Genomic DNA, 60,948 nt, shown 5'->3' with positions numbered 1-60,948 from the left:
CTATAATGAAACAAAACATTTGGTTACGCTGAGCTATAAAACGCTATTCCAAAAGTAAAACTAGACATATTGATACATAGTTAGAAAGCTTATTCTGTCACCTATTTGATTGATTAAATACAATTGATCAAGCCAGATTGTACTGCGGATGACAACACCGTAAACAACGTGTGGTATTACGCACAGCTATTTTGGAAGGTACCCAGGCGTCACAAATGACCGTATATTTCACAAACGGATTTTACAAGACAATATGTGGCCTCTCCATATCGAAAGGGACATCCCTACGCATAAAACCAATGAATAAATAAATAAATAAATAAATAAATAAATAAATAAATAAATAAATAAATAAACTCAATTAAAAGCCAGACTAAAAAGGTAGGTCTTGAGTTTACTTTTAAAAATATCAACATTCTCTGCTACCCTCAGGTCTGGATGCCTCACCTTGGGTTTTTGTTCTGACTTTAGAAATGATTAAAAGGCCACTACCAGGAGACCTGAGGGTTCTAGAGTGTTTGTAAGCTAAAAGCGAATCTGATAAATAGACAGGACCAAGACCATTAAGAGCTTTATAAACCAATAAAAGGACTTTAAAATCAATTCTGAAGCAAACTGGTAGCCAGTGCAGAGACTTTAAAATTGGTGCAATGTGTGCTCTCTTTCTGGTCCTAGTCAACACATGTGCAGCTGAGTTTTGCAGTACTTGTAATTGAGCTGTATTCTTTTTAGGGAGACCAGAAAGTAGAGCATTACAGTAGTCAATTCTGCAGGTAATAAAGGCGTGCATTAATGTCTCTGTATTGGCTCGAGAGAGAAATGGTCGCACTCTGGCAATGTTCTTAAGATAGTAGAATGCATTCTTAGTTATGTTTCTAATGTGAGGTACAAAACTAAGATTTGAATCAAAGATAACTCCTAGGTTTTTTACTTGTTGACTGGGGTTTAATGCCAGTGCTTGCAGTTTCACATTGAGTTTGTCTCTCTGAGCTTCAGTACAAATAACCAAGACTTCAGTTTTGTCCTGGTTGAGCTGTAGAAAATGATCTGCCATCCATAACCTGACATCTAAAATGCAGTTAAAAAGGGCATCTATTGGCCCTGAGTCATCGGGAGACATGGCAATGTAAAGCTGTGTGTCATCATCATCGCTATGGAAATTTATGCTGTGCCTCCTGATGACGTTTCCAAGTGGAAGCATGTAAAGTAAAAAAGTTTAGGACCTAAAATTGAACCTTGGGGAACACCACAATTCATTTTACAGCTTTTAAATGAACATTCATCCATGCTCACAAAACATTCTCTGTCAGTAAGATAAGATTTGAACCAGTTAAAAACAATACCAGAGAGGCCAATCAGACTGTGAAGTCTACCTAGAAGAACTGAGTGATCTATCGTATCAAAGGCAGCGCTTAAGTCAAGTAGTACTAATATAGAACGTTTTTTCATATCCATATTGGACCTGAGGTCGTTTACAACCTTGACTAGTGCTGTCTCAGTGCTATGATTGGCCCGAAAACATTACATTACATTACATTACATTACATTCATTTGGCAGACGCTTTTATCCAAAGCGACGTACAAAAAAGTGCATTTTTCAACTGCTGAACACGGGCTCAGTAAGGTACAATTACTTATTTTGTACAGCTATTTCTAGCCGAGAACAATGAACACTATTCTGGTCTAACATCTGCAAAGCCAACTAGGCAGAAGAATAAGCTAAAGTATTAGGACAAATACAAATTACCAAGAAGTGCAGGGATGGGGCAACATGTAACAAGTGACAGGAAAAAGGGTTTTTTTTTTTTTTTTTTTTTAAATACAGCGTGGTGGTGGTTAGTCTAGGTAACCACCAGATTGGTATTTTTCTAAAATATTGTAGGAGTTCATAAAATCATTTAGCTGATTAAAAACAAGCTTCTCTAAAATTTTACTTAAAAATGAAAGATTTGATACTGGTCTGTAGTTATTAAAGATTGAGGCATCTAAATTGTTTCGCTTCAGGAGAGGTTTAACAATGGCGGTCTTTAGAGTAGTAGGGAAGACATCCATCTGAAGAGAATAGTTTACAATGTTAAGTAAATCTTCATCAAAAAAGCTATAAACTGTTTTAAAAAATGATGTGAGAATGGGGTCTAAAAAGCAGGTTGCAGGTTTTAATTGGGAAATAACTTTACCAAGCATCTCAGCATCAACCAGGACAAATCTCTCCAGCGTTTCCTCAGGTAAAAACAAGGGTTCTGGGGTATTAAGATTCATAGGCTGAGATTGACATAGGTTTGATCTAATAGTGTCTATTTTATCTCTGAAGTGGACTGCAAATTCTTCATATTTGGAGTTAGTAAACATACTGCTAGACTTCCTGAAAACAGGGTTAATTAAATGGTCAGTGGTTGAGAAGAGGATTTGGGGGTTATTCCGGTTATCGGTTATAAATTTTGAGGTGTGCTTGTCTTGCATGTTTAATTGCCTTACTATAAATAGTCAGGTGCATCGACCAGGATGGTAATACACGCCGGGGAAATTGGTATAACGAGAAAATACATACAGGGAATTGGTATAACGAGAAAATGGGAGGAAAATGGCAAAAAAAAGTTTTTTAAATTTTCAACCTTGTAGAGAGGTCCTGTGGATGTCAACATTGAACGTTCAGAAGACGTCATAAAAAGACATCATAAAAACTTTCATTCCAGCTCTTCAACATGCGACAAAGATGTTGAAAAGCCGTCTTTTGGACGTATCTTTGCTCAGTGGGTTTACCGGAATTTAAACCGGTGAACTTTAGTTGGCGACCTTGTTTGAAGCTGACAGTATTAAATATAATAATTAATAATTAAGTAACTAGCTAGCTAAAACAATGTTAAAATTTATATCTTTTTTACATTTGGTAACGTTACCGTACTTATCCGTAACTAGCCAGCAAGTACTTATCCGTAGCCAAATCCGCTTGTTGTAACTTTTTCCCTGTTATCATTGTTATATTTGCAGTTATCTTTCCCTACCGAAGCAGGAAAATAAAAGTGATTTACCTCATTTAAGATTTGCGCGTCTCTCAGCCCAAGACAGTTGAGCAAGTGATTGGTTAATTCTTGATAAATTCTTGGTAGACATACGCGCCCTGATTGGCCATGATTGTTTCCAATTGTCTAATCTTTGTTTTCTGGCTGTCTCGTTTTCCCTTCCCCTTCCGTGGCCTGATTGTTCATGGTGCCCTCCTGTGTCTCGTCAGTGTGTTCTATTTAAGTTGCCCTCTTCCTTGACTCAGGTGCTGGATTCTTGCGGTATGTCTGGTTGTTCTGTGCTCCCCTCCCTAAGTACCTGCTCCTTGTGTTCTAGCCCATGTTCTGGTTCCCTTGTGTTTTTCGGATTTCTGCATTTTCTTTGTTCCTGTCGTTTTTAATTTTCCTTCGTTTGTTGAGGGTCACCCTGCGAGGTTTTTGTTCCCTTTTGTTCCCGTGTGCAGTAAAGTCTTTTGTTCCCTTCATTTTGAGTTTTTGCATTTTTGCCTCTGTATTTGGGTCCAAACCCCCCCACGCAGCCTGACAGAAGAATCCAGCCAGTGCTGGACCCAGCGGAGTTTTTTTCTTCCCCCCTCTTCCCTTTTGAAGTGTTTTTTTTCATGCCACCAGTCTGGAGCAAGCCAGTGGTCGCTGGGGGGGCCTCTGAGGTCAGCCCTGCCGTCGGACAGGCCCTCTTGTCCAGTGGACATGAGGCGGACCAGCTGACGAGCATACGCCAGGGGTTGCGGTCGTTCATGGAATACGCGACCGAGTTTTGCTCGTTGGTGGCGCAGAGCATTTTGGCCCAGGCTGATCTGTGCCAGTTGTTTCTGGATGGGGTGAAGGACTCCCTCCATGGTGGCCTGGCCTACTCCGGGCTTATCGGGTCATCTGACCTAGGAGCCCTGATGACCACGGCCCTCCAGTGGGAGGCTTACCTCCAGGGGCGCACAGGGATGCCCCCACTGGCCCAGAAGTACGCCCAGCCCTGTCTCCCGCAGGGGTCTCCGCTGCCTGCTCGGCCCGCCGCTCCGCAGGAGCTGCCTGCTCGGCCCGCCGCTCCGCAGGAGCTGCCTGCTCTGCCCCGCGCCCCAGAGAATCCGTCTGTTCTGCAGGGGCCACGGCCGCCTGCTCCGTCTGTTCCGCAGGGGCCACGGCCGCCTGCTCCGTCTGTTCCGCAGGGGCCACGGCCGCCTGCTCCGCCTGTTCCGCAGGGTCCACGGCCGCCTGCTCCGTCGGTTCCGCAGGGGCCACGGCCGCCTGCTCCGCCCCAAGTCCCAGAGGGGCCTGCTCGGCCTGCTCGGCCTGCTTCGCCCCAAGTCCCGGAGGGGCCTTCCCGGTCTAGTCCGCCCCAAGTCCCGGAGGGGCCTTCGTCGCCTGCTTTGCCCCGCGCCCAGGAGCTGCCTCCTGCTTTGCCCCGCGCCCAGGAGCTGCCTCCTGCTTTGCCCCATGCCCAGGAGCTGCCTCCTGCTTTGCCCCGCGTCCAGGAGCAGCCTCTTCGCCCCATGCCCTGGAGAAGCCTCCTGCTTCGCCCCACGCCCTGGAGAAGCCTCCTGCTTCGCCCCGCGCCCTGGAGAAGCCTCCTGCTTCGCCCCGCGCCCTGGAGAAGCCTCCTGCTTCGCCCCGCGCCCTGGAGAAACCTCCTGCTTCGCCCCGCGCCCTGGAGAAGCCTCCGAAGCTGCCCAGTGCTCCTGCGCTGCCCAGTGCTCCTGCCCTGTGTTCCTGCCCTGCACAGTGCTCCTGCGTCCCTTGGTGTTCCCTCGTCCCTTGGTGTTCTCGCTCCCCCTAATGTCCGTCCTTTCCCCGGTGTTGTCGCTCCCCCCAGTGGCCGTCCTTCCCCCGGTGTTGTCGCTCCCCCCAGTGGTCGTCCCTTCCCGGGTGTCGTCGCTCCCCCCAGTGGTCGTCCTTCCCCCGGTCTCGTCGCTCCCCCCAGTGGTCGTCCCTTCCCGGGTGTCATCGCTCCCCCCAGTGGTCGTCCCTTCCCGGGTGTCATCGCTCCCCCCAGTGGTCGTCCCTTCCCGGGTGTCGTCGCTCCCCCCAGTGGTCGTCCCTTCCCTGGTGTCGTCGCTCCCCCCAGTGGTCGTCCCTCCCCTGGTGTTGTCGCTCCCCCCAGTGGTCGTCCCTTCCCGGGTGTCGTCGCTCCCCCCAGTGGTCGTCCCTTCCCGGGTGTCGTCGCTCCCCCCAGTGGTCGTCCCTTCCCGGGTGTCGTCGCTCCCCCCAGTGGTCGTCCCTTCCCGGGTGTCGTCGCTCCCCCCAGTGGTCGTCCCTCCCCTGGTGTCGTCGCTCCCTCCAGTGTCCAGTCTCCCTTTAGTGTTTTCGCTCCCCCCGGTGTCCGTCCTTCCCCCAGTGTAGTCGCGCCCCCTAGTGTCCGTGCTCCACCCAATGTTCTCGCACCCCCCAGTGTTCCCAACCGTGCGTCCGTGTGTTCTCCGGCCCCCCTGTCTAGTTGTCTGCCCGCTTGTTTGTCTGCCAGTTTACCCGTATGTGTGTCAGCCAGTTTGTTAGCCTGTTTGTCTGCCCCCCAGGCCGTCGGCCCATCGGCTAATGTGTTCTCCCGCCTGTCTGCCTGTCTGTCTGTGTGTCAATCTACATGTCTCTTGTCTTGTCTGCCTATTTGTCAGTCCATGTGCCAGTTGTTGGGTTCCCCCCTCTCCTTCCATGTCTGTCTGTCCCTTTGTGTGTCGGTTAGTCTAGCAGTGTGCCTCCCCGCCTGCTTGTCCCTTTGTCTGTCCGTGTAGATCTCCTGGTGTTGTTCCTGTGTCTGTCAGTCCGTTTTGTCAATCCTGGTCCATCCCTGTGTGGTGTCCTTGCCCGTCTAGTTCCTTGTTTTTTGTTCCGCTCCGTGTTTGTCTTGTACCCAGTCCTGTGTTGTGTGGGTATCTGTTATGTAGGGTCTTGGTGTTGTCTGTTCTTGTCTTGAGTCTTGTCCCTTCCTGTCATAGGTCCAGTCCGGTGTTCAGTCTTGAGTCTTTACCCAGTCCAGTGTTCTGTCTCGTCTCGTCATGTACTAGTTCGGTGTTTGTCGCGTTGTTCCTGTCCAGTGTTTCTGTCTAGTCACGCCCCAGTCCAGTCCTGTGCGTCTGCCTCGCCCCAGTCTGAGTCCCTGTCCAGCCCTAAGTCCCCTGTCCAGCCCAGTCCAGCCCTGAGTCCCCTGTCCTGTCTAGTCCAGCCCTGAGTCCTTGTCCTGTCTAGTCCAGCCCTGAGTCCCCTGTCCTGTCTAGTCCAGCCCTGAGTCCCTGTTCTGTGTCCAGTCCCTGTTCCTGTCTGAGTCCTGTTCCCCCGTCAGAGTCCGGTCCAGAGTCATTTTCTTGTGTTCTGTCCCTGTTCTTGTCAAGTCCAGTCCTGAGTCCTGTCTCCAGCCCCCACCCTCTGTTCACTCCCTCCCCGGGTCGGCCTCCTGGGACGTCAGGAGCCGTCCCTTGGGGGGGGGGGGGGGGGTACTGTCATGGTCCTGTGTTCCTGTCTGTGTTTTCCCTGTTGGGCCGCCAGATGGCGGCACTTCTGTTTTGTGTCCTGCTCCCCCTGTGTTAATTGTATGATTGTTTCCAATTGTCTAATCATTGTTTTCTGGCTGTCTCATTTTCCCTTCCCCTTACGTGGCCTGATTGTTCATGGTGCCCTCCTGTGTCTCGTCAGTGTGTTCTATTTAAGTTGCCCTCTTCCTTGACTCAGGTGCTGGATTCTTGCGGTATGTCTGGTTGTTCTGTGCTCCCTTCCCTAAGTACCTGCTCCTTGTATTCTAGCCCATGTTCTGGTTCCCTTGTGTTTTTCGGATTTCTGCATTTTCTTTGTTCCTGTTTTGTTTTTAATTTTCCTTCGTTTGTTGAAGGTCACCCTGCAAGGTTTTTGTTCTCTTTTGTTCCTGTGTGCAGTAAAGTCTTTTGTTCCCTTCATTTTGAGTTTTTGCATTTTTGCCTCTGCATTTGGGTCCAAACCCCCCCCCACGCAGCCTGACAATAAAGGCCCTTATATACAGCTACAGCTGCCAATTAATGCCCAATTACCTCGTAATTATGACAATTGGCGAATCAGAAGCTTCTAAAAAGTCATTACATGATTACATCAATTTATGGAATCTTCCAGACTTTAAAGAGACAGTCAACTTGCGTATGTAAACTTTTGACCCACTGGAATTCTGAATTAAAGCTGAAATAAATCTGTCTAATCGATTGTGTTAAAAATGACCTCTGAACAAAGTAGATGCCCTAATTGCCAAATGAAATGTATCTTAACAGGAAATCTGATATAGTACATAAAAGCTGAAATAAATCTGTCTCTGAGCTAGTATTTTTAAATGACCTCTTATGGAAATAAAAGATATACCCTAATTGACTTAACACAGGAAATGTATGGTGACATGAAATCTGCAGAGTTGTGAAAAACTGAGTTTGAATATCTTTAGCCTAGGTGTATGTAAACTTTTGGCCCCAACTGTAGCTGAGCCCGCTACCTCACCTCCTAACAGTTAATAAGTGACCTATACTACCAACCAAGGTTTAAAAGAGGACAAAGACAAAACTGGGCTGTTTGGTCAGCTGATGGCACTGCCTTCTAGTACGTGCTGTTGCAAAATAGAACTTGCAGGACTAGAAATGACCACCGTTTGATTATCATTCTAGAGCTCAGTTGAAAGTCCTTTTCCAGACTGTGTAGGAAACACTTTAGCTAAAAAAGGGGGAGAAATAGTTTGAGATAAGGAAAGACATATTTCTTTATCCCAAAAAAAAGATGTAAAAAAAAAAAGATACAGAGATTTTTTTTTCCTTCAGGTAGCCACAATTTCAGATTCGTAAGGAAACAATTCGCACAAGGGTAAAGTGCAGATTCACGGTTTTTATTAAAAGGTATTTATTATACATCAGGAAATTCTCAACATAATTTAAAAAAAAACCCCAAACACCTGTCCAGCAGGTCAGAAACACTCTTCAGGAGGCAGACGTGGATGTGTGACTACTGCCTGCCGAAGACTTGATCGGAACAGAATAACAGGAACATCCTGTTTTTGCAGCTAACAAGTGGTTTGCATCTTAGTGTAGATGTAGCAGTGTAGCCTCTGATTGCCAAGACATACGAAAAAGAAAAGGAGTTAGAGAAAAAGGTCTTGTGGACAGATGAGGCCAAGATTCATTTGTCAGAGCGATGGTAAGAGCAAAGCATGGAGGCCAAAAGGAACTGTCTAAGATCTAAAGCACCCCCTCATCTGAAACATAGTGGTGAGAGTGTTATTGTTTGGGCATGTTTGGGCACAGCACCTTTGTATCCAAGCAGTCATTGGATACAAAGTACATGCAACAAAGTAATAAAAATGACTACTTTCACAAAACCCTATATGTCCCAAACATTATGTTGCCCTGAAATGGGGGCTATGCATAAAAAAGTGCTATAATGTCTACATGATGAAACCAAAGTGCATAAAAACACCCTTGAATAGTTAGTTTATTTTAAAATAAATTTAATAAAACTATAAGTGCTTCTACACTGAACAAAAATATGCATGCAACACTTATCAATTTCGAAGACTTTATTAAGTTCAAAGGTAATAAACGTAAATCAGCCAACTGAAATAGATTCATTTATCACTTTCTATTGATTTCATGTAATTGGGGATACAGATATGCAATTGTTAGACACAGGTTCCCAAAAAGAAGATACCATGAAATTAACAGAATACCAATCAGTATCTTGTGTGACCACCATTTGCCTCATGCAACGCAACACATCTCCTTCGCATTGAATTGATCAAATTGTTGATTGTAGCCTGTGGAATACTGTCCCACTCCTCTTCAATAGCTGTACGAAGTTGTTGGATATTGGTGGGAACTAGAACATGCTGTTGTTTGCACCGGTCAAGTGCATCCCAAACATGCTCAATGGGTGACATGTCTGGTGAGTATGCAGGCCATGGAAGAACTGGGACATTTTCAGCTTGGAGGGCTTTTCAGCATTTTCAGAGGAATTGTGTACAGATCCTGCAACATGGGGCTGTGCATTTTCATGCTGAAACATGAGGTGATGGTGGTGGATGAAAGGCACAGCAATGGGCCTCAGGATCTCATCACAATATCTCTTGTGCATTCAAATTACCATGGATAAAATGCACTTGAGTTCTCTGCCCATAGGATATGCCTGCCCATACCAACACCCCACCACCACCACCATGGGCCACTCTGTTCACAATATTGACATCAGCAAACCGCTCACCCACCCAGCGCCATACACGCTGCCTGCCATCTGTCCTGTACAGTTGAAATCGTGATTCATCAGTGAAGAGGACCGTTCTCCAGCGTGCCAGGGGCCATAGTGATTGTGGCGCCAAGCTGCAAACAAATCAAGACCCTGGTGAGGATGTTGAACACCTCATTGGTGAATTTAGACTCTTTTTACGGGTGTTCAAGCACACCCTAAATTAAATGCTTAAAATTAAAGGCTTAAATGCTTGTAAATAGAAAATCAGCACCATTCTACACTTCCTACCCACCCCACCCCTAGTTTCAAACTGAGCTCGCGAGATGTTGCTAGGTAGTGAATTCAGGATTTCATGGCGCAGAAAAACAGAAATTGAAACATTAGCAAATAAAATTGCAGAATGTTCTGACAGAGAACGTTGGGTGAAATCAATATTACTGTGCAGTTGATTCAATGTGTTTGGATATATCAATGTAATTTTAGCGAATTCACAAGCTAGCTAGCTAGCTAGCTAACAGCTAATGTTAGATCATCTCTGAGCTTGTAAATTTGCTAATTTCAGATTTTAAACATGGCAGTGTGTGAATGTCATTTGTGTGGGAACTGTTAAAATTAGTTAACGTTGTTTGTGTGGGTCATAGAGTCATAGTAAAGTCGATTTAAGACTTAGAAAGTCTCTGGTTATAGTTCCATGGTGAGCTGACATTGTTCGCTAGCTAGATTAGCTCTCTGAGCGAGTCTGCTTGCATTGCACACTTGCCAGCTAACAAGCTAACTGATGCACTTTATTATTTTAAAGTAGTCTTTTATTTACTTTGGAAAGTTATGGTCATTATGATTGAGTCTTGGCCTCAGGTTTCATTAACTGACTGTGGGTCCTCTCTAAAACATGTATATTATATTGAAACCTGTGATTGTTCATTCTGGACCATTATTATTATACACTACAATAGACCACCCAACTAATTAGGTTGCTTCTAAAGGAAACACTGTGTACCCTAATTGAATTGAGGTTTGCCAAAGTGAAAGGGGTTGAATATTTTTGCTAACAGCATATTCAATTTTTCATTTTCTTAAAAAATATTTTGTGGTGTAAAACTCATGTTACTTACTAGTAATTAATTAAAAGTGTTGTAAATTAAATATCATATATAGAAAAATATTAATGTATTAATTGTTATCCAATGAAATGAGTGTTTTAGCAGGGGGTTAAACACTTTTGCAAGGCACTGTATGCATGTCACATTCTCATTAGGGGCTGAGCCCCCCTAAAGGTCTGATCCTAGAATTGCTCCTGGAGCATGCAGATGAGCTTCCCTGAGGCGATTTCTAACAGTTTGTGCAGAAATTCTATGGTTATGTAAACCGTTTCATCAGACGGATCGCAGGTGAAGAAGTCGGATGTGGCGGTCCTGGGTTGGTGTGGTTACACATGGTCTGCAGTTGTGAGGCCTGCTGGACGAACTTCCAAAATCTCTGAAACGCTTATGGTGGAGAAATGACTCCCATTACTCTGGCAACAGCTCTACAGGACATTCCTGCAGTCAGTATGCCAACTGCATGATCTCTTAACTCATGAGGCATCTGTGACATGGTGTTGAGCAACAAAAAAACTCAACATTTTAGGGTGGCCTTTTATTGACCCCATCATAAGGAACACCTGTGTAGTATGGGGCGACATAGCTCAGGAGGTAAGAGCGGTTGTCTGGCAGTTGGAGGGTTGCCGGTTTGATCCCCGGCCTGGGCGTGTCGAAGTGTCCCTGAGCAAGACACCTAACCCCTAACTGCTCTGGTGAATGCGAGGCATCAATTGCAAAACGCTTTGGATAAAAGCGCTATATAAATGCAGTCCATTTACCACAGTGATCATGGCTTTTAATCAGCATCTTGATATGCCACACCTGTGTAGGAAATAGATTATCTTGACAAAGGAGAAATTCTAACTAACAGTGATATAAACACATTTGTGGGCAACATTTTAGAGAAATAAGATCTTGTGCATATAGAACAAATCTTTGAGGTATTATTTAAACGCATTAAGAATAGCTGCAAAAATGAAAGTGTTGCGTTTATATTTTTGTTCAGTATATAAATAGTGGCAAGACGCCTGGGCCCAATAAAAGTCTCAAATAGACTTCCTCTGACAGATCAGCTTCAGTTTGTTCTTGGTTTCTTTATTAAATTCTTCATGTAAGAGGTAAATTCTTTGTGTAAAGGCTTGTGTTCATGTTATCTGTTTCTGTATTTAAAGTTAATTATTGACATATAAAAAAACCAAGCTCAGGCACCTTAGATTGCTGTGCTCCTGCAACCAAACTAGGAAAGGAAACAACAAGCTGTGTTCTAACTTTATTAGTAGATAATACACTACAACTATGTAGTCTCATCTGAAAGTACACCCCCCATGCATGACACACTGAACAATAACATCTCTGGCATCTATATAGCATAAAAATATTCTTTCATCACCAAAAATATGGGCTCTGTCATAGCAGCAAGATAAAGCCAACAATAGCCCTAAGGTATGCCAATATAGTGAATGTTGAATAACGCTGGTCACTGAATATCAAAATAAACAAGAATGTTGTGTGCTTACATCATCATCATCAGTGAGATTCTACCATGACTTTAGCACAAACACCAGTGAGATTCTACCATGACTTCAGCACAAACACCAGAGTGAGATTCTACCATGACTTCAGCACAAACACCAGTGAGATTCTACCATGACTTCAGCACAAACACCAGAGTGAGATTCTACCATGACTTCAGCACAAACACCAGTGAGATTCTACCATGACTTCAGCACAAACACCAGTGAGATTCTACCATGACTTTAGCACAAACACCAGTGAGATTCTACCATGACTTCAGCACAAACACCAGAGAGATTCTACCATGACTTCAGCACAAACACCAGTGAGATTCTACCATGACTTTAGCGCAAACACCAGTGAGATTCTACCATGACTTCAGCACAAACACCAGTGAGATTCTACCATGACTTCAGCACAAACACCAGAGTGAGATTCTACCATGACTTTAGCGCAAACACCAGTGAGAACATCAATTTCACTAAATGCATACGGGGCTTATAGTTCAAAGATCAAATGAATTGCTATATATAAATTCAAACTCAAATCTCAATCCGGTTGCATCTCGCAACAAAGGCTTCTTCATTTATAACTATAGGTCCTGCTTTCCCACCAATTTTTAATCGGCAAGAAAGGCTTTACGATGTTTGCGAGAATTCAGGCCATTCGTTTAATTGTTCTAAATTCTAAAAAGATGACCAAAAGTGAAAGATTCTCTCTGGCACAGGAGACCTGACCTCTAGATCAAGCACTTACAACATCCACATATCTGGTTATTTACTGAATCCTTCCACAATCTAAAGACATGTAGGTAAGCTGATTGGAGGCTATAAATAAGTATGAGTGTGTGAGTGAATGGTGTGTGTGCCCTGCAATGGATTGGCGACCTGTCCATAGCGTATTCCTGCCTCTCACCCAATGCATGCTGGGATAGGCTCCAGCACCCTCCGCAACCCTAACCAGGAATAAGCGGGTATAGACAATGGATGGATCCTGACCAGGAATAAGCCTGGTATAGATAATGGATGAATCCTGACCAGGAAGAAGCCCAGTATAGATAATGGATGGATCCTGACCAGGAAGAAGCCCAGTATAGATAATGGATGGATCCTGACCAGGAAGAAGCTCAGTACAGATAATGGATGGATGGAAAAAGGAAACAAGCAAGGTAATTATGCAGGCTGATACAAAGGCAATGTTTCTGAAAAGGTCACTTTATTATAAAACCCAAACCCCAATCAGTTATTTAAACACTCAAAGTTCTCTACCGAGAAATCAATACAACTAGCCTGTGAGGAACAACATAGGTGAGATTTTACAGATCGTCTTCATCCAAAACCTCTTAAAATAATCAATTTAATATTAATTATCTCAGTCAGTGCTTTAAATGTCGTCTTATTTACTTTTTGATAAACTGTATTGATGGTAAGTTACATGGCCCCAATTTAGCACATCATTTAACACAGAAGATAAAACAGAATCAGCATGGCATGCCCATAAACATATATACACACTCCATCTTAATTGCTTTTGTTATTCTTCTTATTATACATTTTCAAACACCCAATCATAAAAATGTGTAATATTTCATTTACATAACCAAACACTCTGATGACATTCACTTAACCAGTGTTGTAAGGGGTCAAGTCAAGCTACCACAAACTGTTCAGCTACCAAAAATTTGCTTTTATTTGTAATGTACACTGAATTTGTAACCTAATCTTATAAATTTTTCAAAATGTTAATGTTGCAGTAAAGTGCCCTTAATTTGACGCTAGATTGTACTGTTTTTGCTTAACACTGTGTGATAGATTACAAAGACCCCTAACCTACATTTAATTCCTCTAAAGTATGTTTGACAGGTCTGTAACACAATACATGATGTAATGCCTCATCTTAACTGCAAGTCGATTTTCTCTTTTGACTTTTCTGTCATCAAACAACAATCAGCGATTTGCATTCCAGTGTGTGAGGATAGAACAGGAGTGAATGCGAGCTGCAATTGTAAATTATATCCCATGATGCTGTGTGGTGTCATGACACAAGCGAGAAAGCAAGCAGCAGTCTGCTCCGAGCAGCACAACAGTTCTAAAGCCTAGTGTGATGCATTCTTCCACACTACAAAAGCCTGGGCTCCTAGTACCCATACCAAAACAAACAGACTGCACTCATCTTTGGTCCTAAACTCAGAACTAGCAACAAGGTTTTAATGCCTGATCAATACATTGGGGTGGGAAAAGTTATTTTCAGGTATATGCATATACAAAAAAAAAAAAAATTTAAGGGAAATACATAGGTGATCTGTTGCCCATAATGAAACTTCCTGTCTATGTTTCTCAAAGAGGAGGCAAATCAAGACTGCAAGTGTTCTGATTAGTCTCACTCTAAATGAAGCAGAGTTGGAGGACAGGAACGGATTCATTCCAACCCTAACGTACCAAATTAGGACTGAAATGAAAACCTACAGAATGGTAGATCTCGAACAAAGTGTGTGTGTGTGTGTGTGTGTGAGAGAGAGAGTGAGACAGAGAGAGAGAAAGAGTGCGACAGAGAGAGAGAGCAAAAGTAGAGAGAGAGGTAGAGTGAGCGTGAAAATACGAGAATGGGGTATAAGGTAGGGATTTTCAACCCTGGTCCTGGAGAGCTGTAGGTGTGCAAGTTTTGGTTGTTACTCAGGATTTATTTGATCAATAAAAGTGTGTGCGTGTGTATGTGTGTGTGCAGTGTGTGCGTGTGTATGTGTGTGTGCAGTGTGTGCATGTGTGTGTATGTATTTGTACGCGTATGCATGTGTAGGTGTGTGTGTGCGTGTTTGTGTGTGTTTGTATGTAACTGTGCATGTGTGTACGTGTGCATGTGTGTGTGCACATGTGTGTGCATGTGTGTGTGTGTGGGTGGGTGTGTATGTGTGCGGGTGTGTGTGTGTATGCGGGTGTGTTTGTGTGTATGTGTGTGTATGTGTGTGTGTGTGTGTGTGTGTGTGTGTGCGGGTGGGTGGGTGTGTATGTGGGTGTGTATGTGTGTGTTTGTATGTATGTGTATGTGTGTGTTTGTGTGTGGTTGGGTGTGTATGTGTGCGGGTGTGTGTGTGGGTGAATGGGTGTGTGTGTGTGTGGGTGGGTGTGTATGTGTGTGTGTGAGCAAGGCAGGGTGGCAGGTTCGAGGGCAGAACAGCTCACTGCCGGACCTCTACATAGTTTGCGGGGAAGAGCCCATAGGCCCCTTTGCACACGCCCCTCCACCAACCCTCGTCAATCATCTCGATGTTGGTAATGATGTCGTCGGGGTCGAAGGAGATCTCGTCATCGCCAGCTGGAACACATGAGCCAACTTAATAAATCAGCATTTTACAGCACATCTGGATTACATCTAACCCATACATGCACAACTGTTTTATTTTTATTTTTTTATACAAACAATCCATTTGAAGAGCTGGATATTACATAACAGGCTGTGTGCCAGCTGGTAACTGAACCTGCAACCTCATCCTGCACACCTGACCCTACCAACTAGCAGCTCAACAAGATCTTTAGCTGTTTAATGAGGTGTGCTTTGTTAGGTCTGGAATAAAAAGTGACAGGGTGGTCCAAGAATAGGGTTGGTTACCACTGCTCAAAGCCTAACCCCACAAAGAATCTCACAATGCAATGTTTTCTTGTTAATACCCATGCTATATATTCAACAGCATTGATGCACATTCACCAAGTATCTACTGTTACTGGTAAATGGACTGCATTTATATAGCGCTTTTATCCAAAGCGCTTTACAATTGATGCCTCTCATTCGCCAGAGCAGTTAGGGGTTAGGTGTCTTGCTCAAGGACACTTCGACATGCCCAGGGCGGGGTTTGAACCGGCAACCCTCCGACTGCCAGACAATCGGTCTTACCTCCTGAGCTATGTTGCCCCACGATTGTAGAACTAAATTGTAGAACCTCTGACAAAATGTAATCTTTTAAGTTAGTCGTGTAATAAGCGGGATAATCCCCAACGAGGTGGTCCGGTATCGGGAAATAATGTCCGCCGCGCGGGTGAAGAACCCCCACGCAAAACGTGACAGCTGACTACCTCTTGTCCCGGATTATCCCGCTTATTACACAGCTAATCAATCAATAATTTGTCAATTAATTATTTCTCATTGATAGGTTAATGAAGGCCTATTGGCTAACAGTAGTACTGGAGTAAGACGAGGCAACCAACAGTAGAAATAATATTTTAGTTGTGTTGGCCCAGTTCTAAGATATGAAAACTTATCCATGACCATGATATGAAAACAGTTGTAAGTTAAAGCGGTCTGTTACCCACAGCTGCAGTCATTATACCAAAATATTTGACAATTAGGATGTTATCAGTGTGGGTGAATATGCTAAGTTAATCTAAGAACTGGGTGTACAGGAGGCCGGTGAAGTATTTCTAAATACCAATTCATTAATATCTGCACATCAGCCGTGGTTTATTTTACAGCAGTTTGAGGTTACAGACCTCAAACGAGTCCTTTTCTTCACATAAAATGGCTGTCATTCCCTCATTTTTTCCCTTCTTGTGTGCAGAAGTTCTATTTTAATATATCTTTATTTGAAATACAGATGTAGGATCAAAAAGCATAGACTTTATTTACCTAATTTAATCTAATTAAGTGTAAAACCTTTTTTTATATCAGAAAGCACTTAAGAGAGTAATTGCAGTGTTTTGGGGATGATTATAAGTGAAATTTTCATACTGCAGAATCTGTAGCTTCAGCGGGGGCAGGGGGTGGGAAATCACACAGAGGTAGGCGTACAGGCCAGAACTCACCTGCTTGGTAATCATAGAGAGCCACAGCCGTCACCCCCAAATCTTCCCCATACTCTGCATAGGCCTGGCCCTCTGGACACAAAAACATTAATAACATTCTTTTTAAAAGTTTAAATAGTTTCAAGGCACAAACTAACTCTGGAGATTAATACATCCATAAAGGGCACTAACATCAAAAGGTACCATATCTAATGCAGTTTATAGCTAGCTAAAGGAAAAAAAAGATCTGGCAAAATATTTTTATTAATTTAATTTAAATTATGTGATGTATCTTTGCACACGAAGACAGGGGCGTACGCATTAAAAATAATTTTTAAATTAAATTGTACGAGTCAAATTATAGCTGGATGTACTCCCATGCACAAGCCAATCTGAAAATAGTTTATCTATCTATAGTTAACCTAATCATGAAAACAGCTTATCGGCCCACAAATAACAGATAACTTCAAATAATGTAGGGGGGTTGACCAATAGCACGTGGTAAATCTAGCTAAAAACAGAATTAAACAAATTTTAAAAAATGAATACAGAAAAACGGAAAAAAGGCTGCAGAGCCTGCAGGACCAAAGCCGAGACAAGTCAGCAACAGCCACGTGCAACATGATGCCGGGTGAGGTGACCGCGTTGCCTTGGGAACAGTGCACCCACAGCCCCACCTGCACGGTCGGGGGCCTCCTCATCAGGGTCCTGGTAGAGCGGCTCCTCCTGCGGCTCCTCCCGCGGCTCCTCAGGGCCGCTGGGCTCCGGCTGGTGCGCATGGGACCCGTTCTCAACCGTGGTCTCGTAGGCGCCAGCGTCCTGTGGAAAAAAGCATGCACCGCTCAGTATCAACCCTCTGCCCCGTTTAGAATCAACCCGCTGCACCGCTCAGAATCACCCCTCTGCCCCGTCAGAATCACCCCTCTGCCCCGTCAGAATCACCCCTCTGCCCCGTCAGAATCACCCCTCTGCCCCGTCAGAATCACCCCTCTGCCCCGTTCAGAATCACCCCTCTGCCCCGTTCAGAATCACCCCTCTGCCCCGTTCAGAATCACCCCGCTGCACCGTTCAGAATCACCCCGCTGCACCGCTCAGAATCACCCCTCTGCCCCACTCAGAATCACCCCTCTGCACCGTTCAGAATCACCCCTCTGCACCGCTCAGAATCACCCCTCTTCCCCATTCAGAATCATCCCACTGCACCGCTCAGAATCACCCCTCTTCCCCACTCAGAATCACCCCTCTTCCCCACTCAGAATCACCCCTCTGCCCCACTCAGAATCACCCCTCTGCACCGTTCAGAATCACCCCTCTGCACCGCTCAGAATCACCCCTCTTCCCCATTCAGAATCATCCCTCTGCCCCTCTCAGAATCATCCCACTGCACCGTTCAGAATCAACCCGCTGCACCGCTCAGAATCAACCCGCCAAGCAGTTCTGCATGAACCCGCTACGGTTGGGTGCATGTTTTTGATTTATCCCAGCACAAACACCTGATTCAACTTTTAACTGATTAATCACTGTCTTTCATCAAAATCGCACTAAGATCAGTGATCTTGCTGCTGGACTAGAACAAAAACCTGCACCCAAACCAGCCCTTTGGAAAAGACTGGACGGACGGAGCCTGTTTACGGTGGAGCCTGATCGAAACCCTGAATGTTGGGAGACACAGCTTGGAACGTAAAGCTTCAGTCAGACCTGTGGCTCAAGACCAGTGCACTGACCAGGCTTCTTTAGTACAGATGCAGGGTTGCGAGATACTGCCAGGAAGTTCGGAGCTCACCTCATACTGGTGGCTGGTGGGCATATCCTGCTGCTGGGACTCTGCAGCCAGTGCAGGGCTGGGGTCTGGGGAGGGGGGCCTGGCTTTGGCCTGCTCCTGTGAGAAGCACACCGAGAAACATGCTTACGCATATGCACGCACATACACAGGCAAACGCACGCACACGCACACACAGGCAATCGCACGCACATACACAGGCAAACGCACGCACACGCACACACAGGCAAACGCACGCACACACGTACGCACAGACGCAGGCAATCACGCGCACGCACGCACACGCACACACAGGCAATCGCACGCAAAGGCACCCACAGGCAATCGCACGCACACGCACACACAGGCAATCGCACGCACACGCACACACATGCACCGGCAATCACACGCACACACATGCACAGGCAATCACACGCACACACACACGCATGCACTCGTACATGCACGCACACACACACAAGCAATCACATGCACACACACATGCACACAGATGCAGGCAATAACATGCGCACACTGGCTTTGGCCTGCTCCTGTGAGAAGCACACCGAGAAACATGCTTACGCATATGCACGCACATACACAGGCAAACGCACGCACACGCACACACAGGCAATCGCACGCACATACACAGGCAAACGCACGCACACGCACACACAGGCAAACGCACGCACACACGTACGCACAGACGCAGGCAATCACGCGCACGCACGCACACGCACACACAGGCAATCGCACGCAAAGGCACCCACAGGCAATCTCACGCACACGCACACACAGGCAATCGCACGCACACGCACACACATGCACCGGCAATCACACGCACACGCACACACAGCCAATCGCACGCACACGCACACACAGCCAATCGCACGCACACGCACACACAGGCAATCGCACGCACACGCACACACATGCACAGGCAATCACACGCACACACACACGCATGCACTCGTACATGCACGCACACACACACAAGCAATCACATGCACACACACATGCACACAGATGCAGGCAATAACATGCGCACATACGAGTGCACGAGGAACAGGACTCTTGGGAGGGGACAAGTGCACAGGGGGAACAGAGTGAGGGGACGAGAGCACAGGGGGAACAGAGTGAGGGGACGAGAGCACAGGGGGAATAGAGTGAGGGGACAAGTGCACAGGGGGAACAGAGTGAGGGGAGAAGTGCACAGGGGGAACAGAGTGAGGGGACGAGAGCACAGGGGGAATAGAGTGAGGGGACAAGTGCACAGGGGGAACAGAGTGAGGGGAGAAGTGCACAGGGGGAACAGAGCGAGGGGGAACAGGACCCTGGTGAGGGGACGAGTGCGCAGGGGGGGACTGGATCCTAGTGAGGGGATGAGTGCGCAGGGGGAACGGGATCCTGGTGAGGGGACGAGTGCGCAGGGGGAACGGGACCCTGGTGAGGGGACGAGTGCGCAGGGGGAATGGGACCCTGGTGAGGGGACGAGAGCGCAGGGGGAACGGGACCCTGGTGAGGGGATGAGTGCGCAGGGGGAACTGGATCCTGGTGAGGGGGGAACCCTTCCCCCCTCCCTCTCTCTTTCTCTCTGCCCCTCCCTCCCTCCCTTCTTCCCTCTCTCTCTCTGCCCCTCCTTCCCCCTCTCTCTCTCTCCCTCTCTCATACCTCAGTCTTCCTGCGGGCCGCCTCCTGCTCCTCCCTCTCCTTGGCCTGGCGGCGCAGCCTCTCCTCCTCCGCCCGCTTGCGGTCCTCCTCCTCCTTCTGTTTGGCGATGTTCTCAAAGCGTGCCTTGATGCTCCCCGTGCTGCTGCCAACTGTGGAGCCCACAACAACACACACACCTGACACTCTGAATGACTACTGTGGACCTCACAACAGCACACACACCTGACAATCTGAATGACTACTGTGGACCCCACAACAGCACACACACCTGACATTCAGAATGACTACTGTGGACCCCACAACAGCACACACACCTGACACTCAGAATGACTACTGTGGACCCCACAACAGCACACACACCTGACACTCAGAATGACCCATAACTGCAATTGCAGTGGTTTTCTTCTGCAAATAATTGCAGTTGAAAGTTCAAAAGAACAGCTTCTGTCAAATCTTAGAATTGAGTCCAGAGAGAGTGTTGTCAAGGGAGCAGACTTGCTTACAGCCTCAAGGGACTTGTGTTCTGCACCTTCTGAAGTGCATCAGGGTTGGAAAATTGTGTCAGGCAACTTTTTCAGTGGATACTCCCACATAAGCAGATCAGTAGGGCGGACCTACAGCGCATACTCCCACATAAGCAGATCAGTAGGGCGGACCTACAGCGCATACTCCCACATAAGCAGATCAGTAGGGCGGACCTACAGTGCATACTCCCACATAGGCAAGGCTGTAAAGTGGATCCACAGTGCATACTGCCATATAAGCAGATCAGATTGAGGCTGACATCTACCCATCGCCCATTGCTCTCTGGTCTTGCTGAAAAATGATTCACCCTTACTGCTGGTCTCAGCACAATACCACAGTGGAGGGTTCATTAGCTGTAAATGTTGATCTATTGATGTTTTTACGTGCAATTCTCAACTGTGCAGAATTAATTGAATCTGTCTGTGTTCAATGTACCAGGAGCATACTACGAGGGTCAAAACGAACCATTATTAACCACAATTAATCATTAATCCAGTGCCTATGGAAAGGGGAATATAAACTGTGGTGTTAGTTTGTTCATTTCCTTCATGGAAAGTTCTTAACTAACATAGTCCAACAAACCATAAAAGGTCATTGCTGGAGCACAGAAAATCATTCTGTGCCTGGAGAAAAGTGATCACTGGATACAATCCCATTACTGTCAGGACATTTTTAACATTTTATCGTAAAACTAACCTGCTTCAACAGGTTTAGTTTTTTGATAGGCGGGGGTTGGCTTTTCAACTTCTTCAAAAGTGCCAGCACTCTGAAAAGAAAATAAAAAAATAAGACAGCATGCACAGGAAAAACATAGTGAAGGATCATGTTAAAATATTGACTTAAATAAAGAATTATATAAGCAAATATATAAAATGTAATGTTTTGATATAGTTCACCAAGTGAGTACATTCAATAGTCAATGTATGTAATAGTATGTGGTTTCACCCCATACAATGTATCTGTCAGACTGCAAGTAAAAGGGTATGGACAGCAGCTGCAATAGTTAAGTACATTAAGGGATTAAAGAACCTCTATTTATGTTTAACTGGCCACCATGGTCAGTTTTGGAATGGACTCCCTAACCAAAACTTGGCTATAGTTGGAAGTTTTCCATATGACGACTGAATGAATCTCATAGGCTGGACCAACAGTGCTTTGTCTCTAAAAACTATATGAACTCATGTATTTCCTTGACAAAATTGAATTTTCTCCTGTCAACTGAATTGTAATAAATGTATCCACTTCCAGGAAAATCTGTAATTTTACATTACATTAATGTTTATGAATAACACCAACATATGCATGTATGAAAAAGGCTTGTTAGGGGTCCAAGCACTAAAGATTATTTAGTTTACAATTGTTTAATTTTTGAAATATATTTAATATATTTTTCTTTTGTTTAGTGTTGTAACACTATAGGCCTATGCTTATTAATATGTTGAACAGGCTTCAACTTAAAAGTTGTTAATAAACCAGGTTGTTAATAAACCGTGAATTCAAAAATCAGGTCAACCCTTGTGGACATTATGTTTCTGAACTATTAAGGTAATTTCAGTATCGTTAGGTACCGAGTATCAAATCAGTATCGTTTAAGTTTCAAGTATCGTTTCAGTATCGAGTATCGTGATACTAAACCTGGTATCGGTATCAAAGTCAAAATTTTGGTATCGTGACAACACTAGTCTGATGCCCTTTTTAGTTGTGGCATGGAAGCGCTGCAGCTCTACATACATGCCGGGCCATCTAAGTGTTACGATATGCCATCTAAGTGTTAAAACAAAAGTAAAGGCCTTTACAGCAAGCGGCTAGGACACATTCATGGCGATGCAACTAAGTAATCCGACAGGGTCTCTTAGCACAAAATTGGCCGCAAGTCATCAATATTTTTTATAATCTGATATTCAGTAGATATGATATTCAGTAGATATGTTCGGTGAAGGTATATTATCATGAGGACAAAATCATTTATAAAACGCTCCATAGGGGGCGCAATAGCGCCAATGCTTGGACCCCTCCCAACGCCACTTGCGGCTTTAACTGAATTTTCAACTGGAACTAAATGAAATATGCAGATTGAAAGATACCTTGTCCATTCGGTCCTGCTGGACGCCAAATTTCCCACCAAAGCCTTTGGCGTAGTCTGAAACAGCACAAAAGTCCACCAGTAATTACTATAAATATAATGACTACAAGATAAAAATCAGCTACATTCACTGAAAATGAGAGGTTAAGAAAGATGAAGCAACTCATGCAGAATCTCTATGAGCCGACAGATGAGCCAAAAAAAGAAACCTGAAGATGAACATTTCCTGAAATCTAATGAATGGCTAGTGGCACCATTTTGGCTCAAGCGCTGCAGCAGAAGCCACACAGGTAGTAAGCTGCGGCTCAGCAACTGCGCACGCATGCAGGCGACACTGCTGCATGGAGGCCCAAGAGCAGATGGGAGCCCAAATCAAGCGGAGCGTGATCACATTCATAAAGACAGATCCGAGAGAAACAGGAGAGGAGAACAGACAGTAACATACACACAGAAGAGGAAGAATTCCAAATCTGCCGCCCACCCCAGCACAGCTTGGCCCATTTCTACTCTCCTCCACCAAATGAGTGAACTAATGCCAAAATTCAATGGTGTCACAGACACAGCACTGGATAAAATTTCATTTTAAAATCTATGCATGGCATATAACATTCAGCATTTGAATATACGCCAATTTCGAAACTGGAGGGACATGGAGGGGAGCGGGCCCTATGCTGGTCTGTGCTGGAGGGACATGGTGGGGAGCCGGTCTGTGCTGGAGGGACATGGTGGGGAGCCGGTCTGTGCTGGAGGGACATGGTGGGGAGCCGGTCTGTGCTGAAGGGACATGGTGGGGAGCCGGTCTGTGCTGAAGGGACATAGTGGGGAGCCGGTCTGTGCTGGAGGGACATGGTGGGGAGCCGGTCTGTGCTGGAGGGACATGGTGGGGAGCCGGTCTGTGCTGGAGGGACATGGTGGGGAGCCGGTCTGTGCTGGAGGGACATGGTGGGGAGCCGGTCTGTGCTGGAGGGACATGGTGGGGAGCCGGTCTGTGCTGGAGGGACATGGTGGGAAGCTAGTCTGTGCTGGCGGGACATGGTGGGGAGCCGGTCTGTGCTGGAGGGACATGGTGGGGAGCGGGCCCTATGCTGGTCTGTGCTGGAGGGACATGGTGGGGAGCGGGCCCTATGCTGGCCTGTGCTGGAGGGACATGGTGGGAAGCTGGTCTGTGCTGGAGGGACATGGTGGGAAGCTAGTCTGTGCTGGAGGGACATGGTGAGGAGCGGGCCCTATGCTGGTCTGTGCTGGAGGGACATGGTGGGGAGCGGGCCCTTTGCTGGTCTGTGCTGGAGAGAGCAGCAGGTCTGGACTGTAGCTGAAGAGACAGTGCCTTGTTGTGACTCGTGCTTTGCCAGTTTCTCCTTGTACTCAAAGCCAAGTGCACATTTGTCCTGCTTCTCCAACTCTACCCCGTACTTCCCTCCGAAACCCCGCTTATAATCTGAAAGAGTCCATGAGGGACACAGGGAGGGGGGGGAGAATGTCGAAAAACAAAGACAACAGGACACAAACTCAGGGTTAAACAGACAGCATGAGGAGAGCATTGAATAGCATTCCTGTGTAGCTCTCCATTCCACCAGCAACTTCCTGCCAACAAAGCAAAGGCTCACCTCCACCAGGAACCACGACTACAGAACAGTATGTACGTGTATACATTTATACATCATCACATTATTCTGTTATTATTGTTTGTCATCTGATGTTTAATATGTTCCTTGTAATGCTTTGGCAATATAAATGCAAATTTCGTCATGCCAATGAAGCACTTTAAATAATTTTAACAAATATATACAGTGAGCACCATAATTCATTGGACAGTGACACATTTTTTGTCATTTTGGTTCTGTACTCTAGCACTTTGCATTTGAAAGGATACAATGACAATGAGGTTGTGCAGACTGTCAGCTTTAATTTGAGGGTATTTTCATACATATCGGATGAACCGTTTAGAAATTTTCGGGCATCAAAAAATATTGGACAGTTCAACACAATGTAGAATAAAGTAATTATTTTTAATATTTGGTCACATATCCTTTGCATGCAATGACTGCTTGAAGTCTGAAACGCACAGACATCATCAGACTCTGGGTATCTTCCCTGGTGATGCTCTGCCAGGCCTGTACTGCAGCCATCTTCAGTTCCTGCTTGTTTCGGGGACTTTTTGCCTTCAGTCTCCTCTTCAGCATGTAAAATGCATGTTCAGTTAGATTCAGATCTGGTGATGACTGACTCGTCCAGTCAAGGATTTTCCACTTTTTGGCTGTTAAAAACCCCTTTGTTGCTCTAGCAGTATGTTTCGGGTCATTGTCTTGTTGCATGGTGAAGTGCCATCCAATGAGTTTGGAGGCATTTGGTTTTATCTGAGCAGATAAAATATTTCTGTAGACTTCAGAATTCATTGTTCTAATTCTGTCTGCAGTCACATCATCGATGAAGACAAGTGAGACAGTTCCACTGGCAGCCATACAGGTCTAAGCCATAACACCCCCTCCACCATGTTTCACGGATGAGGTGGTATGCTTTGGATCACGGGCATTTCCTTTTTTTCACCACACTTTCCTCTTTCCATCACTCTGGTACATGTTAATGTTTGTCTCATCTGTCCACAAGACTTTGTTCCAGAACTCTTGAGGCTCTTTTAGGTGCTTTTTAGCAACCTGTAATCTCACCTTTTTGTTCTTCAGGCTTATCAGTGGTTTGCATCTTGTAGTGTACCCTCTGTAGTCCTACTGTCCTACTGGTGTAGTCTTCTATGTATGGTAGACTTTGACACATCTACACCTGCATCCAGGAGAGTGTTTTTGATCTGTTGGGCTGTTGTCAGGGGGGTTTTCTTCACCATAGAGAGTATTCTCCAGTCATCCACTACAGTGGTCTTCCTTGGTCTACCGGGTCTTTTGACATAATTGAGTTCACCAGTTGTTTTTTTTCTTGTAATGATGAACCAAACTGTTGACTTGGGCATGCCCAGGGTTTATGCAATGTTTCTGATTGATTCATTTCTGAGCCTTATGACGGCCAGCTTAATTTGCACCGACACTGCTGTCTTCCTCATGTTGTCACATCCCAACAACAATCTTCAAAGGCAATTGCAAAGTCTAGAATCAAGACTAGACATCAACAGCTCTCTTCTGCATTCACTAACGACACAAATGAATACACCTGCCAAACGAAACACATCTGTGAAGCCAATTCAACAAATACTTGTAGTACCTTAAAATGGGGGGACCATGTACAAAAGGTGCTGTCATTTTTAAACTGTTCATCCGATATGGATGTAAATACCCTCAAATTAAAGCTGACAGTCTGCACTTCAACCTCATTGTCATTGTATCCTTTCAAACGCAAAGTGCTAGTGTACAGAACCAAAATAACAAAAAACGTGTCACTGTCCAATGAATTATGGTGCTCACTGTAGATTAAAGCAAAGGCAGAGCAGTAAGAGTCTGACCCTGCATCTCTCAGAGCAGTAAGGGTCTGACCCTGTAACTCTCAGAGCAGTAAGAGTCTGACCCTGTAACTCTCAGAGCAGTAAGAGTCTGACCCTGTAACTCTCAGAGCAGTAAGAGTTTGACCCTGTAACTCTCAGAGCAGTAAGATTCTACTCCTTTATTTTTCCTGAATAAATCAGTAAGTAATGATTTCCCAGGCCGTAGAAAGTGTCATCCAGAGGTATAAGCTATGGGAAGGCATCTGTACTAGGACAGCTGACAGCAGGAGAGAATGTTGAGCAAACAGCGCTGAACACCAGGGGCCCCAGAGCCGATTAACCACTAAAAACACCCTCCCTGCTGGGAGCCTGAAGTTTTGGACAGACCGTCAGCAATGGGTACCTTTCTGGGACTCGTGGAGCTGGAGTTTCTCCTGGTGGTCCCAGCCCATGGCTGATTTGTCCTGCCGGTCAGTCTGAACTCCAAACTTCCCCCCAAAGCCCTTCACGTAATCTGAAATACCCAAAAACACACACTGGGTAAGAATACAGTCTTAACATAAAGACACCTTTCACCACATTACTATGACAGAAATTCCAGTCAAATACAATGCACAGGCAGTATGTTCAGTAACAAAAGATGATAAAGTTTATTAACTAAAAGCACATATTTCTTCCTTTTCCATGTTATTTATTATTTGAATAAATGCCAATGTAGCATTAAGCCATGCTTTTCCGTCTTCGTGAGCAACTGTCATGAGGCAACCGACTAACTGATAAGGCACTACAACACAATGAGTTTAAGTGTAGAAAGATCATGTGACCAAGCCAGAAAGAAAACTTCTCCACAGCATCGTGGGTAATGCAAGAACAACGTTCTAAATACAATCTAACAATGTCAGCTTTTGCTATTCCCAAAAGAAACCTTACGGTATAAAGGCTTGTACAAAAAAATGGACTGCTCCACTAGGAGTCTTAAAACATCTTCAGTGATCCGGGAATATTTTGGAATGTTTAGCAAAGGTTCCTCCCCTACATAACTTGTTCGGGCAGGACAGAGAGATACAGATTGCAGTCTGTACCCTCCAATACTTGAATGCATATTCAGATGGCCCTACATGTTCAAACGGCCGTAACCCAAACACCAAATGGAGCGACAGCACGGCTGAGAGCCGGACGGGGTGCTTTCGAGCAGAAGGGTTAGGGTGACCCACCTTTCTGAGACTCATGCTTTTCCGTTTTCCCCTGGTACTCAAAGCCCACCGCGCTCTTGTCCACCTTGTCCGTTTCCACACCGAACTTTCCCCCAAAGCCTTTGGCATAATCTGACAAGCCCACAGCAGAAGCATGTTACACTCACCAGGCAATGCTACACAGGTGATCGACAGCACGTTACACTCAGGCAGCAATACACAGGTGATCTACAGTATGTTACACTCAACAGGCAATGCTACACAGGTGATCTACAGTACGTTACACTTAACAGGCAATGCTACACAGGTGATCTACAGTACCTTACACTTAACAGGCAATGCTACACTGGTAATCTACATTATGTTACACTCACCAGGCAACACTACACAGGTAATCTACAGCATGTTGCACTTAGGCAGCAATACACAGGTAATCTACAGTATGTTACACTCAACAGGCAATGTTACACAGGTGATCTACGGCATATTACTAATGAGCGATGGCTGCATTTCACAATCCACAGTAATTACAAAGATATAATTAATCAGTAAAGACGATAAAAGATGGTAGTTATTTCTAATTATCAGTAAGTGATATGCAAGTCTTCTGGGCCAAACAGCTGAGATAAAGCCTCTGCTTTGACACTGAAATAGTAGATAATGGACAGCCCTAATAACCATGACATTCTGGAGGCTCCTTTGACGTTGACAGCCTCATTTCCACACAACGTTGAAATCACCATTAAAATCCGGCACCGGCTAACCAACAGAAGCCAGGGCTACTGCACAGGCAGCAATAGTCAAACACAGATAAAAACAAAAGAGCACTTATGAAAGCTAGAATCAGCGTTGAAATTAAAGTTGGAAGCAGGGTAGGGGCGGGTGGGGGGTGGGGGGGTGGAGGGGGCAGACAAACCTTTCTGGGACTCATGTTTTTCTGTTTTGCCCTGGTAATCGAAGCCTACTGCACTCTGGTCAACCCGGTCTGCTTGCACCCCGTACCGGCCCCCAAACCCCGTAGCATAGTCTACGTGATTAAAGAGTGACAGCACATCAGGCAAGCATGGCTACTGCAGCAAAGCCCCATGGGTAGATCTGCAGTCCACACTGCACATCACATGGGAGGAGCAAAGGAACATTTAACCATAACATAATATTCAGGCACGAACACAAAACGGATGGTGTAGCAGGTGAGAATACGAGCAGTCAGCAAACTCACTCAAACAGCTGCAGATTTAACACTGGTGCATTAAGTAGGCGGTTTACTTAGTAAGAAGCAGAACCATTTGAGCAAAAAGACGCAATGGGAACAACTGAAGGACAAAAACACGCGACAGCCTCCAGGGAGAACTTTTAGAAAATGTCTTTCTTGTTCTCCGACCTCCCCCTCTCAGCTATTGGTCCAAATATCACATGGTTGGTTAAGTCACGGTTGAGAGTTCAGCGGGCAGACTTCAACTTTCTGGCTCATTCACTGCCTGTACTGTACTGCGGTAGAGGGCGAACTTACCATCTCCTTCGCCTTTTTTTCTTCTTTTGCATACCTAGATAAACTAAAGCCACTTTAAACTCCTCTCTCTGAATCTGTCGCATTTGTGCCTCTATCACCACCGCCATTGTTGTTTTGTGTTGTGATCTCGCGTAGCCCTTCTCATCCATGGCGTAGCCCTGAGACGGAGGTCTGGGCGAGATTCCAGCCCCGGTTAATAGCTGCCTTGTAATTATTCTGCGCCCCCCAGCGGCATGGAGTGACATTAAACTAGGGCTGCCCCCTAATATTCGACCAAACCGTTAGTCGATGAGAAGAGTCTTAGTCGACCAAGTTTTCATTGGTCGGTTAGTCGCAGGTAAAAAAAAATAATAATAATAAATTTTAAACCCTCAAACTCCATTCGGGAGCTGCGCCTTGTCATTAAAAAGTTATTAAACTATGTCGGGCAGGAAATCATCCAACATGTGGAATCATTTCGCGCATGGACCCCAAGAAGGCGACTTGCAAACTCTGCATGATGTGTTTGCAAGGTAGGTGTTTTTTACTCTCAGGCTCGTAGCTTTAGTTCGGTCCCTGGAGTCCGGTTTACTGGCGGACGTCCATTCGCCATACAAAGCATGCGTGCGCTTAACGTGGTAGTAGAACAAATTGAAAACGCTGTCATCTTCTGCACGGCCGTCTATACCACAAATGACGCCGAAGTTAGGGCTACGACCATGTACTCTATTTATCTGACTTGATAGCCATTTCAAAGTCAGGGCCATAAACATGGAACGAATCATACACTGCAACATTGCTGCCGTTAAATGTGTTAACATTACATTTTTGTTTGCATCCTGACCTAAGAAAAAACTGAAAGTTTTCATTCCATGTTGAGGCTACTTCTCTGTAGGTCTGTTTATTTTTGCACTGATATTTCTCTTTCAAGTGTTTCAGTTTGCTGTACTATATTTTAAAAAGAAACGAAAATATTCATTCAATTTAGTTTTTTAACAAAAGGCTGTTTTTGTAAGTTATTGTGTTGGTGTTACAAGTTCATAAGTTGTGTGATGTTATACTGTGTTGAAATAAATTACCAAAATGTTCAGTCTCCTTGTTGGTTGTTCCGACACATTCAGAATCATCACCGCTTTTGCCGTTAGCATTGTCGTTAACAGGCGGCTCGCTTTTGTGCGTGCGCTTGTAAAATTTATTTTTAGCATAGTATTAACAATGTTACTTATAACATTCTTTCTCAGCCCTGGAACTCAAACCATTTTCTGATGCCCCAAAAAATATATATTTCAATAATTAAATTAATATCATAAACGTGCGACGACTAGTCAACTAATGGCATGGTCTAACGACTACTAGTCGACCAGGGAAATCTTTGGTCGGGGGCAGCCCTACATTAAACAGTGCAGTGTTCTCATTGAGTATACCGACAACGGTGTTTGTGGACATGTTCGCCGGTGGTTCTCAATCCTGAAGTTCTTTCTTCTTACTGAGTATACCGCCAGCTTTAGCGATCCTCAAAACATCTATTCAGTAAGCCTTCAAATTAATTAAAAGCAGGGGGAAAAAATCAAGCGGCTTACCATTTGAGGAAAGAACATTTACAACAAAAGCAGTAACCGAACAACTTTAAAAATGCGTGGCATGCATCTGCTGTATGAGCCAATCAGCAGGACAGTGAACTAGGGAGCAGGAATCGCTTATGATCCATTACCATTTGACAAGGCATTAAATGCAAGCATGTTTGTCAACCTACAGCTCCATTTCAGTTGAGAGTACAATACCGATGGTAGAAAAAGACTGAGTGGTTCTAGAAGTTAACTTTTTTTTCTGCTAAACAGAGTACAGCACCTTTCTGTGAAGCATGTTTCTCCGTCTTTCCAGCGTACTCAAATCCAACCGCAGACTGCAGGGCAACAGGAAGGAGAGTTCAGTTGGCTAACCAGATGCATAAAATCCATTTAATATTGTAGTATAAAACCACTATACTTGCACACCATGTGCAGATGGTTCTGGCTGTATAAATACTGCTAGTAGTTTTTACGGTTTAACATTTTACCAGGCCAGATTCAAAGCCGACTGACAGGCACAGATGTAAATAACATGTGGACACATTAAGAACACATTCAGTGCACATTCTGTGAAGGTCCCATCCAGGCGAGCAAGACTGTACCTGGTCCACACGGTCTGCCTGCACTCCAAACTTGCCTCCGAAGCCTTTGGACGTGTCCGTCTGGGAGCAGTGCTTGGACAGTTTGCTCTGGTACTCGTGGCCCACAGCAGACTGGGAGGGGGGAGAGAAAACATTTATAAAAATAAGAGTCTGCAAATGACGTGTACAAAGTCTCCCAGGTCAGTGTCGTTGCCACAGAAGTGCAGAGTCGTGCAGTAACCCTTTAATACGGCTGACCTGGGCTGGACTATTAGACTGCAGCTCTTTCTCTGCCTCATTCGGCTGCTGCTGCCTCATCACATTCACAGTTCTCCCCAGGCAGAAAGCCCCGCCCCCATGGAGCTCTGACAGGCAGGCAGAAAGCCCCGCCCCCGTGGAGCGCTGACAGGAAGGCAGAAAGCCCTGACCCCGGGGAGCGCTGACAGGCTGGCAGAAAGCCCCGCCCCCGTGGAGCGCTGACAGGCTGGCAGAAAGCCCCGCCCCCATGGAGCGCTGACAGGCAGGCAGAAAGCCGCGCCCCCGTGGAGCGCTGACAGGCAGGAAGAAAGCCCCGCCCCCGTGGAGTGCTGACAGGCTGGCAGAAAGCCCCGCCCCCATGGATCGCTGACAGGCAGGCAGAAAGCCGCGCCCATGAATACACACACATACACACCAGCTCTCTCGTGCACACACACACACTCTCATGGACACACAAACACACACTCATGCAGACATATACACACACACACAAACACAAGTCTCGTGCAAACACTCATGCAAACTCGCACACACTCATGCACACTCATGCAAACACTCATGCACACACTCTCTCATGCACACACACTAGGGAAGTATCCGAATCCGAATACGATATTCGGGAAAGCACGAATAATGCGATGGAAACAGATATTTCTTCTACCCGAAGTTGCTCGTTATTATTCGGATTCGGGGGGGGAAAAAAAAAAAGTCAGCTCCATGTCATGTTCTCATAGCCTCTATCTAACCTATCTAACGTTAGAGGGGGGCACCAGTTACACACACCAACAAACATTGAGCCACTGCACTGCAAAACATTTAATAATTAAATTCTGTGCGTCAGCCATTATGTTTATTCACATCGATTCATATCATTGTGGATGGCCACTAGATAAAAATGCCCATTCTGTCTGCAACATAGGACTTTGATTTCATTAACTAGTCGCCTCATTTACTACACATTATTGAAAAGCGATTGCTATATTCTGTAGTCGCCCCCACCGAGTCAGCGCACAGCAGGCAGCGGGATAGCAGGTTCCGGGTTATCACTTAAGGAAACTCTCGCATCGAGGAGGAGGTGCAGGAGCTAGCGAGATACAAGCCTGGTGTGGCAGCTGGATTTCTTTCAAACCCCCGCAACCTATACATCAAAATGAAGCTTAGAACGTGCAGTTTTTAGCTGTATGTGTTAATTTCCTCCATTCAAAAAAAAAAAAACCCAGTCGAAATATTGAAATTTCTTGTATTTCAGTCAATATTCATCCGTTTAATATGTAACATGATATATGTATCAGTCATAGGTCTTGGCTATAATGAACACGAAATCCATTCATGGTAACAGTTGCCACCAAGGGAAAATATGAGGACATCTGATGGTTTGCAGTCTATCCAAACTTAATTCAGTAGGGGAAAAAATAAAAAAATAAAAAATAAAAACAGGCAAGAAAAAGTTAATGTAGGCTATTACTGTTAAGTAATTACTGTTGTAAAGTAGAACTGCAGTAACGTTAACACATCAAGAAGCGCGAACGCAGCATCATTGGAATTTAAGATTATTCCCTTCAACTGAAGGATATGTTTCTATATATCTTTACTGAAAAACTGAATATTTCGGTTTATAAAACATTTTTTCCAGTTTCTGATTGTTCAATGTCCCCCAGTTAAAGGGGGGGGTGTTGGGGTTCAGACAGCTCATAAAACTTAGTTTAGTTAAAAAATAAAAAAAGAGAGAGAGATGAAAAGTACAGTATGAGGATGTGGAAATATATTTCATAATTAATTATATGCCAATATTCAATCAATTTGATGCTTTGAAGGCACAACAATTGCATTGCCAATGAATATTAGGTTAAAAAATACAACATTTGTCCAATTTAACGTGACTTATAAACCACGCCCACTTCCAGTCTTCTATCCAATACAGATACAGATAATTTTGTTGGTTGAACAGATAGACACAGATAATGAGGTCTCTGCACACCCCTAACACACACACACACACTCTCATACACACACTCACTCATGCACACACTCTCGCATACACACACACTTAAATAGGCTGCTGAAAATGTCTGGCACACCTACATTTCCTGGTTTTAAAATCTGGCCCAATTGAATTTGTAACTGAATAGCCCTGTCTTATGATCTCCATGCAGTACTGCCACAAGGCATCCACAATCACCATTGATCATTTGTCCACATCTGCATATGTGGAAGGCTCTGGAACAGTGTTCATCCTTTTCTTACCTTGTCCATACGGTCCTGCTGCACGCCGAACTTGCCCCCGTACCCATGGGAGGCCTTGGGCATGGTCTCCAGCTCCTGCTGCTTCAGGTGGCTGTGCTCAGTAGAGACGTTCTCACGTAGTGTGTGGATGCTGAGGAAGAGCAGGTTAATCTCATTTTAGACATGCATCAGAGCATTTACAGCACTGGGCCTGAGTAGGACAACCAGGGCATTTAGAGTGCCTGAGGAGGACGCAGCAGGGCATTTAGAGCACCTGAGGAGGACACAGCGGGGCATTTAGACTGCCTGAGGAGGACACAGCGGGGCATTTAGAGCACCTGAGGAGGGCACAGTAGGCATTTAGACTGCCTGAGGAGGACACAGCGGGGCATTTAGAGCTTCTGGCCTGAGGAGGACACAGCGGGGCATTTAGAGCTCCTGCCCTGAGGAGGACACAGCGGGGCATTTAGAGCACCTAAGGAGGGCACAGTAGGCATTCAGACTGCCTGAGGAGGACACAGCGGGGCATTTAGACTGCCTGAGGAGGGCACAGCGGGGCATTTAGAGCTCCTGCCCTGAGGAGGACACAGCGGGAATTTAGAGCACCTGAGGAGGACACAGCGGGGCATTTAGAGCACCTGAGGAGGGCACAGTAGGCATTTAGACTGCCTGAGGAGGACACAGCGGGGCATTTAGACTGCCTGAGGAGGACACAGCGAGGCATTAAGAGCTCCTGAGGAGGGCACAGTAGGCATTTAGACTGCCTGAGGAGGACACAGCGGGGCATTTAGACTGCCTGAGGAGGACACAGCGGGGCATTTAGAGCTCCTGCCCTGAGGAGGACACAGCGGGGCATTTAGAGCACCTGAGGAGGGCACAGTAGGCATTTAGACTGCCTGAGGAGGACACAGCGGGGCATTTAGACTGCCTGAGGAGGACACAGCGGGGCATTTAGAGCTCCTGCCCTGAGGAGGACACAGCGGGGCATTTAGACTGCCTGAGGAGGACACAGCGGGGCATTTAGAGCACCTGAGGAGGGCACAGCGGGGCATTTACAGCACCTGAGGAGGGCACAGTAGGCATTTAGACTGCCTGAGGAGGACACAGCGGGGCATTTAGACTGCCTGAGGAGGACACGGCGGGGCATTTAGAGCTCCTGAGGAGGGCACAGCAGGGCATTTAGAGCTCCTGGCCTGAGGAGGGCACAGCGGGCATTTAGAGCACCTGAGGAGGACACAGCGGGGCATTTAGAGCACCTGAGGAGGGCACAGTAGGCATTTAGACTGCCTGAGGAAGACACAGCAGGGCATTTAGAGCACCTGAGGAGGGCACAGCGGGGCATTTAGAGCACCTGAAGAGGGCACAGCGGGGCATTTAGAGCACCTGAGGAGGACACAGCGGGGCATTTAGAGCTCCTGGCCTGAGGAGGACACAACGGGCATTTAGAGCACCTGAAGAGGACACAGCGGGGCATTTAGAGCTCCTGAGGAGGGCACAGTAGGCATTTAGACTGCCTGAGGAGGACACAGCGGGGCATTTAGAGCACCTGAGGAGGACACAGCGGGGCATTTAGAGCTTCTGGCCTGAGGAGGACACAGCGGGGCATTTAGAGCTCCTGAGGAGGGCACAGTAGGCATTTAGACTGCCTGAGGAGGACACAGCGGGGCATTTAGACTGCCTGAGGAGGACACAGCGGGGCATTTAGAGCTCCTGCCCTGAGGAGGACACAGCGGGGCATTTAGAGCACCTGAGGAGGGCACAGTAGGCATTTAGACTGCCTGAGGAGGACACAGCGGGGCATTTAGACTGCCTGAGGAGGACACAGCGGGGCATTTAGAGCTCCTGCCCTGAGGAGGACACAGCGGGGCATTTAGACTGCCTGAGGAGGACACAGCGGGGCATTTAGAGCACCTGAGGAGGGCACAGCGGGGCATTTAGAGCACCTGAGGAGGGCACAGTAGGCATTTAGACTGCCTGAGGAGGACACAGCGGGGCATTTAGACTGCCTGAGGAGGACACAGCGGGGCATTTAGAGCTCCTGAGGAGGGCACAGCAGGGCATTTAGAGCTCCTGGCCTGAGGAGGGCACAGTAGGCATTTAGACTGCCTGAGGAGGACACAGCGGGGCATTTAGACTGCCTGAGGAGGACACAGCGGGCATTTAGAGCACCTGAGGAGGACACAACGGGGCATTTAGAGCACCTGAGGAGGACACAGCGGGGCATTTAGACTGCCTGAGGAGGACACAGCGGGGCATTTAGAGCACCTGAGGAGGGCACAGCGGGGCATTTAGAGCTCCTGAGGAGGGCACAGCGGGGCATTTAGAGCTCCTGGCCTGAGGAGGACACAACGGGCATTTAGAGCACCTGAAGAGGACACAGCGGGGCATTTAGAGCTCCTGAGGAGGGCACAGTAGGCATTTAGACTGCCTGAGGAGGACACAGCGGGGCATTTAGAGCTTCTGGCCTGAGGAGGACACAGCGGGGCATTTAGAGCTCCTGAGGAGGGCACAGCAGGCATTTAGAGCTCCTGCCCTGAGGAGGACACAGCGGGGCATTTAGAGCACCTGAGGAGGGCACAGTAGGCATTTAGACTGCCTGAGGAGGACACAGCGGGGCATTTAGACTGCCTGAGGAGGACACAGCGGGGCATTTAGAGCTCCTGCCCTGAGGAGGACACAGCGGGGCATTTAGACTGCCTGAGGAGGACACAGCGGGGCATTTAGAGCACCTGAGGAGGGCACAGCGGGGCATTTAGAGCACCTGAGGAGGGCACAGTAGGCATTTAGACTGCCTGAGGAGGACACAGCGGGGCATTTAGACTGCCTGAGGAGGACACAGCGGGGCATTTAGAGCTCCTGAGGAAGGCACAGCAGGGCATTTAGAGCTCCTGGCCTGAGGAGGGCACAGTAGGCATTTAGACTGCCTGAGGAGGACACAGCGGGGCATTTAGACTGCCTGAGGAGGACACAGCGGGGCATTTAGAGCTCCTGAGGAGGGCACAGCAGGGCATTTAGAGCTCCTGGCCTGAGGAGGGCACAGTAGGCATTTAGACTGCCTGAGGAGGACACAGCGGGGCATTTAGACTGCCTGAGGAGGACACAGCGGGCATTTAGAGCACCTGAGGAGGACACAACGGGGCATTTAGAGCACCTGAGGAGGGCACAGTAGGCATTTAGACTGCCTGAGGAGGACACAGCGGGGCATTTAGAGCACCTGAGGAGGACACAGCGGGGCATTTAGACTGCCTGAGGAGGACACAGCGGGGCATTTAGAGCACCTGAGGAGGGCACAGCGGGGCATTTAGAGCTCCTGAGGAGGGCACAGTAGGCATTTAGAGCACCTGAGGAGGACACAGCGGGGCATTTAGAGCTTCTGGCCTGAGGAGGACACAGCGGGGCATTTAGAGCTTCTGGCCTGAGGAGGACACAGCGGGGCATTTAGAGCACCTGAGGAGGGCACAGCGGGGCATTTAGAGCTCCTGAGGAGGGCACAGTAGGCATTTAGAGCACCTGAGGAGGACACAGCGGGGCATTTAGAGCTTCTGGCCTGAGGAGGACACAGCGGGGCATTTAGAGCACCTGAGGAGGACACAGCGGGGCATTTAGAGCTCCTGGCCTGAGGAGGACACAGCGGGCATTTAGACTGCCTGAGGAGGGCACAGCGGGGCATTTAGAGCACCTGAGGAGAGCACAGCGGGGCATTTAGAGCTCCTGAGGAGGGCACAGTAGGCATTTAGACTGCCTGAGGAGGACACAGCGGGGCATTTAGAGCACCTGAGGAGGGCACAGGGGGACATTTAGAGCTCCTGAGGAGGGCACAGTAGGCATTTAGACTGCCTGAGGAGGACACAGCGGGGCATTTAGAGCACCTGAGGAGGACACAGCGGGGCATTTAGAGCTCCTGGCCTGAGGAGGACACAGCGGGGCATTTAGAGCACCTGAGGAGGACACAGCGGGGCATTTAGAGCTCCTGGCCTGAGGAGGACACAGCGGGCATTTAGAGCACGTGAGGAGGACACAGCGGGGCATTTAGAGCACCTGAGGAGGGCACAGTAGACATTTAAACTGCCTGAGGAGGACACAGCGGGGCATTTAGAGTGCCTGAGGAGGGCACAGCGGGGCATTTAGAGTGCCTGAGGAGGACACAGCGCGGCATTTAGACTGGCTGAGGAGGACACAGCGGGGCATTTAGAGTGCTGAGGAGGACACAGCGGGGTAATTTAGACTGCCTGAGGAGGACAGAGTGGGGCATTTAGACTGCCTGAGGAGGACACAGCGGGGCATTCAGAGTGCCTGAGGAGGACACAGCGGGGCATTTAGAGCACCTGAGGAGGACACAGCGGGGCATTTAGAGCACCTGAGGAGGACACAGCGGAGCATTTAGACCACCCCGGCCTTTTACAGCATATGTTCATGAACCTCGTATCACACCCTGTTAACTCCCATAATTAATCATAAACAGTTAATGGAATGCCCAGTGTGAATTTTGATATGCATATAAATCAGTTTCTCATTCCATTCAATTGTTTGGGACAATGAAGACGTCAGACCACAAAACAAAGAAGAGAAAGTTCACGGAGTGTGGATTGGAGACACTCTGCCCAGACAGGTTGTACTGTGGGGTGCAGGGTTACAGCATGGGGCATTAAAGAGGACGCACAAAGTGCACTGCAGGCACTGGCAACACTGGGGGGCAAAACTGTGATTATTCACTCAATGCATTCCTGATTCATTTGAGCGATTACTCACTCAATGTGTTCCTAATGTTTTTCCATGCCACTGTTGCCCTAGGCTTGCTCTTTGGGGGCCGGTTCTCTGTAAAGCTGCTTTGTGACAAAGCTCCTTTTTTAAAAGCGAGATATACAAATAAAAATTGATTGATTGATTGATTGATTGATGCATTACAGTGATTAATCAGTCAATGTGTTCCTGATGCATTACAGCGATTACTCACTTAATGTGTTCCTGATGTCCAGAACCCGCCACAGTCTTGGCACCCCAGCGCTGTTCCTTTTCTGTTACATCGTTCTGCAGAGAGAGGAAAAAGAATATTTCAAGAGGAAGGAGATGGAGCCCGTTAGACCTTCTCACCAATATCACAAGAGGGTCCTGTCGGTTTTTGTCAGGCATTTTTGGCCACTGAGTGACAACTCCTTACCATAGTCTCCTTTTTCATTCAGCATCCACTGATCAACAAGCTGTGAATTCAACCAATATTGGGTATATATTTTATATTGTCATAAAAGAGATATAATCTAAACAAAAGTCACAGGCACCATGTCTCAGAGAAATAGCTTCTTACCACATCTGCAGTTAGGACAGCAAAGAACCCTATCTCAAGTGTGTTAATGTTGCATATGTAAAGTACATTGGGAAGAATTTATTTGTATGAACTGTGCTATAAAAATCAATAATTTCAGTTAACCCTCCTGCATTAGTAAAGAGGTTATTTCTCTTTCTAAGGCTTGGTGTGAAGTTGTTTCTTACCTCAAAGTCTGGATCCGTCTCCCAGTCGTCTCCACCGTCGGGAACGTCGACAGAGACGGGCTGGCCGGCCGCTGCTCGCCACATCTGAAGGACCCGTGTTAAAACGGAACTTTCGTTCAGAAATACACACGGCTACATCTTAAATAACCACACACAAGTGTCCTGTTTTGCCGTGTACGCATGGATACTGTATCACATACAAAACAATTAGATAGGTCCACAATTCTTCTCTGTAAATAAATAAATAAATAAATGGCTACAATAAAATGTGTCAAATTCGGGACCAATAATATACTTTATAATAACCAAAAATGCGTTCATAATTATATATTTTTTTTGTTTTTTACCAAAGACAATAATTTGCGTAAAATTATAATACTAGTATCTCAACATTTATCGGCAATACTGCATAGCCAAACTATGGTATGAACAGTATTACGCACAGGGATATGTTTAAAAAGTAGAAATCTGAGCAGTAGGCCTACGTGAAAACAGAATGTAATAAAAGTGCCGTTAACTTTGATCCTTTTCACAGATAAAATGATTTTCTGCCCCGGAAAAGCAGGTAGGGGTGCTTCGGACATGCAGGCTCCCGACTGAAACATGGGCGAATGGCCTGACTCAGCCAGATCCAAAAAAGCAGCATCTGTCTCCAATGACCGGCCTGTAATAGTTTCTACGTGGCCATGAGTAAGTGAAACTTTTGTCCACTGCTCCCTCTACAGTACCTTAACGCCGTTTTGTTTACCAAAAGGTCAGTGGTAGGGGATTTGAACACCTTCCGCCAAATAGTTGCCAAACACCACACCCTGTTACAACTACTCTCCACTTTTTGTCCCACGGAGAAAGCCGATTAGTGCGCTACAACCTTGGAAACACCATTACAGCTAAACCAGCGTAACACCGGATCCAAAATAAACATGTTCTTAAGTTTTGTAGTATCTATTGTCTCAGCTATAGGATTCAAAATACTTCTGCTTCAAGACAGAACAAAAAGCAATATTGTGGGGTTGATGCCCACTTAAAAAGCAAGCGAGCAAGTGATAGCAGCTAAGCAAGCAATATGAAAAATGGAGTCTCATATCAAGTTCAATGAAATAGTTTAAACGTAGCTATTAGTAATACTTTTGTGGTCCTATTTCACGTCACTCAATAAAAAAATAATGTCTCTTATGAAAGTGGTATAACTAGGGCATCAACGATGGATAAATCAGACACAGATATGAAAATCTAATTTGAAATTTGGCGACCATGCAGGTATTGATTCCATATCATAAGTAAGGCAACAACCGCATTAATAAAATCGCATCGAACATTTTTTTAATCGTCCAAACGCTTAACCTGCCACAGAATGCTGGTTTCCCAATAGTTTGCTAGCTACAACCCACCACACGTCCAGCAGAACATTATGAGAAAGGTCACAAACTGTAGCCATCAGGCCTCCTTTCACAGAAAGACAGACTAATTCAGAAGAGCTATAAAAAAATTCACACACACGAAACGAATAAAGACGTTCATCTACACATTTCCTGCTCCATATCCCAACCCCACTCTCGCTCATTCCCTTCCAGGATTCTCTGCCTGTTCAACGGAATTTTCTACGGAGAAGCGAACTCCATCGTGGTTTCTTATGTGTGCCAGTGATCAAATCCACTTACTTTATCTGCAAATTCTGTTCCGGTGAAGTTCAGTTAAAAATAATAACAATAAAATAGCGTCGACAGAAGCTCTGCACTTAGAAAACACTGCTGTTTTTACTCCTAACAGATCCTCTTCCGGCTCTCCCTACATTCCAACTTCCTGCTACAAACTCAACAGCACCACCTGGGACAGAGAAAGGAGTGCGGACGGTGGCCCGCTGGAGAACCGTCCACCCGTCAGTAGAGCGCAACGCTGCGCATTGCAGTCGAAGCATCCTTCGAGTAAAATCATAAAATTGCCTTAACAATTTGGCCTGTTATCAAGCGTTAAACATAAACCTATAGCGACTGTTCCCTTAACTGTTCTTTGTTGGTTTCACTCCTGTGAATGGAATACTGAAGGCAATTAATGTGACCGATGAAATTATGTCTATATCCATATCTCTTTCTGCTAGCATGTGCCAATATGTTATGGGTAGGAGTTAAAATATAATCCAATTTGATGGCATGTATTTCTATGCAATCTAATGACTTTTCTATGCAATGAAGTTATTAGGCTACATTAAATGCCAAACGCAAATGGCGGCAAGTGGTGAATCAGTCATGATAAATTCTGATGACCACGGGAGATCCAGAGTCTTGCAGTGGTCCGTAAAATGTTTGCCAAGAATGCTCAGAGGAGAGTGGCAGCTCTAAATGTGCAATTGTAACGGGTTGCAAATAGACAGTTCTATGGCAAGCCGTTTTACATTACATTACATTCCAGGCATTTAGCAGACGCTCTTATCCAGAGCGACTTACACAACTTTTACATAGCATTTTACATTGTATCCATGTATACGGCTGGATATATACTGAAGCAATTTCGGTTAAGTATCTTGCTCAAGGGTACAACGGCAGTGTCCTACCCGGGAATCTAACCTGCAACCTTTTGGTTACAAGTCCAGTTCCTTACCCACTGTGCTACACTCCGTTTTAGCTTTAATTCATTTCTTGAGGATATCGCAAATTCACATTCTAACTAGTTAGAATGCAAATTCTTGATATCAGATATCATAAATTCGATTTTAACTAGTTAAAATGGATATTATTGATATCGGAAATTAAATTTGAACTATTTAAAATTCCAATTCTTGATATCGGAAATTATTTTAACTAGTCAGATTTAGAACGTTTTTCTCATTCATTTCAATGGGATTTGGAATCCGACCTAGTTAAAATTCCAATTATCATTAATTCAATTTTAATTAGTTAAAATTAGAATTCTTGATATCAATAATATAATTTTAACTAGTTTTAATTAGAATGTCCAATTTTAACTAGTTAACATACAATTCTTGATATCAAGAATTCCTATTTTAACTAGTTGACATTCAATTCTTGATATCAAAAATGAAAGGTCCCATTGGAATGAGGAAAACGCTTGAATTATAACTAGTTAGAATTGTATTTGCGATATCCTCTAGAAATGAATTAAAGCTAAAACGGCTTGCCATATCAGCGACACCTATTGGTCTGGTAGAATATCTTATAGAAGCCGCTGAAAACCAGAAATCCACAGCTGATACGAAAATCCAGCGCTGTTGTAAGTCACGTTCCAGTAGTGCTCCGCAGAAGTAATATAATAACACATTTAAAATGAACCTCAACAAAGGACATTCCAACACATGATCAGCATAATTCACAACAGAAAATGCATGATGTCTCAACATAATTATGAATCAAGGCAAATATGCAAAATGGCTTCAACACTCCAGCCCCTAATTGACCATTATAAGGCAATTCATATATGTATACATTTGTAACATAGTCCTTGGTGACAACATTCAAGATTGTCAAGTGTCCATTTTTTCTCCTTCAAAGAAAAAAAGTCCTTCAAAATTTCAATAGTTCATTTTTGTCAAGAGTTCATAAAGAGTTCAACAACAAGCATATTCAAGACGGACATTAAAGAGTTAATTTCACAACTCATTTTCATTTCTTTTCAATTAATTTCATAAGTAAATCAGTGTCAACAATTCAAATAAATACACTTCATTCAATACTTCATACACCTTCATGAATATTTCATAGCTTTTATAGCTAGTCATTTAGAATCAAACTACCTTACAATTCAAAACAAAACAAAAAAAAGGGCTTAGGATTATCAAGGTAGGGATGTTAGGGTAGGAATGTTAGGGCAGTGGAAATGTACTGTAAGTACGTAGGTTAATAGGTTAGTAGGTCTGGTCCGTAGGTCAGGTCTGGCTTGTCAGGTCATGTCTTTCAGGAGACACAGCTATGTAATGGGCCTTTCAAATGTGCCATTTTTTGTCTTGATCTTGACGCGGTGTACATATCCTTTTTTGTCAGGAAAAGTATCTGTGATGCGTCCCATGGGCCAGGAGTTGCGTGGTGAGCTTTCATCAATGATCAGCACTATGTCTCCAGGCTTCAGATTTCCTTTTACCTCATTCCATTTCTGTACAGGAGTCTGTATCCAGGGAGTAGGCCATCTCCAGGTGTACAGCTCTACTGACAAGGCACGTAAACAAGGCTCCATACCTCTTCACTTTGCTGCGGCCACGCTTGACTTCAATGGGACCAAAGTAGTCTAAACCAGTATGGGTGAAGGGTGGCAAATCAGGTGTTATACAGATTAGAGGTAGGTCGACCATATTTTGTTTCATTGCAGTACCATGCCATCGCTTGTAGAGTACACAATCACGGGTTATCTTTCTCACAGCCAAGTTGGCTTTGATAATCCAGTATTTTGTTTGGAGTTTGGAGAGCATTTGGTTTCTTCCACAATGACCCACCAAGATGTGAGTGTGGTTCAAGAGTAGTCTTGAGAAGTGGTTGTCATTGGGCAGAATGGCCGGATGTTTGGCCTATTCTGGAGGATAGGGTCTAGTTTGTAGTTCCTACTGCTCCTTTTCACACGTTGGCTGTTTTGTAAAGAAGTCACCTCGTCTAAGAAGGATTGCTGTTGGATGTAGGACACGAGTGATTCTTCAGCCTCGGCAAGATCCCCCACCGACAATTGTTGTCCAGCAAGGTCTGATTTAACAGATGTGTGCAGGGAGTGACTTATATATGACCACTCGGTCTCAAAAAGGACATCTCTACGCGTAAAACCAATGGTAAGGTTATGTAGCCTATTCAATATTTAGTCCCAGATATTGACATTCTCCCAGAGAATGAAATGGTATCATTTTTTTAAAAAAAACTTTGTCCCGTTTATTCCGTTATTCAGTGAGCAGCATTTTCACTGCTGTATATCTTAAGGCTATTGTCAGGTTTATTTTGTTGCTATGACGGAATACGATTTTTGATTGGCATTTTTATTTATATTAGCTTCTCCACTGACCTAGCTTACAGAAGAGGACGTGAAGAGACTGTATGCGGAGTCAAAAAACTGACGTGAAACGTAACATGAAACCAGTCAGTGAATACGTCATTAAGCCTGCCCACACGAACGGTTCTCCTGCACTGAGCACGGTTGTCTAACCATGCTGAAAATATTGTGCTGGGTACGGTTTGTAATCGTTCCGCACCAAACCATTTCCAGGTGGAAACACCATTGGAATGGTTCCTCTCCATGCTCAGAACCGTTCGGCCCTGCAGTGGAAAAGGGGCTTAGGAGCGGTCAGTAAATCAACGCGCATTCTCTTGTTTTCAATGTCACGATTTGGTCTTTTATTGAACAACGAACAGAAAATAAATAAATAAGTTCAACTTCAAACAAAAAGATTCGTACTCTGTATAACACATGATTCGTAGTTGTGCGGTTGAAAATTGTTTGCCCTTCCACTCCTGTGAACACCTGTTCACCTGTCCTAAATCTAAGGGCACACCACGCCTACAGATCACGTCACCTTATCAGACATCAGGTCATCAAAATGATCACAATAATAGCAACAATAAACAAAACAACAAAAGCTCAACACAGGACATTCCAACACATGATCAGTGTAATTCACAACAGAAAATGCATAATTTCTCAACATAATTATGAATCAATAAAGCAAATCTGAAAATTGGCTTCAAGAACACCCTATTTTAAAGGATTCCAGATTCGTATCAGACGCACATGTTAGCTATGCTATTTCATTCGTAACGAATGTTTCCCCAAAGACGAATAGATGACCAGTGGATGACGCAATATCATCTTGTGCTGAACTCACGGTTGCAGATAATGTTAATGTTGTACAAAATTACTGAAAAGCGTACCGATGTTGATTCTACCGAGCGTTTTAATTGCTAAATGGTGTAAATAATTAGTGGGCTGGTGCTGACTATGTTCATGACAAAATGGCTGCCATGAAAGTAAGAAACGCCATTTTATGTTCACCTTTGTATGGTTTTCTTTCACATAAAAAAACGGATGCTGCTGGTTAATTAATAGCTATAAGCAGGGGTTAAATTGGGATTTGGGAGGTGGGTGGACCCTGAGATCCAGTGGGAGGTGGGTGAAAAAAGGTACAAACCAATGAATGTCTCACCTCAAAATAGTTGTATCTTTAATGTATTGTGCACATAATTGTAATTAAGGAAAGAAAAGTTTTAATCAGTTTAATCAGTTTTAATAACTAAGCAGTGGCGGAATCTTCCCCTGATTTTACTTGAGTATCAATACAATTAATCCACAAAATAGGCTACTCAATACTATCATATATAGCCAGCTCTCCCCAAATAGGCAGTTTTAGCAAGTAGCCTAGACCTTATAGCCTACATTTATTTTAATTTGCAGTACGTGCACATTTTTGATCAACATAGGGAGATGCTAATATTTAAGGGGCAACCCAGACAGGAATTGAGGTCACAGAAACAGGAAGGGACTACACTGTACATTTCCCGATATTCAAAATAAATAATTAAATAAATGAATACAATAAATAAAAATATAGCTGCAAGCAGCAATGCGGGGCCCTACGAACATGTCCAAATCGGGTAAATACTAGGCGAAGGAGAAAAGAGTCCAAGAGGCATAGATTTAAGGATTTTGAACAGTCTACATACATGTTCGTGAGATGATCTAACTTCCGGTTCATGAGAAACATTACTTTGAAACATGAATGTGAATTAGCATAAAGTGCTAACTTTGTCACGCCACAAATCACACAATTTTTAACGAAAGACTTGTCCTTATCACCCTTGATGGAGAGAATACCCAAGAGTACACATGTGCGATGGTGACAGAATCAGGTAAAGCGTTCATGAGAAGATGAGTTTTAAAGCATTATATTAGCTTTAGCTTGCCGCCAAAATTTCAAATGCCTGTAACCTCCTTGTTTTTTGAGATATCTGCAACTGTGCCGACATTGTACAACATGGTAGTGTCCTCTTCATGCCCAGTCTGTTTCAAGTCCCTAGATTATGGTTGTAAAAAGTGATAAGCATTTGAAATTTGTGGCCAAATTTTGTTTTTTTTAATTTTGCTTCTCCGCTATCTTGGAATGGATCGCTTAGCTGTTAACACCCTATAGGGAGACATGCACCATACACGTACATGGGCAATTTCGGATCAATCGGACTTATGGTTTATTAGAAGAAACTTTTTATAGGTTTTGCCAAATTTTCAATCTGTAGAAAAATCCATCATGGCGGACTTTATGGGTTCTTGAGGCATATTTGTTCCTCATGAGGAATGACACAAGTACACCTGGTTTCATGAATTTTCATCAAACGTTTTTGAATCGGTTACTATAGCGCCACCTATGGACGAATCATGGTCATTCTTTCTGGCATAGTTACTCGTGGTCTCTAGTTTCGACCTGGTAATTTATATCATTTTTGCTGAAGGACTTGAGCCCATAACAGCACAATACATACAACGGATACATAAGAACTCAGCAATATACGCTACCTACTAAAGGCTAATTCATACTTTCCGTGTCCGCGTGTCCGCGAGGGTCCGCGAGGGTCCGCTTTGGTCCGCGTGACGTAAATGTCGTCATCTGCCCATGTCCGCGAGGGTCCGCGCGTAGCCCAAAATTTGTGACCGTGTGGATTGTATGCATAGCAAGTGCGCCGACTGCGCATGCTCCAGATAACAAAAATTTATTGATGCTTGTTTTGAAGAGTGTTGTGCGAGGAGATCCGCTGTTACCCACATTTATATTGTCTATATGGGCATTCATAAAATTATTCTTTCACCACTCAAAAATCGTATTCCTTCATAGCAACAAGATAAACCGGACAATAGCCCTAAGATATGCCAATACGCCAGTGAAAACGCTGCTGACTGAATAACAAAATAAACATGACAAAGTTTTTAAAAAATGATAGCATGTCATTCTACAGTCAATACCTGGGACTAAATATTGAATAAATATACAACCTTCCCATTGGTTTTACGCGTAGAGATGGCCCTTTTGAGACTGAGTGGTCATATATTGTCTTGGACAATCCATTTGTGAAATACAGTCGCATTTGTGATGCCTGGGTACCTCCAAAAATAGCTGTGCGTAATACCACACCTGTTATTTACGGCATTGTCGGCCCTTTTTAGTACGGTCTGGCTTGATTAGCAATTCATTTATTCAGTAGGTGAGAGTATAAGCTTTTTAACGATGTATATCATGTCTAATTTTGCTTTTGGAATAACGTTTTATAGGTCAGCGTAACCGAAAATGTTCTTATCATCGCATTCACTTACGCATTTCATTCTGAGGTAATGGAACTAGAATGGAGTGTACATCGGAAAATGTGCATGCGTGGAACACCAGACTGATGCAGACCCAATTGTAGTATGAATGGAACCGGGTGCGCGTCCGCTCGACTGGTACGAGTCCACAGCTGTCTGTGGACGCGGAACGCAGAAAGTATGGAGCAGCCATAAGGTTAGGAGGGTCACAGACTGGCCTGGCGCCAAACCAAATCTGACAATCACTCCATGAACAAAATGAGGTGCCGTTTACCCCCCACAGAAACGGGCATAAATGGCAGGCAACCCACAAAACAAAAACAATGAGGAAAAAAAGAAAAGGAAAAAATACAGAAAACCCAGAGCAAGTTAATTCTCCACATACATTACGCTATGTGTATCACACCTGGACTACAACAGAGACGGACTGTGGAGCAACACCAAAACATGGCGTAAAATGTGCTATGGCTCCAATGAACGTATGAACTGGTCTCACTACCCTACCATACCTAGAGCGAACAGTGTTCTCAGTGACCTGAGGTGTAATATCAGTGCAAGGAAGGGCATGGGACAAGGGAACGAGAGACGATGTGGGAAGGGGAGCAACAGCAGTGGACATCCACTGCCGGGGAGGGAGCGCGATCAACGGGTAAGTCATCAACATTCCCCATCTCTGCCCTGCAGGACTGGTCACAGACCCATGAAGCAGTGCATTCGCATTCACCCGCATTCAATCAATCACAGAGTGCTCAGCCGTACTATCCGGTTCTGACACTGCCACCTCAAAATCAGGTGCGGTGGCATAGAGGGGTCATGGGTCAGTGCCCTGGAGAAGATCATCCTCAGCAAGCAGCTTGTTGTCAAGAGGGAGGAAGTTGACTGAGAGTAACAGATTTCTGTGGACAGTCCACACATGACCATCACAGTCTCTGATTCTGTATGTGTGGAACTGAGGCTGGGAAGCAATGACAGTGTAAACAGCCGGTTCCCACTTGTCAGCTAACTTGTATTTCCCTCTTCCACCCTTATTTGCCACAAGAACCCGGTCGCCAACAGAAAGAGGTAAACCCTTAACTTTCTTGTTATATTGATCCGACTGATGTTTCTGTTCGACAGACGAGTGCTTTTGAGCCAGCAGCATAGCAGATTGGAGAGCGGTCGCCAGGGACTTCATGTATGCATCGTAGTCACAGACCGACTCATCACGCAGGACATTCTTAAACAACAGATCAACAGGAAGGCGTGGGACTCTCCCAAACATCAAGTAGAAAGGGGCGCAACAAGTCGTTTTGTGCTGCGTGCAGTTGTAGGTAAAGTTCATCGTCTGGATCATCTGAGGCCATTTGTGCTTCGACCTTGGCGGCAGGGAGCGCAACATGCTACCCAAAGTGCAGCTGACTCTTTCCGTGCTGCCGTTGCCCATAGGGTGCAAAGGGGAGGGTTGAGACTTCTCGACTCCTGCCAATTTCAAGAGTTCTGTGATCAGCTCACTTTGGAAGTTAGCCCCCTGGTCAGAATGGATGTGCTGCGGGAAACTATACACGCAGAAAAAGTTGTCCCGCAGCTTCTTGGCCACTTTTCTTGCAGTTTGGTCTTGACAGGGGAAAGCGTGTGCTAGCTTTGTAAAATGGTCAGTGATCACACGGACATCCACAGATTTGTTGTGATTGTCCTCGGCGGACCAGAAGTCAGTGCACACCAGTTCCAATGGAGCTGAGGTTATGACACTCTCCAGGGGGGCTCTGGCAGCTGGCTCCGGAGTCTTACTGAGGACACACCTGGGACAGTAACTGACACAATTCCACACTTCTTTCTTCATATCGTGCCAGAGAAAGCACTGGCGAACAAGGGATAATGTACCCTGGTGACCAGCCAGGTCGTGAACGCCAGTCAAAGCCTGTGATTTCAGGGAGTCCGGCAGAACAAACTGGAACCTCTTGTGCTTAGTTACTGGGTCCCTCGCGACCCTGTAAAGAATCATATTCAGCACTGTGAGTCTCTCCTATTGTCTCAGAATCTGCAGAATTTGGCTCTCCTTATCCCACTCACGCCTAGAAGGCCACCGCTTCCTTTCAAAAAAGTGTAGAACTATATAGATGGTTGGATTCTGTTTCTGGTGGCTCTGCAATTCCACCAATGAGAGTGAGGAGAACATGTCCTGGCTCAGAGGAGCTAACTGGCTAAGGTCACTAGCCAAAGAAGCAGCCCTCTGAGCCGGGCCTGAGGCCCAGTTGCCACAATCTTTGACCGTCTGTGTGTGTGTGTGTGTATGTGCGCATGCGTGTAATTCCTTGTATGAGAGAGACAGAACAGGTACAGTAATCAAAACTAAGTACTAAAATGACACACCTCTGCAGACTACAATAGAACACCAGAGAAAGGAATGTGAGAGGACATCTAGCATACAAAAGGTATTGAGAAAAATAGGCAGTGAAATAATCGAAAAAACTCCTGCACACATACTGACCTCCAGAGGCCTCACCTACACACACTGAGCCCCAGAGGGAACACTTACACATACACTGACCTCGAGAGGGCCCTCCTGCACTCCTGCACACACACTTACGTCCAAAGGGAAAGTCTGCATACACACTGACCTCCAGAGGGCAAACCTACACAGACTGGCCTCCAGAGGGTACACATGGACACACACTGACCACCAGAGGGCCCTCCTGCACTCCTGCACACACACTGAGTTCCAGAGGGAACGTCTGCACTCCTGCACACACTGACCTCCAGAGGGCACACCTATACACATGCTGACCTCCAGAGGACACACCTACACACACTGACCTCCAAAAAACACTCCTGCACACACACTGACCTCCAGAAGGCACACCTGCACACACACTGACCTCCAAATTGTACTGCTGTGCAGACACTGACCTCCAGAGGGCACACCTACACACACTGACCTCCAGAGGGCACACCTACACACACACTGACCTCCAGAGGGCACACCTACACACACTGACCTCCAGAGGGCACACCTACACACACTGACCTCCTGAGGGCACACCTACACACACACTGACCTCCAGAGGGCACACCTACACACACTGACCTTCAGAGGGCACACCTACACACACTGACCTTCAGAGGGCACACCTACACACACTGACCTCCAGAGGGCACATCTGCACACACACTGACCTCCAGAGGGCACATCTGCACACACACTGACCTCCAGAGGGCACACCTACACACACTGACCTCCAGAGGGCACATCTGCACACACACTGACCTCCAGAGGGCACATCTGCACACACACTGACCTCCAGAGGGCACACTTTCACACACACTGACCTCCAGAGGGCACATCTGCACACACACTGACCTCCAGAGGGCACATCTGCACACACACTGACCTCCAGAGGGCACACTTTCACACACACTGACCTCCAGAGAGCACACCTACACACCCTGACCTCCAGAGGGCCCACCTACACACCCTGACCTCCAGAGGGCACACCTACACACACACTGACCTCCATAGGGTACATCTGCGCACACACTGACCTCCAGTGGGCAAAACTATACAGCCTAACCTCCAGTGGGCACAACTACACAGCCTAACCTCCAGAGGGCACTCCTGCACACACACATACATTCCATGCTCTACTAATTATGATGGCACCTCCCATCATAACAAGCACGAAACTGTCCAGACCCACAGCGCAACTTGAATTCTGACTGATATAGCCAGGGCAATATTTTCACTGGAGACTTGATACCGCCTTACAACTTCAAAGTCCCAGGTCATTTGTGAATGGTTGAAATGGATTTTGAAACGAAACACTTCATGCTACAATCATGATAAGTGAAATGACTGTGCTGTGAAGTTTAGGAAGCAAACAACAAGGCTGAATCCTTTTGACGGAATGTACATAAAGTATATGCTCAGATCGCATAGTTTCACTCACTGTGGCCAAGCGGAATCGATAACGTTTCAGAAAATATATGACGTAAAAAGATTTAATTCAATGTTGTACTGGGAGTTTTGGCGTTTATTGAGGGTGTGACAGAAAATTTTTGTGGCGCTGACTGTAAGCGAATGTTTTTCACATTTACCGATCGATTGAGGAAGTACTATGCGCGGTACATTTTTATCGGTTAGTGCTGTCAGATTGTGCTTGCTACTTTACATGAACCTTGTGCAGCGATCAATAAAGGGTATCAGCACAGTAGCAATTACTGCTTGTCACGTGTACCACCACTGTAATGAACAAAAGAAAGGCTACAAACTACCTTCACTATGAGAAATGTGTTGTCGAGCTGACGTGCATACACTGCTGGCGACATTCTAAAGCTCCATTTTGCCCTCCATACTATATAGGTAGCTAGCTATGGCACGACCTCCTCACCTTTGTAACGTTATTTGTTTTCCTCCATGTGTCCATACATCTGTATCGGCAGTTGTAGCTGTGTGTTCTTAGCTCCCTCTGATGCGTGCAGGATAGCATCCATATGCGCTAACTAGTTTAACTAAAGTATCTGTACATGCTAACTAGGCAAAATGCAAACATGTTAGGGTGGCTAAAGTAACGTTAGGTGATAAAGCTGTGCTTAAAAATGTCGTGCCGTACCACCTGAACGGCAGAACATTTTTAAGCACAGCTTTATCACCTAACGTTACTTTAGCTAACCCTAACATGTTCACGTTTTGCCTACTCTGACCATAGACCGCATAAAAATATGAACAAATTGCTTCATGACGTCACCCACTGATTTGCTCAGTGTTGCCAACTAATTTTCAGGGGAAGTTGCAACAGGCAGTTCGATTTGTTGCTAAAAGTTGCTAAATGACATTGTGATGTCATTGCGTGATGACGTAGAATACACAATGACCTTACTCAAATTTACTGGCCATCTCGGCAAAAAATATGATTTTAAATTTGTTAGTTTAGATTTGTTTGTTTAATATCACATATGTTTATTTGTAAAAGTAATAAACAAAAATAAAATGAAATTAAGTTTGTCTTGTTGAATGCATGCTACTTTTCAAATTGATTCTATTTCGATGTTACAATACATTGTATAGAAAAATATATATTACAGTTGATCACATTGAAAGATCAGTTGATCACATTGAAAGATCTTTAATTCATACATGAAACAATATCAGACATATGACGAAAGAAGAAAACAAAAAACAAATATAGCTGCAAGCAGCAATGCGGGGCCCTACGAACATGTCCAAGCCAGGTGAATACTTGGCGAAGGAGAAAAGAGTCCTAGCTGCATAGATTTCAGGATTTTGGACAATCTACATACCTGTGCATGAGACGATCCAACTTCCGGTTCATGAGAAACATTACTTCGAAATATGAATGTGCATTAGCATGAAGTGCTAACTTTGTCACGCCACAAATCACGCAATTTTTAACTTGTCCTTATCCCCCATGATGGAGAGAATACCCAAGAGTGCACATGTGCGATGGTGAGGGAATCAGGTAAAGTGTTCCTGAGAAGATGAGTTTTAAACTTTAGATTAACATTAGCTTCCTGCCAAAATTTCAAATGCCTGTAATTTCCTTGTTTTTTTAGATATCTGGAACTGCACCGACGAGGTGCAACATGGTAGTGCCCTCTTCATGCCCAGTCCGTTTCAAGTCGACAGATTATTGTTGTAAAAAGTTATAAGCCTGTTTTTATTTTAAGACCAGTTTCTCAGCCTTCTTGGAATGGATCTCTTAGTTGTTAACACCCTATAGGGAGACATGTACCATACATGTACATGGGCAATTTCAGAGCAATCGGACTTACGGTTTATTAGAAGAAACTTTATAGGTTTTGCCAAATTTTCAATCTGCAGAACAATCCATCACTGTGGACTTTATGGGCTCATAATTGCTCCTCATGAGGAATGACACAAGTACGCCTGGTTTCATAAACTTTCATCAAACGGGGTGGAAATACCAGCATTTTGAAATTTGCGTTTTGAATCGGTTACTATAGCGCCACCTATGGACGAACCATGGTCATTCTTTCTGGCATAGTTACTCATGGTCTCCAGTTTCGACCTGGTAATTTATATCATTTTTGGTCAAGGACTTTTTGAGTTATTTGACCAAGTCCAGGAAAAGAATAATAATAATAATAATAATAATAATACCAACAAAAACAATAGGGTTCCAACTTTGTAAGACCCCTAATAAGGACAACATCAAACTGTACAAGGGAAATGTAGATTAAGCATTATACAATTCATTAATTTTTTTACAGAGTATTTTTCCGATTATCTCAGAGGTCTTAATAGCTTTCTTGTTAGTTGTTATCTTAGAAACAGAGTCAAAGAGATATTGTAGTTCCACATAAAACAGACGGAGGAACGCATGCTACTGCTGCTGCAGTCAGCCAACAACGATTGCTGCTGCTGCCTGTGCCTGGCTATTGAGCTGAGCCGTCACTACTGCTGACGTCACTCACAATGCATTTTTGCAGCCAGGCAGACAGACCGTGAGTGTGTCACAAAGAAAATTGTTATGGTGTCATTTAGAGGGAAAATGTGTGCATTTTAGCATTTGAGTCACTTTTCAAAAGTTGCTAAAAGTTACAAATAAATTTTAAAAGTAGCTGAGTTTGTTGCTAGGTGCTTTTTGAAAAAAAGCTGCCAGGGTAGTCTGAAAAGTTGCTAGATCTAGCAACAAAATTGCTAAATTGGCATCACTAGATTTGCTATGGTTAGTGCTCACTGGCTCATGAAGCCCAAACTTGGGCTGTGTCACGACAAATGTCATCCCCCCTACAAATTTCATCCCCCTATTCTCTTCTGGGGTTACGTTTCCGGTTACGTTCCCTTAATGCGTCAGTCAGCGGCTGCATCCGAATAGTCAAAAAAATTACGTCATGAGATCAAGGAAAGACGTGAAGGAGAATTCATAAGGATTTAAGAAAAGACAATTGCGGTGCTAAGAGAATCCAACTGCACTCACACTAGGCTGCATAATTATGTGACGGTGGATGTTATTAACGTGGGTCTGCCATGGCGAAACTACAATGTTCCGAAGATGGACTACTAAAAGCGCATCTTAGATACTTAGCCCTGTGCATTCTTACTGTGTTGTTTCATGCAGGCTATATAAACATGGACAACCTGGTGAAAAATATTACTTAATTACCAAGGTTGGAATTGAAATAAAAAAAGGAATAAGCTATAGGCTACCAGTCACAAAAGTAAAACAAAATGGTTGTCACATTGAGAATGGTTGTTCACGCTCATATTTATCGACATGAATCCCAATTAGTGTGATTGTATGAAAATAACTGTTAGATTTATCGGTCATGTCGATCGTTTGTTTTTGTGAGCGGCCGAATGGTTTAAATGTTGCTGCCGCAAGGAATTGTGGGACGGCATTATCTCCTTTCCTTTCGTAAAGCATGCTCCAGTGTACCCTATGCTAAAGGGGATAAGAAAATAAGCATTGAAGCACCTTTCCTTAGCATTTAGAGAATTTGACCAGCTCTTATCATGGCTGCCACTTAAAATACTTCCGGGTCATTTCACTCAGTTAGGAACTGTGGGGGAAGAAAACAGGCCCCGGCCTGGGCCAGAAACGCCGGGGTCGCTCTCTTCCACACTGTTGAATACTTTTTCAAAGTATGCACAATTCACAGAGTCTGATGTAACTGGGTTTATTGTTAGTGAATCAAAGATTACATACAAGAACCCAGGCTGACCTGCGCAGTTCAATACAAACAATAGTCATTCACAAAATGAAGACAACACATCCAATCATTCCCCAAAACACTCTAAAATCCCCGGGGGCTAAACACTTCTTTTCATCCATGTTTGCTAGCCCCTCCTGTTGTGGAGCTTAAACTTGGTACTTCCCACTTATTTTCTTTGTTTCTCAGGTCTTATTCTTGACACCATTATCTCCCAATTCTCAGACACCATTATTTCAGAGCCCCCTCCTTCCTTTATTTTACAAAATAGGTACTCCCTTCTCCCATCTAAATCTCCCTCCCCTTTCTGTTGTAAAACAAGTATTCAGCTCCCCACCTTCCTGCTGGATTTGATCTCTTACAACACATTTGTGTGAAAGGCCTAGTTTGCATAGCAGAAGCTGTGTTTACATTACGTATAGGTTTTTACTGCATGTGTTTGGTATGTAGTGCTCACTGCTACAGATCATTAATATTTTGGCCAAGGTTCGGCCTTTGTTAGCTCTACACGCACTTCCTTTGTTAGTCGTATAATCCATCATGGTGGTGGTGGCTGGTGCCCTTAAATACATTTTTTTCCCCACATACATTGGGCTGGTGCTCTTGAATACATTTCTTTCCCACAGAACCTTCCTAAGCAAAAAAGACTATTCAGACGCAACCAGCGTCAGCTTGACTACCTTGCATGTGTGGTTTCCAAGCGTTCTCTGCTGGTTGCTAACGACAGAGAGCGATCGCTAGCTAGCTGGCTAGTTAGGAAGAGAAGCTTTTATAAAAATCTAAGAGAAACTCTTCCAGCTAGCTAGCTAGTGATCTGTCTCGCTGGCTATGTATTTATTTCTCTTGCTAGCTAGCTAGCGATCTATGAATCTTGCTAGAGAGAGATATTTTTTAAATATTAATTATTGTACTCACTGTTTCACCTAATTTACACACGCCATTACACAAGGTAAGATACAGAAATACCACACAAATACACACACATTTGTATTCTGTTCATATGTTTATTGTACTCGTTTTCCAATATGTATTTACATATATAGGTCATGCTAATAAAGCTTATTTGAATTTGAATCTTCGGACAGAGATATCTGACCAATCAGCACAATGTAATGGCACAGCGTAACCCCGGAAGTGGATAGGGGGGATGAAATTTGTTATGACAGCTGCGTCCAAATAGCCTTTTTTGGGTAGCACTTTACATTACAGCTCGGTAATAACTTGGTAATAGTAGGGTAATAGTTTGATAATAAATAATAATATTTAAGTAATACCATGTAATTACCAAAGTAATAATCAGGTAATAGTTTGGTATTAACAATGGGTATATCAGGGTAATATTAGACTTAAATTTATGTAACAGGATAATAAGGGGCCAAAAACAAAGGGTAACAATGGGGAAACACATTTAAAGATGGCAACGTGGCAAAACTATTTAGTAATAGTATAGTAATATTTTGGTAACAACATGGTAACCTGTTAGCAATAAAATGGTTATATCAGTGCAATATTTGGATTCAAAAATGGTAATATGGTGACATTAATGGGGTAATAACCTGATAATAATGAGGTAATATAGGTTGATGTTTTCACAATATATGCTACTATCAGTGTAATACCTTCACAATCACATGAAAATTCTTAGAAGCCAAAATTGGTAATTACCATATTATAATGCTGAAATTCATCCTCCCTTATGTTCAAAAAACTCTTTTGTTTCAAGATAATACTGTACAAATTATATGTTTAATGCTGTGACTTGTTACCTGGAAATACTTGTGGTAGTTTCTGTGTAATAACCATGAATCAGGGCTGCTAGATGCTAAACTACATGTTTCTATTTAATTTCATGATGATATTAGATTAAACCAAACATCAAGAGGCATAATGATTACCTAGAAACACTTGTGGTAGTTTCTGTGTAATAACCATGAATCAGGGCTCCAAAATGCTAAACTACCTGTTTCTACTACATTCATTTCCTAAAATTGAAAACCAAGGGCCAGAGAAACATATATGGTAATTGTAAATTTAATAACCATGAAACAAGCATGGGTGTTATGGCTATTTTCCTGTACACTGACACCACTAGGAAATGGTACTTCATAAAATTGTCCACTGCATCTTCATCGAAGCATCTGCATCATTAGAATGTGAGGTCAGATTGTTCAAACAGCAAGCTGCTAAATGTGAACAATGTACACTACTCCCTGATGGCTAACAATATTTTTAAAAATGGCAAACTTGCCTTGGTAAAAGATTATTTTTTGAAAAGATAAAGCAGGAGCAGGTGAGAGCTTTTGGGGGAGCATGCATGGCGTGAGAGGTCGGAAGGGGTAAGGGCTCCTGACGGCGTGTCAAACAATGGTCTAAAACTCATTAAAAAGTTCAAATTTATCAACTTATTTCTCTACATCCTAAAGTGAGAACAGCTATAGGTTGACTAGGTGAGATTATCTGGAGATAACGAACTTGTGTAACGGTGTGCAGTTACTTGACAAGGTGGGGTCTAAATTATTTTTTTTCAGGAGGGGCTGGGCCACTGCATGCTTGAAGTAGGTTGGAACGATACCTGTGGCTAAAGAGCTGTTGATTACATTACATTACATTACAGGCATTTGGCAGACGCTCTTATCCAGAGCGACGTACAACAAAGTGTATAACCATAACCAGGAACAAGTATGACGAAACCCCTAGAGAGAAGTACCGGTCCAAGTACAGGGAACAACCGCATAGTTCAACCTGGACCCTGGTGGTTAAACTGATTAACACTAGCAACGAGAACGGCAACAACGCAATCTAAGGAAAAATAAAAATAAATAAAAATACAAGTAGTCGTTAAGACTGGCGCATCAACTAAGTCACCTATTAAACAGCTGCCTAGTTACAACCCTAAGTTTAGTCATTTACAGGGGGGGAAGGGATGGGGAGAGGTGCAGCCTGAAGAGGTGGGTCTTCAGTCGTCGTTTGAAAATAGATAGGATGCTGGGACCGGCTATGTCAAAGACCTCCTTCAGGAGAGCAGTGGGGACAATATCAAGGGAGCAGGTTGCAGAATTCATGGAAGAAACAATCTCTGTAAGGGAGGGTAGCGTAATGGGTTGGAACCAGTTCAATTCAGATGAATGGGCCAGAGAGACAGCTAGGTCACGGGTGGAGGGGGAAATGTTCATTTTGATGTCCTCAACTTTGCTAATGAAAAACTAAAAAAATTCTTCGCACTTAATTGGAGGCACATCTAAGCTGGTACTGGGGGCGGGACGGATGACAGAGTTAATGGTACTGAATAGGACTTTGGGATTATGAGAGTTATTAGAGATGAGGTCAGAAAAGTATTCTGTTCTTGCAGCCTTAACTACTTCCTGATATTTGAGAAGATTGTTCCTCAAAATGTCAAAGGAAATTTGAAGTTTATCACGCTTCCACTTCCGCTCTGCTTTTCTACACTCCCTCCTTAGGGCTCTGGTGGTGTCATTAAGCCAAGGGAAACCTTTAGGCATGGGCTTTTTCAATTTAAGGGGGGCAACAGAATCCAGAATAGAAAAACAGGTGGTGTTAAATAAGGAAATAAGTTCCTCAGTGTCAGGAGGTCTGCCTGAGTTTCCGTTGTGTTCCTGTTTATTTTTATTTTTTATTTTATTCTTTTTATCCGTTTATTTTATTTTTTGTGTGTATGCTTTTTGTGTGTGTGTGTGAGTGCATAGGGTGTGCCTTGGTTTTTTTAGGTTCCTGGTTCCCGCAGACAGGCAGGACTGGGGGCGGAGCCTTGGTTTTTTTAGGTTCCTGGTTCCCGCCCCCAGTCCTGCCTGTCTGCCTCATTATTCTATCAAGCCTCGGCCGCCGTCTCCACCTGCAACTCCTCATCCACTCAGTTTCTGTTGCTATATATTTCTGTTAGCCCCATTAGCCTGTGCCAGATCGTGCCTCTGTTTTTTCTCAGTTGCCGTTCGAGCCTTAAACTCTGTAGCTCTGTGTTTCCCGGTTTTCAAATTTTGCCTGTTTGTCCGACTACGTCTTTAGCCTGCCTGCTCTGTTGCTTAGATTCTGATTTTTTTTACGGATTTTCGACCTGTGCCTGTATAGCGACTACGAGACTGTTGTTGTTCCTGTACCCTAATATAATCACCAAGAATCAGGATTCTATCAAAGTTAGGCATGGTATTTGAAAGAAAGTCAGCAAATTGTGGAATAAAGTCTTTATGTATTCCTGGCGGACGATACACAAGAGCAATTAAAAGGGGTTTGAGCAGGCCTACTTTAATTAATTGCACCTCGAAGCTGGAGAAATGATCAGAGTTTAAAAGGCGGAAATTAAAATGTTTCTTAAACACAACTGCTAGATCCCCACCGCGTCCGGAAGGTCTAGGCGTGCTCAAAAAGTTACAGTCATTAGGACAGAGTTCGACAAGTGGAGCAAACTCACCAGCGTTAAGCCAGGTTTCCGTCACCAGCAAGAAATCCAAATCATGGGCGGTGAAAAAATCATTAAGAATAAAAGTTTTATTGGATAGGGATCTCGCGTTTATCAGAGCCGGTTTGACTGGGGCAGCACCTGATTCATAATCCGACAACGGCATCCATGTCAGAGGGCGGAGATTCTGGACAACTACCCCACCGCGATTCGCAGATAGTCTAGCGGGGTACCTAGTTTTTTTTCTGCCAGTGATTCTGACAGGGATGTCCGCAGGTGTGGGAGTGGGCGGCTTAGACCTAGTAAAAACAGAGAGATGAGTGCGAACAGATAGGGGATTGAATGACAGGAGGCACCTGTGGGGGGAGCTCTCATGGGAAGGAGTATGCTGATGTTGTACCATAGAGGAAGAGGGAGGATCTGGGGCATGTGTGTGGGACATAAACAGTCAGTCGCATGGCAAAGACTGCACCACATGCCACATGTTCGCCGATAGCATTTGGCTACCCCGCTTGTTGGGATGGATCCCGTCTCTTTGGAAAAGAGAGGAACGATCACAGAACAAATTAAAGTAATCAATAAAGCCCATGTTGTGAGTCCTGTTGGCAGACTGGAGCCAAATGTGAAGGCTAAGGATTCTACTAAAGCGGCCCGCTCCGCGACCGAGAGTGGGGATGGGGCCTGATATAAAAACAGACTTTCCACAGGTCTTTAAAACGTTAAAAAGGAGGTTAAAATAGTTTTTGGTGCGCTCAGACTCCTGATGGGTGGTGTCATTTGTCCCCACATAAACTATTATTTTTTTAATAGAGGACGGGAATGAGGGCAGTAGATCCTGGAGCGTATCAAGGATATCAGGGACCGTGGCTCCAGGGAGGCAGTGCGTGATTGCGTTTGAGAAGCAAATGTTCCTGGTTATGGAATCTCCAATAATTAAGTGGGGGGGAAGAGTGGACAAGGAGATGGTGCGAGTGGGCTTCCCGAACAGGACAGCGGACGCTTAGCCACCTCCGTCCGTGCCGAGCCCGGTGAGCTAGGGCAGAGGGTCCACGCAGGCAGACGGGCGTGAGGAGAAAATATTTCTTTCTCGTGGTGGAGTGACAAACCGCCCGATCAACGCGGGTGACTGGTGGGGACGACGCAGCGGTGACAGGAGGCGCCATAGCCAGAGAGGGGTCTGGGTCGGGCAGAGCCGGGACCGACCGGCAGACCGAGGGGCGACGTGAAAACCGCGACCAGGGATTCACAGCAGCAGCTAAATACGAGCTGCTCGGACTCCGTGCTGGCACGGCCGGCATCGCAGGTGGAGACGACGGGACGACCACAGCGGAAACACCCGTCTCATCCAGAACAAGAAATGTGTTGCTCAGCTGGACGAAGTTTGGTGGAGGGAAAATGGAGGAGCGCTTGCAACCACATTTTGACCCACGGGCTACAGTCCAGGGATCAAATGCTTGCGGCGTGGAACACGCCATTGACTTGGGCCTTGCACCTAGATGCAGCCAGGACTCTGTTTGGGATGGGGCAGTGCATGGGCCAGGGTCCAGTGTAGTGGACCTAATCCTCCGGTGGTCGTGGAAGCAGCAGCCGCCACCCAGGAGTCAAGCAGCTGTTTGTTGTCCCATATTTGATGGAGGACAGATACTCTACCCTCGAGCTCAGCGATCTTTTGGCTCAGCTTGGAACAGTTCGCACATTCCGGAGGAGAGGTAAGTGTTGGAATGGCCGATATGCTTCTTCCCGGCAGAAAAGAGTGTTTTATCTGATGCAATCCGGTCTCTGCGCT

General features: G+C 45.1%; 1 protein-coding gene across 3 annotated transcripts; it reads right to left on the bottom strand.

Moving 5' to 3' along the window:
• Positions 1-14,820: 14,820 nt before the first annotated feature.
• Positions 14,821-40,633, bottom strand: LOC118215030 (src substrate protein p85-like). 3 transcript variants are annotated; one of them, XM_035395402.1, is made up of 17 exons: positions 40,474-40,633; positions 38,816-38,899; positions 38,283-38,356; positions 33,350-33,479; positions 30,869-30,979; positions 30,547-30,601; positions 28,126-28,236; positions 27,231-27,341; positions 26,420-26,530; positions 23,917-24,027; positions 22,591-22,646; positions 21,203-21,272; positions 19,982-20,130; positions 18,335-18,430; positions 17,229-17,370; positions 16,573-16,644; positions 14,821-15,091 (listed from the first exon to the last, which is right to left on the bottom strand). In XM_035395402.1, the coding sequence occupies exons 2-17, from the start codon at positions 38,897-38,899 to the stop codon at positions 14,955-14,957; spliced, it is 1,620 nt and encodes a 539-aa protein (XP_035251293.1). In that variant the 5' UTR covers positions 40,474-40,633; the 3' UTR covers positions 14,821-14,954. The 3 variants fall into 3 exon arrangements, with proteins under 3 accessions (XP_035251293.1, XP_035251295.1, XP_035251294.1); XM_035395404.1 differs by lacking the exon at positions 28,126-28,236; XM_035395403.1 differs by lacking the exon at positions 23,917-24,027 and having other exon boundaries at positions 40,474-40,631.
• Positions 40,634-60,948: the final 20,315 nt, after the last annotated feature.

Source organism: Anguilla anguilla, chromosome 16 (genome assembly GCF_013347855.1).
Source record: "Anguilla anguilla isolate fAngAng1 chromosome 16, fAngAng1.pri, whole genome shotgun sequence".
Classification (NCBI taxonomy): Eukaryota; Metazoa; Chordata; class Actinopteri; order Anguilliformes; family Anguillidae; genus Anguilla; species Anguilla anguilla.
The sequence above is the reverse complement of the archived record's forward strand: the minus strand, read 5'-3'. Positions and strand labels throughout refer to the sequence as shown.

Coding starts and splice junctions, on each gene's coding strand:
- LOC118215030 (XM_035395402.1), bottom strand. CDS start 38,899: ATGTGGCGAGCAGCGGCCGGCCAGCCCGTCTCTGTCGACGTTCCCGAC. Junction 33,480..38,282: donor GGACATCAGGAACACATTAA/GTGAGTAATCGC, acceptor GCTCTTCCTCAG/CATCCACACACTACGTGAGA. Junction 21,273..22,590: donor AGCAGGACCGAATGGACAAG/GTATCTTTCAAT, acceptor TTTTCTTTTCAG/AGTGCTGGCACTTTTGAAGA.